The sequence below is a fragment of the Phoxinus phoxinus genome, assembly GCF_949152265.1.
Source record: "Phoxinus phoxinus genome assembly, chromosome: 12".
NCBI lineage: Eukaryota > Metazoa > Chordata > Actinopteri > Cypriniformes > Leuciscidae > Phoxinus > Phoxinus phoxinus.
The window spans coordinates 30,348,523-30,409,470 of NC_136887.1; the positions used below are offsets into that span (position 1 = coordinate 30,348,523).

A 60,948-nucleotide genomic window follows, 5' to 3' on the forward strand; every position below is an offset into this window, starting at 1 on the left:
TTCATTGACGAAAATCGGCGTGTTAGACAGCTATGCTCGTATTTATAGGCCTAGGCCACGCCTGTTTGGGCGGGAGGTGACGCAGAAGGGCGCGAAGCGTCCTCATTGGTCAGCGTCCTGGCCTCGCATAGGCTGTGCTTTTCTGGCAGAGCAGCCAATGGGTGAGCTGTATTGCTCCGCCTAGGTTGTATGCTTCAGAAAAGCGTTTTACAATATTACAAAATTAAGGATTAATTTTTGGCTTCAATCTCGACAAAGAAATATCTTTCCCGTAGCGTTCTTCGACGCAGTACTCGTTCCCTCTCCTAGAGAGAACCGAGGTTACGTTAGTAACCGAGTACGTTTTCAGACTCTTTGAGAAATGAGGAGATGCGTAGTGTATATTATGAGAAAATTAAAGTGTTTTTTGACCTTGGATGTATGTAAACCTGTATGAGACCTCCAGCATAAAATAAGGAACCTTTAAAATAGCATAACATTACTTTATGCTATTTTAAATAACTTAATTTATTACTTTTAATCTCCATTTATTACTTTAAATATTAATTTAAACAAAAAAACTTGACCAGCTCTTAAAAGAACCATGTTTTCTTAGTTAAAAGGGCATTTTAAAAGTCTAAAGAACCTTTTGATCAATGTAAAGGTTGCATGCTAAAGCTTCTTCATGGAATGCCAATAAAGAAACTTTATTTTAGAAGTGTATGAAATCAATTGTCTTTAGCATAATTGTACAAAATGCTTTGGTTGCTATAGTACAGTACAAATCTGATATACAAATCTCAAAGAGTTACCAAAACTTGCACAATTCTTTTAGTAATCCAATCTTTCCGTCAACAACCGATCTACCCTCCTTTCATCCACATCACAGCTTTTCAATCACTGAACACGCCATTGATACATTTAGCACAGTTTCTCTCAGGTTTCGTCCCAGAGTGATGTCCCTGTGATTTGGAACAGGACTGTCAGAACAGATTGATGGACGTACCTGGAGGACAGTTGCAGTCTTGTGTCACGTCTCTCGCCACACGCAACTTCGGCATTGCTTCATTCAGTCTCTGTCAAATACAACATTCAGGAAAGTAATTATTTCAATTTTGAGTAACATCCTAAGAATCGGTCTTCAATAAATTCCATATTGGTTGAGCGGTAATCTGAATATTGAAAAGACCCTTTCAGTGACAGTGGTCCTAGGTACTACATGTTGTTTTTTGTAAAAAACTAATTAATAATATTAAAAACTTGTGAAAAATGTGTTAATTTGCCAAGTTAAACAGGTTTCAATAACATTGCCAAAGAACAGAGTATGTATTTGTTAATGGGAATAATTATGACTTTATTTTTGTGATTTAATCAGAAAAAATGAAATCAACATAAATGACACAAGCAGAATAAAAGAATATAGCAGAATAAAGCCAATTTATAATCTTAACTAAGAATTCACCATTAAAATAAACACATTGTTTTAATCACATAAACGCACGTTGCAGCACGTGCAGATAGATAGATAGATAGATAGATAGATAGATAGATAGATAGATAGATAGATAGATAGATAGATAGATAGATAGATAGATAGATAGATAGATAGATAGATAGAAAAACTGACAAACTGAAGAGTAGCCTATTAAAAATAACTAATAACAACTTCGACTAATTAGCTAGCTAGCTGTGAATTAGGCTATATTAAATTGTACAAAATCAACATGCTACAGAAACATGCGAGACAGTAAAATAAACATTTTGGATGATGTTGCAGCGTTCTTTTATAAAGGATCAAATGCTTGCCTCTTGTAAGAGTGTTTCAATCGATTCCCGCAGTTCCTGTGAAACAGAGACGTCCACAGATGATTCTTGACAGATGTCACTCATCTTTATCTCCAGCGCGCGCAGCCTGCTATCCATCTGATGCGTTTTAAAAGTCATGAGAAAACACACCGCTATTGAACTCAGCGAAATCACTAAACACACTATGGTAGGAAAAGACACTAAATAGCGCAGATAAAGCGGTTTCGCAGCATTCTGTTTGCTTTCTGTGTTTCTTTCCGAAGAAGATGGATCCATTTTGTAAAAAGTCTCCGATTAGATTCCGATAGTTAGATGACTTAAGTATCGATCAGCTGTTGATCGATGAGATGTGGCTGTCAGACTGAGCAGCGCTGAACAGAACACGGGGCTTTGAACAGCATGGCTGTGTTTCAAACCCTAGTAAAAAAAAGGTTGCGTGCTATCTAGGCTAGGGTGCTCATTAGGTATTGAGCACATGCATCCCCGACATTCAGCGTGGTGTGTGTGTGTGTGTGTGTGTACCGAGCGTGAAACAAGGTGCTGGAATAACCAGAGAGCGTCCAGAAGCATGTATATAATACAATAAAACAATATTTCAAGATATTTTTGTGATATAAACAGAATTTTCGGGTATTCTGTTAGCAGTTATTCAAACTTTCCACCATCTTTAAACTTATTTGTAACTTTTTTATATTTATTTGTGATAGCCTACGTAAAATGAATCTAGAATCGAACATTGTGAACAATTTTGTTTTGTCAGTTTTCTTCCGATGACTATAAAAAAAAGTGGTTTCCTCATTTCTGTAACTTTTGTTAGTAAAATGTTTGAAATCCAGTGTGTGTGTGTGTGTGTATATATATATAAATCAAATACATTTAATAAAATAAAAAACAAACTACTCAAACCATGTTTTGACTGTCCTTAGGTGGGTCAGATCTTTCCCCAATACTTTACTAAATCACAGGCCAATAAATGCCAAGGCTCAAAAGTACAACTTGAAATGTGAAGGTTTAGAGTTGCGATCTACCGCCACCCATTGACCGCATTAAAACATTACACCACCATGAGACAAATGATTCAGATCAGGAACTGCTTTTATTTAAAAATCAAGTGAAACAAAACAACTGAAAAGACATTTACAAATATCACTAGGTTCATATTGATAATGCTAACAAATCTGACAATCATACTACACACCTAATACCCTAAAACCCAGCCGCTTTACAGTTATACATTATCCTCAATCATGTGATGCAGATACAAATCAGTGGAGAACTCAAGAGCAAGAGGTCACAGAATGAACATGAACAATGAGAAGGGAGCAGTGTATGATTTATACAGAGGACTGATACAGTCAACTGAATTGGCCTCTCTCAGAGAGGAACTACAGCAACAACAAAACAAAAAAAAATCCATTATTTCTTGTTCTTCTTGAGACAGTCGAAAAAAGGGTGTTTGATGGCTTCATCCAAGGTAATCCTCTTTGTGACATCAAATTCAAGCATCCTCTCTATGAGATCGAACAGCTGCTTGTGCTCAGAGCTGCTGGAGACCAAGTATTGCTGCAAGACACAATTATCAATAAAAAGTCAGTAGCAATACTAAAGTTGTTTGTTTCTACGTGCCTTAAAGCAAATACAGACTTAAACTGACAAAAAACAAACTTGATAAAAAAAAAAAAAAGATCAACTCACTCTCAGGGGCTTGCACTGCTTCCTGACGTAATGTCCCATGGAGCTGTGAATCTCCCAGTCCAGTTTATCATGACGAACATACCTTGTCTTCCTGCATAATGAGAAAAATTGCTATTGATACAACAAAAGCAGCATGTGGTCTCAAAACTAATAAAAGGCAAGTTCAAACAAAAACCTTCAGACAAATCAAACTACAAAATTATTAAGGAATAGCTTTTCAGATGCCAAACAAGATCCCAACTCCTTTTGTCATGTTTTATGACTTTTCAGGTATCAGTGATAACTGGGTTAGGATTTTCAGTAATTCGATAGATTTCACTCATTGAGAGCAAATTCTAGTTGACAAAATAACATTGCTTGTTACATTTACAGAGAATAACTAGATGCATTTGAATTCAGAGTTTTAAAAAAAATCCAGATATTTCTAGAAACCCACAGCGCAAAAACAGCAAATAAATAGTTAATTGAAACATTACCTTGTTTTTTGCAGCATGTGGGTTGGTATGGGGCCCAGCACACGCTCCATCATGGCCAGATGCTCTTTACTGTCATGCGTCTAAAAATAAAATAAAATAAAACGACTAAAGTGCTGAATCAAGAAGTCACATGCACCCAAAATTAACATCATTTAACTATTTGAAACTCAAGTGACACTGACCTGAAACAGAGTCGATCCAAGATAATACTCAATAAGAATGCATCCCACACTCCACACGTCACAGGAATGGCCCCAGCCGAGATCTGTATGAAACAGACGCATATCTCTGTTAGAACTCACAATACATGCAAATCACAGCAAGTGTGCTATCAATGCGTCTTAAAATGTATGAATAAAAACAATGCATCCATAAGTGCTTACCCAGAATAACCTCTGGAGCTCGGTAATGTCGTGTGGACACCACAGATGTATGATGCTCGTGTTCGTATGTTGCATTCCCGAAATCAACTACTTTTACATCAGGATTCTTCAGAGTTCTCTCATCCCTCTTCTGCAATTCAAAACAACATTATTAATTATTAATACACAATAAATAGTCGCAGAGCATGAATTAGTCATTTTTAAACTAAAACCATTTCAAATGTTTTAGGAAATTGAAATAAAAAAAATCTAATTTGAAATAAATTTTGTTAGATGCTAAGCCAACATTTCAAATTTTAATATGATGACAAACTAAACCGAAATAAATAAAAAAAATATAGAAAAGATAACCTGCTTTCCCAGACAAGGCTTAGATTAAGCCAGGATTAGGCTATAGTTCAATTAGGACATTTAATTAGCTTTTATAAATGTACCTTTAGTTCTGTGAAAACGTGGGTATATTACTAATACTAAAATATTAAAATACTTATAAAAACTACAATAGTATATACTACTACTAAAATAACACTGGTCTGAATGGGATCAGTGCCTCTCCTTACCATTTTTGAATTGTACTTGATGTCATACTCTGAATTAACAAAGAGGATGTTCTCTGGTTTCAGGTCAGTGTGTGTCAGCTTATGCTTATGAAGAACTGAAACACAAAGAAGCAAAGAAAAGCAAAAGATTAAATCAGTGTTTCAACCAGAACACAGAAAAATTAAAAGATCCTTGACTCACATCTGACTGCTCTGATGATCTGGTAGGCCATGTGCCTGATGTGGTTGACAGAGAAGGACTGAAAGCTATTTTCCTTCAGAAAATCATACGTGCTCAAGCCCAGCAGCTCAAAGGCAATGCAGACGTGCCCGTGGTGATCAAACCAGTCATACATCCGCACACAAGCGCTAGAGAAAGGAAAAAGTGGATGTGAAATACTGCATTGCTAATATGTAGTCTGGATGTCTTTAGACCCAAGAGGCTGTAAATTTAAAATTAAGTGTGATATTTTACAGCCATGCATCACAGAGGTATAAATTACTGGAGATCTCCTTTATATCTGCTTTCACAGGCACTTACTATCGTCTGTCACAGTCAAGTGAGTTAATCTGCTCCAGCACCTCAACCTCAGACATGGCTGCATCACGATAGCGATCCATGTTTTTAATGATCTTCAGCGCGATGCGAGCGCCTTCCCTGCAATAGCAACATACAGTTATATCAGCAACACATGAAACCACAGAAGTGCAATCACTTATTACTGGTCAGTAAATCAAAGAAGTTATCAAGAAACCCTTAAGATTTAAAGTCGGCATAAAATGAAAATTCACCTTATCCATTTTGTCTATCTTATTGTAAACAATTCATCCATGCATATGTTTAATTTCTGTCCTTGTAATTCTTAATCAAAATGTCATAACTTGATCTGCCAGTGAAATTCTGTGCCAGACTTGTCAATCAGTGAGTCCGCTTAAAACGCAAGGTTCACACCAGGGACGATAACAATAAAGATAAAAACAATGACAGCCAATCAAAAACCACCAGACTTTAAAGAGCTCGAGCATTTATAGCAGTAGACGATAAAAATGCAGTGCGCTTAGAATAAATGGAACGATATCGCCTGCTGATGTGAACGCTAATTCAGTTATCTTTATAGGTGTGAACGGGCCTTTGCAATCAACTGCAAGCTCGCATTCAGATCTGCCTCAATCCAATCAACAACAAATGGATAGAAGTCCCAACCCCATCTATCTTTTTATGATACCGGGGCCAAATCGATACTTTTAAAAACAGTAACGGTGCCTAAACCGACACTTTAAAAAGAGCCACAAAACGGTGATGGAACAGCTTTTTTATTGAAAAAAACTTTAAATTGAACAATATATTAAAAGTTTAAAGTATACCTAAATATATAAGTAAATACAAAACAACACATTTACATAAAATTCACAATAAAATCGGCTACAATAATGTAACGCTCAATAACAGAGATTAGTAGAGGAATGCAGGCAACCACGACACTTGTATAAAACACATAAATAATGATAAGACTGTTTATCATGGTGATTTGTACAGAGGCTCTGTGGATTTGCACTTTGCACTTTTTTCCCCATTTCAATAATCGGTTTAACTCAGGGAAAGATCTTACACTATTTCCAGTTTACTGGAACTGACGTTAATCAATGTGGGTCACAAATGCAAAGAATTTTAACATGCCAAAATGTGGCAGGAAGACTTACTTTTCATGATCAATGCACTCCACCACTTTGCCAAAGGCTCCCTCTCCGAGTGTGCACACAATCTCATCTAGGGGTTTAAAGAAAGATGGTTAGAAACATTGAAAAAATGACACAATACAATCAAAACCTTTCAAAAGATTTCGCTGCGTTTTGGAACACTCAAATTAGAAAAGCAATGCATAAATAATCCACCAACATAAGACAATACTAGACTGGTGATAGACACATCTGTATAAGTCTAATTGTTCTGTCACAACTGCATTTATCAGGACCCCAAAATTAGCTTGTAAAATTAGTCTGACCCCAAAACAGAAAATAAGCAGTGAAAGAAATGAAAAGATACAGAAGAGATACAGAAAAGTGTGTATTCTATACATCTTGCTCTCAGCATGTCTCCACTGTGATAGATCAGGTGCCCTTCCTCATCATCCTCAATACTCCTGGATCTTTTCCTGCGATGGCTCCTCTGGGGTTTCGGAACACCATCATCATCACCACCATCATCATTAACCCATGAGAATCGAGGGGGACCAGAACGCGCCATTCATTCATTCACGAGTGGGGGGGAAGTGATTCGGCCCATTCAGATACCCGCAGCAGACAGGCCCGGCCACAGGGAGCAGCCAACGTAAATTCAGCCCGCGAGATACACACAGGGCCCACCACATCGTGTGTGTTACAGAAGAAAAACAATGGCAACATATTTTCAGATGAGATACTTTCTCAGACCATTAAGTAGACAATTACAACAATTTATCATTGAAAAACATTTGAGAGTTTTATTCCTCCTTCATGAATGAGGTGCCTTAAAAAAATTGTATGTGCTGTGGATATCAAACTAACATTACAGCTTGAGTAAGAAGTTCTTACTAAGAACCCATTCAATCTTATTATATGTCAAAATATTAGCGTAATCATTTCATCCAACATTCATCCTGTCATTCCTTCAGACAATATTGGAAATGAGGAACTCCCACAATCCATATAACAAGAAAGAAAAGCACAGAAAGCAGACAGTTGCCACGACAATAGGAGACAGACAGTGGTCATACCGAGTCAGAGTGATGGTGCGAGCGACGGTGCCGGTGTCTGTGCCGGCTGCTCCGCCTGCTGTTCCCGGAGGATTTGCTGTAATGGTGCCAGTCTCGGTCTCTCTCACGGCACCTGGATCTGTCTCGATCTCGGTCTCTCTCCTTGTCTTTACAGGCAGCACGGCTGTCGTCCTCGTGGTCTCTGAATACAGCTCGCTTTTCTTTAGTTTCCAGTCTTTCATTTGAGCTCCTTGTCTCAAGGTAATGCCTATTAATATTAAGTTAATACAACAAAATTCAATGAGTACTGACTGATTCACATTGTGCTGAAGATTATAAAGCAGTGCTGTCAAATTAATTAACTGTGATTCGTTTAAAGTTTGTACATATGTGTGTATAATGTGACTCTCTCACATATATATATACACACACTTTTATGTTAATTGCAATTAATCGATTTGACAGCACTATTAGAGTTAACGGCTATTGTTTTCAAGTCAAAGTATCTTCATTAATTCAATAAAATTGTGTAAAGAAAATGTTAAACAAGTTTAAAAAAAATAATAATAATTAAAAATATAAACTTTTTAGCACATATACAAATACATTGCTACACCTAAAGGTATATTCTCTTTATTTTTTGTGGTAGTGGAAATTTTTGATGGGAGAGATCCCTAATCTTGAGGCCCTTATTTGTTGACAAACAAGGCAACTTCCAAACGTTCACTGTGAAGCCAAATTAAATGATGGATCCAAGTAATTAACTTATTTCTAAAACAGAGACACTGACAGGCGACTTAAAGGGTTAGTTCACCCAATAACGAAAATTCTGTCATTAATTACTCATCCTCGTGTCGTTTTTAACCACAGTTACACGGTTGCTTATGGGCCCGGACTAATTAGGGGCCCGAGTGACTGGAAGATATTGATTGACAGCCGGGGCCCCCTATCGCATTTTACTACTTTTATTCAGATCGCATTTTACTTTATCGCAAATTTATTCAAATAAATTATGACGACAACATATTTTACTGATCATTAAATACATGTTTGAAACTAACAATGATTGATTTTGGTGTAATTTGTTTCGAATTGGGACTGGGGAATCCCCAGATCCCAATTCGCTTCATAATATTAACATTGAACTACTGTAGTGACATGGACTATTTTAATGATGTTTTACCACCTTTCTGGGCCTTGAAAGTTTCAATGAAGTTGCTGTCAATGGAGGGACAGAAAGCTCTCATATTTCATCAAAAAGATCTTCATTTGTGTTCCGAAGATGAACGAAGGTCTTACGGGTTTGAAACGACATGAGGATGAGTAATTATTGACAGAATTTTTCTTTTTGGGTGAACTAACCCTTTAAATCATGTCTGAATTGATGGTACTGCCACCTTGAGGTCATGTCATCAAATGTTTTCCAGGAAGCTTCCAAGAAAACAGCAAACTTGTCAAACCAGTATTATACACTGCCAAGATATGTCCACATAAGAGTCAATGGGCCCTGGCCAAAGACCAGACGCCCCTTAAATTAGTAACGTTAACTTCCTGGAAATGTTTTAGACATTTAATATTGGTATACGATGTTCTCATACCATTTGTTGATTAAAAACATTTAAAAATAAATACTGAGCATGCAGAGAGTCTGTTCTGTTGAGGTTCTCACCCTTCGCTACTCTTGTGGTGATGATGAACATGGTGATTTTTTCTGTATTTATTCTCTCTCTCGCTGCTGTGCGAGTCTCGTCTGTGTCTTTTTCTGTTCTCCATTCTCTCCTCCAGACTCGTCTCTCTCAGCCAGGGAGAGCGCATTCGCTGCGATTGTCTCATCTGATAAAACGAACAAAATACAAATAAATTACTTTTTATAATCAATACATATTATATTTCCGGCCAAAATATAGGCCAAGATTTACGGAAACCGTGGCCCTTTTCTTTGTTCTAAACACCTCGTGTCAGCCAAGTATTTGCCTAAAGCAAATTATTTCCGTAAATAAGTCTAAACATTGTTAGACAATAAAAACAATAGCAGCTAGTAGTTAAAACCGCAACAAAGCGTATTTTGTGATACTCGCTGCACACTTAACGTTAACTTAACGTTACGAGTTACGACTACAAAAACACACACAGTGAGTGAGTCGGTAACGTTAGTCGTTATCGCTTCTAGAAAATAAAACATATCTATTCTAAATAAATAACTACATCTTGAGAGCGAAATAATGATCAAATAATGAATATGATCCTTTAACTTACCTGGCTCAAGAAAGTCACGGAATAATTGCAGTCCTGCGTCGACAAAAGGCGAATTTGTTTCTTCCTCGGTCTTCTCTGATGTCGTTTGTAGGTTCAAAATGGCGTCCGTAGAGCTAGAATGTTCGAGAACTGCTCCGTTACATCATCATCGGATCGAGAGCGCGCGTGCGTGTAGTCAGGGGGAGAAACAAGTGAAAGAGAAAAATCGAATATAAACATTTCACGGGATGTTGTGCCATATACAAATGACGGAAATTCATTAACATATGAAACTATATGATTTGTTAGACCAATACAGGCCTATTTTCTTTCCATATATTTTATTTATTTATGCATTTATTTGTTTAATTGATTGAGAGAAATTACTTTGTTCCTAGTCATTGGTGTTTTCTTCCATCACCTACCTCTATTATAAATAAATAAATATTTTATAACACGCCTATAAGTTAGCTAAAAAGCTTGATGTAGTAACGATGCCATTCATTTAACCAGGAGGCTTTACCTTTACGCATTATGCAATCCTTAAAATGATTGACCTGGCTCCAAACCAAATATATATTTTATTTTTGATTCATATCATATAAAAATTTCAAGTATGCTACTATTATCTTTTTAAGTATAGCTAGTTTAAGCAACATTGTGGATGTTTTATATGTATGTATATATATATACACACACACACACACGCACACACACAAGAAAAATTTAAACAAGTAAAACAGTATTGTACTGTTTGCATAATTTAACTAGTTACCATTTGTTTTGTTCACTTTACATTTTTTTTGGTGTTCATGTTAAAATGCATATATTAAAGAAATTACCATTAGGGCCTACTCTACATACACCATTTTAGCAACTTGCCCCTTATACAACCTAAACATTGCAATTATTTAATTATTACAAACGATTTGTATGGGAATGGGAACTTTATTAAAATATGACAGCCTCGACCGTTGTTTTAAAGTGCTCCGCAATCCACACACACTAGATGGCAGTAAGCTGTTCTCTGACGCGGGAACGCGACCTGAAGAAGACGCTTCACCCTCAAGAGTTTTGCTTCCGGTGTGCCGCGTCCTTTTCCTCTTGCCACACTGTGAGAGATAGGGAGGATTTGGCCCTCCGACAAAATCCAACGCCATCCACCTTTATAGGTGATTCTTTCCTGCGCCAAAATGACCGAGCAGATGACGGTAAGGGGTACCCTTAAGGGGCACAGTGGATGGGTCACCCAAATTGCCACAACACCCCAATTTCCCGACATGATTCTGTCGGCGTCCCGGGGTAAGTGTCCGCAGAGCCGCGCTTGAGCCAAATGAGTATCCGAATACATGAGCCCTTTTAAAATACCCTGATAAATAAGTCCATTCTGCTCTAGTTCTGTGTTAAACCGTTACGTGTATTATCAACATTCAACACCTAGTTTATGGTTCATAACGCAGCATTAGTGAAAGTTGGTAGCCAGTGTAACGTTACGTGTGTGTTGTATGCCACTAGTTGACTAAAATCTGCTATAAATAAGCTTATAAGTCAACGATCTGGTGAATGATCTTCTGTTGTCCATCTTGCAGACAAGAGCATCATCATGTGGAAGCTGACCCGTGATGAGACCAACTATGGCATCCCCCAGCGTGCTCTGAAGGGCCATTCCCACTTCGTGAGTGATGTTGTCATCTCATCTGATGGTCAGTTCGCCCTGTCTGGCTCCTGGGACAGCACCCTGCGCCTCTGGGATCTGACAACGTGAGTATTTGCAGGGACGTTCATGGGAAGTCACTCAATCTATCATCCATTGGTTTAGAAGTGGTGATGAAACTCAAACGCCGTCTGTCTCGCTGTGATGATAAAGAGGCTGTTTCTGAACTTAACTCTTATGACCTGAAGAATGTGGTTTTGTATGTCTTGTTTTTTTTTAACGGACCCCTAATATCATCCTCAAATGAGAAACCCAAATATTGAGATGTTTTGAAGAAAAAATAAGATTTTATAACTATCATAAGGTCAGAAGGTATTTATTAGAGGGCGAAGAACCAAAATCTCATTATTGTGGCACAAACTTGACTGTAAACACATTTTTAGTCTGCCCAATTTTTAATTTCATGAGACCACAAAGTGATTTATTGAATTTTTTTATCACAGAACATTTAATGTACAGTCTTTTCTAAGTTGATTTTTATAAAATATTTTAATCTCGTATTTCTTGTTGAGTGCTGAATTTGTATCTGCTATGAAATAACTTGTGAAGCTGTATACTACCAATATCCCATAGCCATCTAGCTGGACAGGTTAAAAACAAATGTAGTGCACAGCATTGACTACTTGATGTCAGATTGATCTGAATTTGTCCCTTTGTCTCATCTAGTGGCACTACAACCCGCCGTTTTGTTGGACACACCAAGGATGTTCTGAGCGTGGCCTTCTCTGCTGACAACCGTCAGATCGTGTCGGGATCCAGAGACAAGACCATCAAGCTGTGGAACACCCTGGGAGTCTGCAAGTACACCATCCAGGTATACAACCGTAATGTCAGAATAGTTAACCGGGAGTTTTGCAGATCAGGGTTCCTGTGGGTCCCTAAAAATAAAAATCTTAATGTCTTTAATTTAGCTTGATCAAATTTAAAGTCTTAAATAGTATAACAAAACGCTTACATTTGGGGACGGAATAACGGGAATCACGATAGAGCCTAATGTGATTATTAAACTGCAAAAGTTGATTTAATTCAATGAATGTGAATGCTGCACATTCCTGAGTAAAACCCCTTTTACTGCATCATATCAGCAAAATCCTCTATATTGATATTAGTAGATAAATAATTTGAAATCCATGTGTATACATCAAGGCACAATACATTGTTTTCAAAGCCACTTCAGAGAAAACGCTTTTCAATGTTAGTTTAGGAAGTATTCTGTTATCAGTCGGAGATGAGTATCAAATTAATGTCCAAATGGCAGTAATATACAGCTATAATATGTTATGTGCTTCGTTAACATGTATTAGTTAAGTTGGGCAGCAATTGCAACTTGTGCTCGTAATGATTACAATTATAAAATACTATATAATTTGTGTTGATCCAAAGTTCCCGGCATATGAAACCTTCGCAATTGACAGCGTCGCCTGAAAACATCACAAAGCCTGGATCCAAACTGGAGCTGGTCCAATCTGTAATCTATAGAAAAATTAGTGTAGACTAAAATAGGCTAAAGATGATCATGTATATTTTACTGTTTCATCAGATAAAATAGTACACATTATGAAAAGCCTTTTATGAATGCTTGGCTAAAGTGTCTTCCATCTTGATTTAAACCAAGAGTGTCTGACCCCTGAACATTGTCAGGAAAGCCTGTCTTGAGTTTTAAGCGTGCCGATACCCTGTTGTGCAGTTGATTTTGTGCCCCAGCCTGTTTATACATGATACATTATTTATTTTAAGATTGTATGGGTTTGTTCTGTGTTGACATACCATTTTAATTTTATTTGTGCTCGTCTTAAAGATCTAAATGTTGTAAATTTGACTACAAATACCCTTATGTTTAGATTAGTTTGTTCTGTTCTGAGGCCCTTTATTTTGACTTTCATCCACAGGATGACAGCCACAGTGAGTGGGTTTCATGCGTGCGTTTCTCTCCCAATAGCAGCAACCCCATTATTGTGTCCTGCGGGTGGGACAAAATGGTCAAGGTGAGATCTGTGGTTTAATTTTTATGTAAACTAGAATGGTTGATCTGTGTTTTTGTAATGACTTTACCCTGTGATTAAAAAAACGACATTAATATTGTCTGAGCTCTTGGGCTCTGATGACAAGTCCTGCAATTATGATGGGTAATGGATTGAAACCATTAACATGCCAGTGAACAATTTAATCAGGAATAGCTTGCATGAATCCGCTTAATATTTGCTAATGTAAAGTTTGATTTCTGCATGTTTGTCATAGGTATGGAATCTCGCTAACTGCAAGCTGAAGACCAACCACATTGGCCACACTGGATACCTGAACACAGTGACCGTGTCTCCTGATGGATCTCTGTGTGCCTCCGGTGGAAAGGTAATCTGTTCGCTATTTCCTGTTATCACTACTGAAGTTAAAGGGATAGTTCACTTTAAAATTAAAAGTCTGCCATTTACTCACCCTCAAGTTGTTTCAAACCTGTATTAATGTATTTTTTCTTCTGAACACAAAGATATTTTGAAGAATGTCAGAAACCAAACAGTAGTCTGTACCCATTGACTTCCATAGTAGGAAAAAATAAATACAGGTTTGAAACAACTTGAGGGTGAGTAAATGATGACAGAATTTTCATTTTAAAGTGAAATATCCCTTTAATGGGTTGGACATGATGGTTGAGCGTTAAAGATGATGAAAACCTTACCAAACGCCATCTGATTTCATGCGATGACAAGAGGCTGTTTCTGAACACAAAGTATTGTGATATCAGGAAGATTATGTGTTAGCTTTTCAATCTGTATTTACTTTGTTTGTCCTTATTTCAGGATGGGCAGGCCATGCTATGGGACCTGAATGAAGGCAAGCACCTTTACACCCTGGATGGTGGGGACCCCATCAACGCCCTTTGCTTCAGCCCCAACCGCTACTGGCTGTGTGCTGCCACTGGACCCAGCATCAAGATCTGGGTGAGTTTATGTGAATACACACTTCTTATTCATATTATATAATGTACAATGGACTGTATACCTAAAATAAACTTCCTTTGAATGTAAAGGACTTTATCTTCAATATATTTGAAAGTTGGCATGAAATTAAAGTTGCGATAGTCTTTTCTGTATTGTGTCGTATATATAAGTGTAAGTTTGGACTTGATTGGATGGTTGTGGTCTGCCATTGGTGGATCTGATGTGAGTGACAGGTTGCCCGCCCTCACACTAGTAAACGCTTCAGAGAGAAGATGCTGCAAGAGGGAGGAGCAGTTATTTTGAATTAAGTCCATGTAAACCGGAAATGTTTCAACCGACTTCATATTTCTAAGTGAATGAAGGAAACTAAATGGTGTCAATTTTGATTTCATGCTAATTTTAAAGATTATGAGGGCAGATGCATTTTTAAAAAATGTGCATTATATAATTTATAATACTGCAATGTTCCATCAAAAACGAATGGTCAGTTGATTTCATGGTGACTAAAAGTAACCGTTTATTAGAGCACAGGGTTCAGTGATGAAACTTTTAATGCCTTCTGTATTTCTATGATGATAAAGAGGCTGTTTCTGAGAACTATTGCCTCAGGCAGAAATGGCTTTTTCTTTTTGCGGTTGCAAAGCTTGACTGTATTCTCTCAACAGGATCTGGAGGGCAAGATCATTGTTGATGAGCTGAGGCAGGACATCATCACCACCAACAGCAAGGCTGAGCCGCCTCAGTGCACTTCTCTGGCCTGGTCTGCTGATGGACAGGTGGGTTTTACAGCAACTTTTCCAGTTCCTGGACTTGCACTTCATCAGTCTCTGATTTGGTGTCTTGTGCTATTTGGTGCCTGTAAATTCTGGCTGGACCAGCTTCCCCATTGATTATTCCCAATCACTTTTAACATCTGAAACCTCATGATGACAGTCCTGCAAATATGAGGGGATTAGTAATATGCTTTTAAATCTTCAGTGCTTCTAAAAGAGTGCCTGATAATAATTCCTTTCTCTTTTCTCGTCACAGACTCTCTTTGCTGGCTACACTGACAACCTGATCAGAGTGTGGCAGGTGACCATTGGAACCAGATAGAAGACTTTTCTAATGCCTGAATAAAAAGTTTTAAAAAGAGATATAATTGACTTTGTTTACTTTAATTTCTTTGCCTTTTCAATAAACTAATAACTGAAATGTAACCATGCGAATCACTGAAATAGACTTGTACAGCCACTAGATGGCACTGCTCCATGTCGATTTAATTTTTGCAACTGTAACCTAGCAACAAGGCCAACAAACCCAACTCTTCTCAGGACGCGACATGATACAGACGCCTGAATTAAATAAACTATTTATATGTTGTAGGTTAGAAACGTTTGTACTTTATAATTTGGTAAATGCCTCCCTGGCAATTAAAGCTACTTACAATTTAACTGAAAATTCCAGTATTTAATTTACAGTAAAATTGTCAAACTAACGTTAGCTGATTTAAAGTCATGGAAAACGACAGTCCTCTAAAACAGATGCCAGAACCTCGTATCTTCGTGGAGAGAACTTTGGCTTTAATCAAACCTGATGCCATCTACAAAACTGACGAAATTGAAGACATTATTCTTCAATCTGGATTTACAATTCTGCAGGTAACGTTACGAAAGTTAAAAGGCACTGCACATTTGTACTAAATAACGTTACTTTACATGATGCACAAGATGTTTTCTGATAACGTTAGAGACGATCACTAAATTTTAGTTATTTTGTAAACCCAAACAGTCACGTGATGTCTGCTGGTAGAGGCTGATGAAATAATGTACGGTAGCCTAGCTCTAGTTTTAAACCGATAGTTTACCCCAAAATGAAAATTATGTAATTAACGTTACTCCCTCAAGTTGACGGTAGCCATTGACATCCATAGTAGGAACAAAAGATCCTGTTTGGTTCCCAAATTCTTTAAAACATATTGTTCAGCAGAAAAAAGAAAATCATACAGGTTTGGCACAACTTGTGAGTAAATAACTATTTTAATTTTGGGGTGAACTATCCCTTATAGAAATATACTATCGCTTTTATTAATTAACATCTCATATTTTGTCGCCAATGATTTAGTTTAGCCAGATTTGCATTGTTTCTCATTTTAAAGAAAAGGCGGCTTCAACTGAGTCCAGAGCAATGCAGTGATTTCTATGCTGAGCATTATGGGAAGCTGTATTTTCCCCATCTGACCGCCTTCATGAGCTCCGGACCAGTGGTTGCTCTAGCACTGGCCCGACACCAGGCTATTGCCACCTGGAAAGCCATAATGGGACCAGTCAGCAGCATAAAGGCTAGAGAGACACATCCTGACTGGTAATGAATGTCATTGAATAAATCTTCTCTCTCAGGTGGTTTAATAATAAAATGACTGACTTATGAAGCTAAATTCTCATGTACTGTTGTGACAACAATCAGTTGCACCATTTTGTTCTCCTGTCAAACTCCAGGCCAAATAAATTGATAGTTTTGTGGATTTTATGCACTTCAGGCTAATAATTTACACCGCTGATGTTCATTGCAGTGCCTAAATCAATTGCATATCTCATTTCTGTCATTGCAACAAGTCTATATTCAAAATGCATGATACGTGTCATGTTTCAAAGTAACAGTCCATTTTTTTTTCTCTCTCTTTCTGGGAAATCAACACTGAATGTCACCATCAGTCTGAGAGCTAGACTGGGCACGTGTGACCTGCGCAATGCTGTGCATGGCAGTGATTCCTTCTCTGCGGCTGAGAAGGAGATCAGGTTCATGTTTCCCAACTGTGAGTGAATCTAACTCTGAACAAATGAGTTTAATGAACAATATTTGAAAGCATAATAAAATTCAGATTTCTATTTCAGCTGTGATTGAACCCGTTCCTATGGGAGATGCTGCCAAAGATTACCTGAGCCGGTATGTTAGCCCAACACTTCTCACTGGACTGACGGAGCTGTGCAAGAAAAAGCCAATGGACCCCTTTGTAAGTGTATCTTTTTATAAAAGTATTTAAAAAAATTATTCTGTAAAAAGATTCGGTAACTTTATTTTACAGTGTTATTTTGACACTGTAAAATAGTGTTACTGAAATTAAATGATTTTTTTAATACTTTATCTACTATAGGTTTGAGGGTTTGTTTTTTAGGGGTTAATTCCATGTAATCTTGCATCATTTATAGTTATTACTATAGTAACATCATGTTACATGTAGTTACTGTAGTAATAACTATACATTATTACTATAAACCACATAATTGGTTTAGGGTTAATTTAATGTAATTATGCATAATTTTTTCTAATTTGTTTGTAAACTGATGTTACATGTAGTTACTGTAGTAATAACTATAAATTATGCATAATTACTGTACATGAAATTAACCCTCATCCTAACCAAAGATTCCTTAAAAATATATAATGCTTTTTTTTTCCAAAAGAAAAAGCCGGAGTTACATGGGGACAAATAAATAATGACTTAATTAAAATTTCTGGGTGAATAATTTATTCACCTGAAAACTGTAATGCCTCGTGTCACCCTGTGCCCAATTGTTTAAAAGAAATTAAATTGGATTTCAGCTTTCGGATTGGATCAGATCTTGAAAACGGGTTATTCAAAAAAAGAAAAATAGTATTCTGAAATCAGATTAGATCACATAATCTAATCATGGGTTTCATCTTAATCAAACCTTCAGTATGTGTTCAAACTTTTTAGGATTGGGATACCTTTGATCCCAAAAAAATCTGGACTATCCTGATCACAGATGATGGTTGAATTCTGGATGCATTTCAGGAACAAACACTATAAAAATGGTTACAACAATAATTAAAAATACATTATAAACATTTGCATCATGCAGTGTATATATGGATCAATATTTTACATTTGATTTGTTTAAACGTTACAGTGATATAGTAGTAGACTATCAATTAAAACTTTCAGTACAATAAAGTAAAAAAAAAAAAAAACAGCTATCAATATCAAACAAAAACAGGCATTTATGGCTGTATATTAATTATAATGAAATGGTCAAAAGGTTCTAACAATTGCATCCCTTATTGCATGTATATTTCTTTGTATTGTTTTATTGTGCTGTTTTCTCTCTTCAAATAAAAACACTTAAAGTGATCCCATGCTGACTGTTGGATCTGTTGTTCTTTATACAGCTTGTAGTCCCATTGTAGGTGATCCAATCTAATTTTTCTTTATAAAACCGGATCCTGAGTAAAATGGATTACCTGATCCTGCGTAAGATGTGGGATTTCCAAATATGACTTCATTCTGATTCAGATTAAACTTTTTGAACAACTGCGTCCTGGATTTTCTGATATATCTATTTGCTATTTAATCTGTTTATTTTGTACTGTATTATTTTTCTTTACAGACATGGCTTGCTGACTGGCTGATGAATAATAACCCAAATAAGCCCAAAATATGTGATGGATCAGTAGTAAAGGAGGCAGCCTGATTTGTTTTTCAAGCAACAAGAATTTACCAACAAGTTACTGTCTTTATCTATTTTGGATGTTTTTCTCGTATTCAAACTGCTTTATAAAATAAAATGTGTATAAACAATGTTATTTAAACCCTTGATTCACTGTGCTATCAAATATGTTTGCTTATGTCATAGTTAATTTAAATATAAGATAAAAGTGCAAATTTACAGTATCTGTCACCGGTTACTACAACAGAAGGCCTATTCTTACACATTCATCATCTCTCAATAAATCGTGCTATTTTATACATGTTTACCCTTCTGATGGCGATAAACAAACATTCAACTCACAATCAATGTTTAATGTGAATAACCGTAGACTGAAATATAAAGCGATCTCAACAACAAAATGAATGTTAGCATGCTAATGATTCAAATGCCTCTTGCAAAGGTATCTTTAACCTCTTTGAACTACTATTTTGATTAAGCATAGCCGATACAAACGGCTTTTTCTTGCATTATCTTCTTTGCAGATTGCTTCTAAAAATGTATATATACAGTTAATTTTATGTACAAGTGGTCAACATGTTTATAAACCCAACAAGAACAAAGACTTCTTCCCCCCACTCGACAGGAAGGTTCAGAAGAAGCGCGTTTGGGGGAGGATTTCTGTGACGTGTAAGAGACATATTTAATTGGCTGTCAGGTTGATAGGCGTTCAAAGTCATCCAATCAAATTTGCCCTTACTAAAATTCCTTTATCTACCATCCAGTAATATAAAACCAACCGCTTGTCGGCGCAATAAGGAAGGGCCCACACCGCGGAAAGCGTTCCACGGAGACTTTTCACTTGCTGCTTTTAAGGTAAAGTATTTACGAGCAAATTATGAATTTGTTAGCCCCATTGTGCGTATTTAGTTGTGTTAACCGTCATATTTAATTATACGCCAGTAAAGCGGTGTATTTATTAATTTAAACAACGATATGTTTACATTCTCGTTGCGAATGAGAATGCAACCGCCGCTGTTCAAAATGGTGGTGCTTGAGCGTTACATAAGGCGCTTCCTTTTGTAACCATCACACAATTTCTGCAGTTTTAGGTTTTTACATTAAACTACCACCATGTCAGACGCCGAGCAGCAGTATATGGAAACCTCAGAAAACGGCCACGAGGGCGAGGACGATCTGAACGGAGCCGGGCAGTACGAGGAGGGCAACGGGAGCGCACAGGCCGGGGCGCAGGGAGACGCCGGTGCGGACGAAGCGGCCGGGGATGAAGACGAAACCAGTGCATCGGACGGCGGGCAAATTGACGCGAGCAAAGGAGAGGAAGATGCAGGGTATGTTCGAGGAATAATTGTGCTAAATGCTCGGACATAAAATCCTTTGTTCCTTCCGTCTTTGTTGGCGCCATGTGTCTTTTTTTTTTGTAGGGGGATGGGCGAATTTAGTGAATTGAGCATAAAGATACATTTCTAAAATTCAGTATTTACTTAGGCGTGCGTTTCTGTGTTTTTGTGCGGTTAAAAATGCATCTGTGTTGTAATGCAGTTTTTATTTCCGTTTATTAGTATTATTAAAGTGGGGGTTTTTTATGCAAAAAAAAAAATGGAGAAATTGTGAAATCTGCGCTACCACGCCCCCTCCTGGTCTCACTCATTTTTTCTGCTTCGTTTCCTCAGGAAAATGTTTGTTGGGGGGCTCAGCTGGGACACTAGTAAAAAGGATCTTAAAGACTACTTCTCTAAATTTGGAGAGGTGACAGACTGCACCATCAAAATGGACCCCAACACTGGACGATCAAGGGGATTTGGGTTTATTCTTTTTAAAGAGCCAGCCAGTGTAGATAAGGTAAGCTTTGGTGCTTAGGAAAACCTATATTATTGTGATGTAGGTAACCACACTCACAAATTCCTCTTCTTTGCACAGGTTTTAGCACAAAAAGAGCACAGATTGGATGGACGACAGATTGACCCCAAGAAAGCGATGGCAATGAAGAAAGAACCCGTTAAGAAGATCTTTGTTGGTGGACTGAACCCTGAAACTACAGAAGAGAGGATCCGCGAGTATTTTGGTGCCTTTGGAGAGGTATTGGAGCATTCCTTTTTAGATTTTTAATTCTTTGTATTTTATTTAACACCAGATTTATTAAAAAATTACGTTTACGGTCTATTAGGTTTTACTTTGAAAATATGCATTCATTTGTTTTTATAAAATGAAAAAAATTAAGTATATTTTCCCAATGTCAAAAATTATTCTCTCTTGATATTTGCACAGACTTTTAATTTCCTTTTTAAAAAAAAAGGAATAGCCTTCTGTTGCTATTTTACATTGCATCTGTAGTTGTCTCTTCTGCATTTTAAACGTGCATTTTTAACTCTTATTTATTTGTCACTGCAGATTGAGACTATCGAACTTCCAATGGATCCAAAGACAAATAAGAGGAGAGGGTTTGTCTTCATTACCTTCAAGGATGAAGAGGCTGTCAAGAAAGTTCTGGAAAAGAAATATCACAACGTCAGTGGAACCAAGGACACAAATGGAAAAGAAGGCCTTGTGAGTTTTTCCAGTGTGACCAATTTACTGATAAATGTGATAAGTTTTCAGGGTTGTTCATATTTTGACTTTGTACTACTACCCCTTTATTCTTGCCATCAATATAATGTTAAATTGTATACAATACAAAATATTTTAATGGCATTGTTTTATGTAGATGTTTTATGACTCCTCATTCATTATTCACTCAATTGTCCTTTCTTTGTCCCAGTGCGAGATTAAGATTGCACAGCCTAAGGAAGTGTACCAGCAGCAGCAGTACGGAGGTCGCTTTGGAGGTGGAGGAGGAGGAGGAGGAAGAGGAAGGGGGCGTGGAGGTTAGTAAAGCCTAACGTCTATCTCCTGTTGGACTTTCTCATCTGCCAGTCAAACTGTAGCCTGCGTTAGTCTGTGTAAAGTTTAACTAGATGATGACTGCGTGCTTATCAAATATGCACTGATCTGCAACAGCAAAACAACTGTACAGTCCTTGTCTATCTGTATATAAATCGGATGCAGGCTAGTTTAAAAACTTTCTGGATGTCTTATAAATTAAGGCCTGGTTTCACAGACAGGGTGTAGATTAAGACAGGATTAGGCCTTAGTTCAATTAGGACCTTTATATAGCTTTTATAAACATGCCTTAAAATATTATTGATGTGCATCTTGAGACAACAATGGCTCTGACATATTTTAAGATATACTGGTGAAAGTAACTTTCAGTTAAAACCGCTCAAACATGCATTTTAGTCTGACTAGGCTTAAAAGGATAGTTCACCCAAACCTGTATGAATTTCTTTGTAAGGGTAAGTGAACAAATTGAGGGCGAGTAAATGATTACAGAATATTAATTTTTGGGCGAACTAACCCCTGGTTTCACAGATGAGGCTTAAAGGGATAATGTTCAACATTTGTAATTCGAATAAGAAATTCTGAATGAGATTATAGCCCTATTTGGACATGACTAGTTTACCCCACCTCTCCATGTTAAAGTAAAAATTACGAGAGCTCTGTGATTTTAGTCCCGTCCGGATGTCATCTCGGTAATCATTATGGACAGTCTCAGTTTACCTTCAGTAAAAAGGTTTGGAAAAATTACCTCAGGTAATACTAAATGAGAATAGACCCGCTGTAATGTACGTAAATATTTAGTCATTTTCTGTTTAAAAGTAGTTTACTGTGTTTTTTCAAGCATTGAGTTGCGCTAGATGCTGGGACAAATCTGTGGCAAAACTCAAGTGTTTTCCACATACTATTTGATCAGAAAGACCGAAAGCACTTGTTAGAGGCACGAAACATCTTTTAGCGTTAGGGAAATGCCTATTACAAACACAATCTAATCTGAAGTTAATACATCATTCACCCGGACATAACGGTTTTATATAAATATAGGTTATATGCGTTTGCGCACGTGATAATAGGAAGCAACGTAATACACACATAATGACAGGAGGGTGACAGCGATGTGCAAATCGAGTTGCTCCCACTTCTGTTAGTTTTACTGAGATATCTTATCAATGCGAATTCGCTATTAATATTACAGACGTGTGGTTAAATTGCATTACTCCATCTACCCTTGTAAAGTTATTCCCGACCGAATAGGGCTTTTGTATCGCTTTCATACAGATATTTTTTATTCCGTATATGTGAAATCTTCATATTTTATCCATCTTAAAAGATTTGGCTGATCTCAAATCTGTTCTAATACCCCACAAAGCTTAAGTAGAGACCAATTGCTTTATGGTTTAAGTCGCTTACAGATATGGTGTGTTTGAAATGGTTTCTTGTGTTTTATAGGCCAGGGTCAGAACTGGAATCAGGGCTACAACAACTACTGGAATCAAGGCTATGGTAACCAGGGTTACGGCTACGGCGGACAGCAAGGTTACGGTGGATACGGAGGCTACGGCAACTACGATTACTCTGGAGGCTACTATGGCTACGGCGGAGGATATGACTACAGTAAGCACTGATTGACCTTGGGGTTTCCCCCCCCCGCCCCCGTTGGGTTCTTGTGAATACGAGGGACTCAAGTTCCTTTCTCTGCTCTTCTCTTACCCCCCTAGACCAGGGCAATACAAGCTATGGAAAAACTCCAAGACGTGGGGCTCACCAGAGTAGCTACAAGCCATACTGATCATGTGTAGTTAAGGTATGAATTTTAACTTTTTTCCCACCACTCATGGTAAGGTTAATTTAATTGTCGCTCCATTACCAATTCATCTCCATTGACCCAGCCGAACTATAAGGCCGATAGAACGATCCGCTTGGGGAGGGTTGTAGTGATACAGTAGGGTTGTAGTGGTAGATCATGATAGGCCCCATCTCTTCACGTCATTTTTTTTTTTCTTTTAAATATAAAATACACTTATTGTAAATGTGATGTAAAAGCAACTAAATCTGTGTTTTCTCTCTTAAAAGGTCGTAAAGCTACCGAGCAGGAACCAGCCGTCTGGTCACAGTGAACATTGGGGTCTTTTACTTTTGGAAGCTGGCAGAATCTGGACTTCTGCTTCATTTTGTACAGAAAACATAAGGAACTGGGGGGGTGGGGTGCAAATGTCACTTGTCACATTTGTTTTATTTTTTTTTGTTTTTTGTGTCCTTTTACATTTCCAGAGATGGAAGTGTTATTTTTTTACTGTACTTTTTGGTACCTTTTTTGATTCTAATGTATTGTATGGTTGTATTTTACATCATGGCTGTGTCTACCACATCTAGACTCAGAGCTCTCAAAATGCATTCAAAATAAAAAGTTTTGGTTAAATTTTCTTTAGTGTTTTTAGATTATATTATTTTTCCTGTCACCTGTGCTCTGTGTTGCAAAGTTGCATGGCTTCAAGGTGAGATGAAAAGGGATTTCTTAACGATTGTAAGCTTGCCCATTAAAATCTGTTAGTGGCAAGTCTTGACAAGTGTTTTTTTTATTTCTTTTCTCTTTTTTTCATTTTTTTTTTTTTTCCCTCTACTGCTTTTAAGGAGATTTCCTCCTGTCTTGTTAGATATTTAAGAGTGGCTTTAATAGTGATTAAACTATACCTCAAAACATACACAGGTAATTGTAACATGATTCTTTCTCGAAACACTGGATACACATTCCTCCAGTGTCTTGGACAAATTTCAAGAAATAAACTTGATTTTTAAGATGTCTATTGTATGTCTAATGCTTTTGCGTTCACTATACACAATGAAGTTGTCTTTTTGAACCATCAACCTGAAGTTTGCATTTTAAGAAATGAGTGTGTCTAAAATAAATTCTTGTAAGATATATTACAGTGACTGAAAACTAGGTCACTAAGAGGTTGAGAGAGTTCAGTCAAGTTTGTTTTAGAGAGGTAGCTGGCCAATAAATGTAGACTAGAAAAGTTTGTTTAAACCTGACTGATTCGTTTTGGAACATGCATGGATAAAAAGGTTTGTTGTTCCAAACTTAACCTGTGAGATGGAGAAGTAACTGCAGCGCATGCATCTTTCATTTATGCTTTTGTTAGAACTTGAAAGTCTATTTAAAACCAATATATTTTTTCCAATTCCAGAATGTTTTCCCTTGACATTCTAGAATGGGGTCCAAAAAGTGTCATGCCATGGTGTGTAGTTACAGCATCTACCAGTAGAAGCCATTGTTACCAGCCTAATCTAGGTACTATACATATCTTATGTAAACTACTCTTTAGAAGTTTGGGGTCAGTAAGAGTCACAAAAGTGACAGTAAAGGCATTTTCAATGTTACAAAAGATTTCTATTTTAAAGAAATGCTGCATTTTTTAGAATACTGAGGATTGTTTTTCACAATTTCCACAAAAATATTAAGCAGAATTAAATATTTTTGATATTGATATGAAAAATTATTCTTAATCAGCATATTTGACTGATTTCTGAAAGATCATGTGACTGAAGACTCTTTGATCACAGAATCCAATTATATTTTATCACATAAATGCAGCCTTGGTGAGAGACTTTTTTCAAAAACATAAAATCTTACCAACCCCAAAGTTGTGTGTTACCAACCCCATCATTTGGCCATGAGATACACTTATATCTTCTGTTTTGCTCCAAAACAATCAATTTACTTCATGGTATATTTTTTCATGCCAATTATTTGCTGTTGATGACATGACAACCATAATATCTACTTGTATTTTTTTCTGCCTGGCATTTCCTTTTGTAAATGCAAATCTATCTATAGCAGAGTGAAGTAACCATGATTTTTGTAGGCAAGTTTTGAAACCAAGATCATTAATCAATAGAATGCAGTCTCCTAATATGTAATTTTCTATAGCCTTTTGCACAAACTCCAAATTGATCAAAGGACAAGTATTTTCTCATTTTTTTTATTTCAATCAAAATAATAAAACCTGAGGAAATCCAGGCAAATGAAACACCAGGAAAACCCTGAGGGGACACGGTGGTGTACATCTATGTTCTGATGTGCTTTTCCAGGCGAAACACCAAACATATGCAACAGACATTCATTTGGCATTTAATCGTCCTATACCATTTAACAATCAACAGAAATTATGATTTTGCCATGGTTTTGTCCTGGCTCACACATAATACTACATTTTATTAAAAAAAAATAAAAGTAGAAAGTACCATATGTACAATAAAGAACTTTAAAATACCACCACTTACAAACAATCATGTTTTTATCTGGTAAACGTTGAACATATACTTTTAATCAAAAGAAAAAGACACCCTTTGGGTGTTTAGCTCATTAAGAAGCCCATTAATCTGGTGAATATGTGATGTCCGCTGATTGTGAGGTAAGTAGCATCATCCTGACAGATAAAATACAGAGCTCTCCACAGGAGGTAGATGAAAGACTCAAATGTCCATCTCAAACTGGTTGTCATCAGCTTAAAAAGAAAAGAAACAGAGAGGTTGGTTCTTTAAACATTTGAACGGAGAAACCTTGAAAATCCAGGTTCTATATAAAACCTTATAGGGTTCTGTCAGGCTCTTCATATAGAACCTTTTCATATAGGTTCTCATCATGGTATCATTTAATGGATTTAGTTTTAATTCATTCATTTTAATTAAATGTTATGGATCAGACAGCTTATAAACATATTTATCACTAAAAAAAAGAAAAGAAATCATCTGTTAAACATGAAAGCTTTTTTGCTTAATGGCTATATAGAACCCCATTGAACCTTGTTTTCCAAAGAGTACTGTACAGAATATGCTGCAATTAATTTGTTTCAGGAGAAACCTGAGGGCTTAATGTTTCCTGGAAATATTATCACAGAACAGGTTTTCTTTCTTTCTTTTTCTGGAGCAGACAGCAACTTTACCTGCCAGATCCTTCTCCTCCTCCAACTCCTCTTTGAGTTCCTGCAGTTTGGACATTGGATGGTGTGAAGGAATGGTCACTCCAGGAATCTGGGGCAAACAACAGGGCGGGGTCCGGGCGATGGGAGAGTTCCTACAGTCCAGGAGGAACTTTCTGTCATAAATGATCCGAGTTCCTGGAGGAGGGATAGGACATTATTATTATAGCAACCAATCACATGGCTGGAAAAACATATTTACATTCTAGGCTGCAGACTATCACGAGTGAGAAAACAACAAACCTAGGATTCAAGTAAAACGTGTTAGCACTCAAAAGCAATCGCTGAAATGTGGCTTTGAAATCAGATGTACGGTTTTCTTTGGAGTTTACATACATTTTAAACTATTTAACAAAATAAAAGATAGCAACTAACTCGATGTGCCACTTAACACGCCCATGCTATTAGACAGCAAACAAAGACTCAAATGTTTGACATTTTGCAAGTGAAAAGAAGCTCCCTCAATAAAAATGGGGTGAACTGAATTGCAGGACTCAGCACCTCCCATTTTAGTTCTAGGAAATTTGAGCATGTCTGCACGTGAGAATGCCAAGCCAAGCGACGGGGGAAACACAGTGTAGCAGATGAAGTTTAACCTCATGTTACGAGGAGTTGTGAACAAACTTGCATCGCTTAACTAGCCCTACGTTAGATTGTTTTCTGACTTAAGAACTGTTAAGAAGTGGTGTGTGTCTGTTGTAGTCGAAGGCAGCTATACTGTACACAGTAGTGGCTGAAAAACATGTTACGCAACTTCTGCTATTCAGTGCAATGTGTTCTGGACAAAAGGGGGTTGAGAGAGAGGAGGGGGAGGGGAAGGGTGTGGACAGAGACGGGACAGGGGTTGGACGAACAGTGGTCACAACTGGGAGCTGCTCTGGCCAGTGGAATGCAGGGAGACCAACCCAACAGTTTCTGCAGGACTTTGTTCAGCTGAAGCATGCTTTTCGACACCTCAAGAGTTCAAGAAAGTGAAAGTTTTTCAAATGCAGGGAAATTTGTTTAGGTTAAAAGCATCAGTTTTCACCCCCCAGTCCCTGAATCAACAGGAATAAAAATGTGAAATTTACATTTTGTATAAAGAAAATTTAAAAAGTCAATTATTTTTGCACTTTTATGCCCGGTTTCACAGACAAGGCTAGTCCCAGACTAAAATACATGTTTGAGCGGTTTTAACTGAAAGCAACATGCACTGGCATATCTATCTTTACATTTTTCAGAGGCATTGCTTTGTCTCAAGATGCACACCAGTAATATTTTGTTTTTTATAAGACACATTTATAAAAGTTTAACTCAAATTGACCTAAGGTCTTCTACACCTGGCTTAATCTAAACTCTCGCCTTAATCTCTAATATAATATTTGACTATTATTTTTTATTGTAACAAGTAACAAGCAATAATTTTAATTAAATAAAAATGAATTAAATACTTTAAATTATATATATATACAGAGTAGTTTCCATAATTGTAGATGGAATTATGGGCCGTCAAGATGTAAAGAAGGTCCTAAAAACAGCTTTATTTATTTGTTTTGGATGTGGAGTGAAATTCAATCCGTACAAATTTTTGGCAGAGATTCATCCTATAGAGAGCAAGTAAATATAGTTATATATATGCATGTACATATACATGTACGCACACGCCTCTGATCTGTTATTTTTCATTCTGCGGTGTGAGGGAACCGTCCATGATACAGTGGCCCCAATGAACTCCTTTTCCCGAGCACAGAGCTCTGTTATTCCTGAAATCCACAACAGCTGTGGAGGAGGAGGGGTGTTTCTAAGAACTGCCTCCTCCTCTGAATGTGCTACAGTTACAGTTACAGCCGCATGCGAAAGATATTCTAGCGAGGGACAAAGGAGATTGAGAAACATGCGTGTCCTGCCCAGAAATAAAGGGGTCATGTGCTTGTTTTTCACATGATTAGATTAACTCAATGCCTAGTATCATTTTGGGGACATGCAAGTCACAAATCAGATAACCAGACAGGGTTACATAAGACACATGGCAGTTGGGCTATCTTGCTGCAGACGGTCTGCCATAAATTACTAACTTGTTGTGCAAAACAAAAACTTGCATAGCAACAAGAAATTAGTACCAGTTAAACAATTCACATTGCAGATCTTTACAATTTAATAACATAAAAAGAGGTTCTATTTTTAATTTAGTTAAAATACATGCCAATCCCCTGGTTTAATGTAAAAAAAGAAAAGAAAAAACAGGTCTATGCTATGTATTAATGCAAATCAAGCTTAAAAATTATTTCAATTTGCTTAAAATGACTGTGCAGATTAACACATGGTGAGTTGTAACACCATTGACCAACTAGAAATGAGTCTTTAGTGACTTTGAAAACGGTATAACTTTTTAAAAATGTGTTAATGGGATTGCATATTTTGAATAAGCAAATTCTCATGCTTTATTTGATGTACAACATCCACACAAGTGTTTTGTTTTTTAGTAAACATTACTAAATGAGGTGATGAGGGATGTCAAAATGTGTTACAACATACAGCTTAAACCATTCCAAGATGGTTTGCTGGTCTTAGCTGGGTTAGCTGGTTAAAGTTGCTCTCCCAAGTTCCCCAAAATCCACCTAAAACCAACAAACAGACCACACTGCGAGCCCATGCAGCTAAGATATCAGGCTGGTTTAAGTTTTTTTTTCCCCTATAGGAGAATAAAAGATACACAATATTCATCAAAATACATGTTCTTCACCTATCTACAACAACAACAAAATAAACTGTACAGTCCTAAAGCGCAGTCTTACCCCCAGGAGTGGTGGAGAAGAGTGTTCCTCCAGGGGTCTGACTGTAGCAGTCTGGGAGCTGAGACCAGTCTTTGAGGTGCAGCACGCGCGTGGGAATGGGGCAGCTCTTGCTCTGCTGTGTGTTGGCGGACATCGTGGATGAAATGCGCTCGAAACTTTTTGACACCAAAACACGGTGATATATCAGGGCTATAAAGGGTTTCTATCCAACACCCCCGTCTGTATGACGTGTCTGGTTAAACTTAGCTCAAAAAAGTTTTAACAACATTTAAAAGAAATGCCACAGATATGTTGTAGCGTGTTGCAGACAAGCGCTGGTCTTGTGATAGCCGATGAAGTGAGTCTGTCTGTCTGTCTGTCTGTCTGTCCGCAGGGCTGGAGCGCGCGGCTATTTAACAACAGAACAGACTACGTGACTCGCATCATGTGATAAACGAGACTTGAGCAACAACAAAAACACATGCAGGGTTGCCAGATCTTTGGCGGGAAACGCACTTTTTTAAACTAAGAAAAAAAGTTTCTTTATGCATCGGATAGGAGGCTTATCAGAAAAAAATTAAAAAACAGAACAAAAAAGTTGTTTTATTATTATGATCAAAATTACTGCTGCTACTACTACTAGGCCTAGTAGTAGTAGTAGTAGTAGTAGTAGTATAGTTTATTTTAGTGTTACTGCTAAGATTTGTGAAATTGATTTCGCTACATTCTAGCAATTAACATTAATAACAGGATTGTAAATTTATCCTTTATATTAGCTATATGTTGTATATTTCTCAAAAAGTAAAGAAAATGTATTGATCTTATTAGTGATTAGGCTAGTTTATTAATGATGATTATAATTTATAAATAGAAACTTACAATGGTTTATTTCGAATTGTAATAGTCCTGAGTAAAAAGTAATAGTTTCCTATATTTGTTTGGTTTGTTGCACTGATGACCTGTAAAAAGACTAAATAGATCATTGGTTTGTTTCACAAATACAGATAACGAACGTCATGTACGAAAATGTTTTTGTCAGTAGATTTAGAGTGCTGTAGTTACACACTCCAAACAGGAGGTGTCGCCAAACGCCTCTTTTAGTTTCGGAATCCGGTGAAGAGCGCCGTTTATCTCCCGTTCATACCTACTGTCTATGGTTCATACGCGAGCGCCGTTCAGTTTCTCGTTTTGTATTAATCATTTACTATTTATAGACGTATCTAAGAAGTGATATAATACTTTATTAAGGGGCAGATAAATCACATCAACTTGCTTCGGTTGAGTAGACGAGGCGTCTTTGGGGGGTTTATCAGAAGGTATGTGGTTCGGCTAACTTAGCTCGCTAAAGCTAACAGTTTCGTTTTATCAGTTATGCAAAACAGTTTCCAATTATGATGTAAATATAAGTATTTACTATTAACTATTTTTGTATGCCTAAAGGGTCTTATTTTGGTTTTTCGTTTTGGCTGAATATGGAATGTTTAGGTGCATGATAGATTGGTTTAGCTTTTTATTAGATGGACCTGTGTGTGTGTGTGTGTGTGTGTGTGTGTGTGTGTTTTGAATAAACTATATGGGTGTTTTTGACTGAGCATTTAGCTTTATATGTTGTATGTCTGGGTTGTTAACCATGCAGTGATGCTCTATTTGAGATGCATATAACGTTATGAAATACAGAGTCTGTATGTAATACTGTAGTGTATTTTTATAGATTCACGTATCCTATATTATTAATATATTATTATATAATATTATAATTTCCAGCATGGCGGATGGAGAGGGGTTTGTGGTGCGGGTCAGAGGTTTGCCCTGGTCCTGCTCTGTTGATGAAGTTCAGAGGTTTTTCTCAGGTAAAAGGGCCTCTACTTAAATCTCCATATTTCCTCCTGGTTTATTCCCTGCTTGACTAACTCTACTTAATTTCATTATAGAATGCAAAATTGCAAACAATGGAACAAGCATACACTTCACATATACACGGGAAGGACGACCAAGTGGAGAGGCATTTGTCGAGTTTGAATCGGAGGAAGATCTTAAAATCGCAGTGAAGAAAGATCGCGAAACCATGGGGCACCGTTACGTAGAAGGTAGGCAGATCATTTTGCCTTAGGATCCTTAATAATTCGTGGCAAAATGCTGATCGATTAATGTGTGGTTTCAGTATTCAAATCCAATAGTGTTGAGATGGACTGGGTTCTGAAGCACACCGGACCGAACTGCCCAGACACAGGAGGAGACGGCCTGGTTAGGCTTCGCGGTCTGCCCTTCGGATGCAGCAAGGAAGAAATTGTCCAATTTTTTGCAGGTATGTTTGATAGGAAGTTCAAATTCCCCACTTTACACAAAATGAAACAGTATGCCTACATCTAAGGTGTATTTTAGCTCATCGGACCATCATTTGCACATAAATTAACTTTGAACATTTAAATCAAAGTACTCAGTTTTAGTCATTTAAAATTAGGATTAGTTTAAATTTGTATTAAATCTCCAGAATTGGATCATCCAGAAGGACCAAGATGGGTCACTTTTTGTTTAGCTTAGTCCTTTAAAGGGTTAGTTCACACAAAAATAAAAATTATCTCATCATTTAATCTCTCAAAACCATAGTTTCAAACCCATAAGTCTTTTGTTAGAATAGAAGAATAGAATAGGGAAGGACGATCTTCTTTTGTTCATCTTCAAAACACAAATTAAGATATTTTTAATGAAACCTGAGAGATTTCTGTCCCTCCATTGAAAGTCTATTCACACAAAACTCTGACACTTCAAAAGGTTCATAAAGAGATCGCAAAATATATAAAATTAAATGTGTGTATTTAAATATATAAAATTACTAAACACAGTACACACACATTTATTATGTAAACACAAACTTTTATTTTGGATGTGATTAATCGTTTAACAGCCCTAGCTCAACGGTACTTGCTTGACTTGTGAGAATGAACCTCATTGAATTGAATGCTGTAAAGATTGTTTACTGATTAATGTTTATATGTGATTAAAAGCCTGAATTAAATCTGTTCATCATATAAAGCAATCATGTCTCTTCTGAAGACTTGGATTAAACAGATTTGATTCATGTGGCTTTATTTTAAGACTTTGAACTGTCAGATGATGAACTAAAGTCTTCTGGGTTTGAAACAACGTGAGGGTTAGTAAATGATGACAGAATTTTCTTTTTTTGAATGAACTATCCCTTTAATGTAATTAATTATCAGAAATTGTAAATACATTTATTTTTTTTATTTTTTTTCTCAGCCCTTTTTGTAGTTTTTATATACCTAAAAAAGGTGTACAACAATCTAGGCATTTATTGGGGCTTTCCAAACAAACAGAGATGGGTTGAGACAGACTCTCAATAGGCATTTGATTTAAGTGACCCTTTTTTCTTTTTCTTGCACCAAATTATCCATAAGTTGTGCCAGAAAAGGTATTGCGGCCCCATTTGGTATGTTTATTTAGTATCATTTCTCATTTGACATAAAGAGAAACCCATAGAGTAATATAAAGTCTTGTTAATGGGCTTGTGACTTAATTTGTCCCCCACTGGGGTTATCTGTCCTTGGGTTGAAGGGTTGGAAATCGTGCCAAATGGGATAACATTGCCGGTGGACTTCCAGGGGAGGAGTACGGGGGAGGCCTTCGTGCAGTTTGCTTCACAGGATATAGCCGAAAAGGCTCTAAAGAAACACAAGGAAAGAATAGGGCACAGGTGGGGATGGCTGGTTGGTTGCCTGGATACGTTGCTTTTCTTATGGTGTTCACCTCATTAAATCATCCACTGCAGAAATGACAAGACATGACCACAGATGATTTGATGACAAACAAACAAAAACAAGGAAAATGAAGCCCAGCTGTTTATCCGTTTTTAGTGCTGAGTGAACCATTGAGCTGCGCTGTACAGATTTAAAGAGGAAAAGAGCTATGTAGATATTTTAACTTTTTGACAAGCTGGTGAATTTGCATTTTGGGTTGTAATGGACGGATATGCCGGCCAGACTCATTAAAAGTGCGGCCACATTAGCAAAATTTTACAGGCAAAAAGGTACATTGTTGCTCGCACTGAAGTTACTTTCAAACCGAGCAGCTTTCTGTTGGTCACTTCCCTATCGGGTAGATAGATTCCTGTTGAAAATGTTTGATTTCGCCTGTGAAAATTTTGCTGATCAACGTTAATTGTGACTTTACCTTAAGCCGGGCGTACACGTTGCGATTTCTATCGTTAATTATCGTTGATGCTTGAATGGTCACAGAATTGTGTGAGAGGAATTACGAGCTGAGCAGAGTAGTTTGCGGGCACCTCCCGATCATTTCTAAACCTGTTCACATAGGTTGTCATCTATATAGCATCTATGAATATTATTATAGCCCTGTGGCTTCAACTCTACAGCACGCATACACTGTATGTACGTACGTGTTATATGTTGTGTCTGAACTCACACAGTGTACGCCCGCCCTTAGTACAAGATGTTTGGCATCAGCCCTCCCTGCTTGACCGATAGTCACATGGCCACTCAGCACTAAGCCTAATGCAATAGGAATCTGTCAGTGTTTCTACCATTTTGAAGACTTCAGATCATGAGGACCCAGTTAAACAGGTAATACAAAGTTAACCCCTTACTGTCTGAAGTGCTTTGCTAGCAGAGAACGAAAGCAGCGTGTCAGTCCAATGAGACCACACCACACCTTCGGGTGACCATAAGAAAAGTTCTTCATAATGAAGGGTTGAATGAAACTAAATATATAAGGGTGCTTTATTTTTTTTGTCTCTCTGTGTCTCTTTTTTTTTTACTCTTTTCGGAAACTGTTACGTAAAGTCACTGAACGGAGACGCTGACTGTTAATTAGTGTCATCCCAGAGTCATTCTAACTAAGGGTGTTTGTTCATTAGACCCGTTTTCAGACAGCTCTTATTTATACTGCACGCAGGAATGCTCTTGTCTTCTGCCACTGGACCACGGTGCCATCACTCTGCCTTTATGTCCTTAGGTATATAGAGATCTTCAAGAGCAGCCGCGCGGAAGTGCGCACACATTATGAACCCCAGCGTAAGGTCATGGGCATGCAGAGACCGGGCCCCTACGACAGGCCGGGTGGAGGCCGCGGCTACAACAGCATGGGAAGAGGAGTGTCCTTTGAGAGAATGAGACGTGGAGGCTACGGTGGGGGTAAATTATGTTTTGGTGCTTATCAACATTATGCCACAAATGCTATTGATAGAGCTTAATAATGTTTAACCTGGAACATTCATTTGATATATTGACCTACTGTACAAATGTTTGGGTTTTCTAAGATTATATATATATATATATATATATATATATATATATATACTTGAATATAAACACCTTTTTATCGGTCCATACGTTCCCTGCTAATTAAACCCATGACCTTGGTGTTGCTAGCACCAGGAACAATCACAGAATGTTACAGTCCTGTTATGTAATTATCTAACCCAAAGCTTTACATCTGTTGACATAGTTACAACATAATTGTTAAAGGCACAATATGTAAGATTTTTGGATTAAAATATCCAAAAACTACTAGAACAGTCTTATATATTATGTTGATTTGTGTACTTGTATTATCCCAAATGTTTCCAACAATGTTTAAATCCAGAGAAATAAAAAAAATGTAACTAGTGTAACGGTCCGTGTCATTACATCGCCTGTCAATGATGTCATATCTGTGTTACCCTAGATTTACGGTTTTAAAAACAACCGGTCATGGAAACACCAAAGATGGTTTAATGTATTGTGTTTTATTAGACAGGTGAGCAACTGATACCTTTATCAGCAGAAAACTATTTTTATATCGTTCAACACGGTTGGTCTTACTGTTTAAATCTCGTTTTCTTGATTTACCGCGAATAACATGTTTGTACCATGCCTCAGAGACAACCCTATTTTGTCAAGGGGTTAACAGGGCATAATCTTAAAGAGCTTTATTTGTAGTAACAGTAATAAGTAGGAGTAATCATTTCTCCACCATACAATATTTTAAATTAATTAATTGCTTGCCATTTAGCAACACAACATCCAGCTTCATTAATATGATATTGTAATACAGATCTAGCTTACGTCAATGTGCAACAAGTGCAACGCATATAACAACTTTAATCACACAAATGTGTTTTAGTATGATTGTTTTTGACCAAGTAAAATAGCGCTGCGTTACCCCACAATTTTAATTCGTTAAGTAAAGTGACCTGTATGAGTAATTCAGCACTTATGGCTATTTCATTAGAATTAAATAAAACTCAAATTTAAGTGATCAAATGTAACTGTAACAAAGTTCAAGTTCAGGGAAGATGGAGTGGATGTTAAACGCAATTTAATTGTAAAATAAACATAAACAACAAAATAAAAGGACTGGCAGCGGCTGACTGTGGCATATAGGCATAACAAACACAGCAAGTAAAACGTCCCAGGCTCTCGGCCCCGCTCTGCTTCATACAACAGTAACGTTAATAAACTTTAATACATTCGCTCATCCATGAACATGATTTCTGCCTGAATCCCATCGGATTGTTTTTCATTGGCTGTGGAGCTTAAGATGACAACTCCCATGAGTTGTTGCTCATTCACGGGTCATCAAAGCGGAGAAACTTGCATATTATACCTGTAAAGATTTTGACTGCTAGGTCACTTTAGATAAAAAAGCTTTTGCCAATGCCAAGTGAAAAAAATCTCAACAGCTTCCCCTCAAGATACTCATGCACAGTTAAGTAAAATAGACAGTGAAAGGTTTATCAGGTTTATTTTTATTTGTTCTTTTTCTTATTTGAATCAAAGATGGTCGTTATGGAGATGGCAGCTCCTCGTTTCAGAGCACAACGGGGCATTGTGTGCACATGAGAGGTCTTCCGTACAGAGCCACTGAGACAGACATATATAATGTGAGTCCTTATACTCACAAATACCTGTTTATTTTTAGACTGTGTACTTTGTCTGTTAATGTAAAGCATTTATTGAATTAAATGATATTGCATCCAGTTTACTGTCTGTGTCCATGTTGTCCTCTCTAGTTCTTCTCCCCACTGAACCCGGTGCGTGTTCACCTGGAGATCGGTCCTGATGGGAGAGTGACGGGCGAAGCGGATGTCGAGTTTGCCACGCATGAGGACGCTGTGGCTGCCATGTCGAAGGACAAAGCTAATATGCGTAAGTATTAGGAGAGGGAATAGCTACATTCACACTGCAAGCCTTAGTGCTCAAGTGATTTATTACTCCCATCCAATTTCTTTTGTTTGGCTGTTCACATTTTTTTGTTTTTTTTAAGTGGTCAATATCAGATTTGAGTGTGAACTGGCCACAGAACTGAAAAGTCATAGATAGTCATATGCATTTATTTATGAGGTGGTGTGCAAGGGAAGGCAGCAAATTTTAGCGATGGCGATAAGGAGGATGAGGTGAAAGCAATGTTCTTCCTATATAGTATTTTCCCTCAAGTTTTGCTTGTATAGAGCTGTCACTGTAATGCATATGAGTATAACAGCTTCATTGTCCCTCCACTGACTAAATCTGCTGCAAACGTCCATATTCACAGTTACCAAAGAACTACCAGAATGTATAATCTTTGGAGTGACTGTCATCGGTGCAGAACTGTGATGAATCTTGATGATATGACTGTTCAGACGGAGGTTGCATTTTAAAACATCAGACCTGTATCTCATGTAGGACCACATAAGGTGCAAATCATAATGGAAAAGATCAGAAAAAATCAGCTAAAGATAAAATATTGGAACCAAATGGCTTTCATTAAGTTCAGGTTTTGTTAACGTGTCTTGAATGTCTGAATTCTTTGATAGATGATAATCTGCAGCCTAAATAACAACACTATTTCTCACGCAGAGCACCGTTATGTGGAGCTGTTCCTCAACTCAACGGCAGGGGGCGGAAGCGGAGGATATGGTGGCCAAATGATGGGCGGTATGGGTAAGAGCTCTTCTTCACGTCTTCTTCACCAATGAGTAACTCTTACTAAGCAGCTATTAGGAGATGCGTTATTGTTGCTCTGCAGGAAACCAGTCGTCATACGGACACAGCAGCCAACAGATGGGCTCTGGCTACAGTGGTGGTTATGGTAACCAGAGTGGCATGGGGGGCTACAGTGACTACAGTGAGTGTCAGCTCTTCCGTAGCTCTGCTAGCCGGTTCCATGCCAAATCCTATCGCCCTTGGACCCCTAGGGGTAGCTGTTTGTAATGCCTGATTAAAAAGCCTTTCGTGTTATCCTGTTGTAGCTGATCAGGTAAATACAATCACCATTAAACGGTACTCCAATGCCAATATTATCATTTTTAATACAGTTTGTCTGGATTTTACATTGCCTATTTAGTATCTTTCTGTTGTGATACCTAAAATATAATGAATGTGTATCCTTCAATATCATAAAGTTCTGAGATTTAAAAAATGAATCAGACAAACATACATTTTTTACCATTTTATATATGACAGTTTGAACACAAGATGTATAATTAAAGTAAAAAATATTTATTGATGTTATGTTTTTGATGCATGTTGCTGATGATGCATTTTGGGATTAATAATTGGGTTCCAAAAGAAATTTGCAGTTTTTCCAGCCAATGGAATTTTTAGGGGTCCAAGTGAGGTAGAATTTGATGCATCACTGAAGGCCCTATCACATGACCTCCGTTAATGCATGCTATCTCTGGCACTGGATCAAATGGTTTCACCTTTGACCCCACCTGACTTTTTAAAGCAGTTAATGATTGGCAAAAAGTTCAGGTTTCATTACACGTGTGGTGTCAGTGTAAAAAAAAAACATTTATAATGTGAAATGCATGTTATTGCTTTGAATGTTTATGCAACTTTAAATGACAAACCTGCATCGCTTGTCATGTGACTGGGCCTTGAGAATCAAAGTAGAAATGGTGATTTCTCTCCGCACTGAGAACTCCCTGGTCCTAAAATGTGTATTTCTCCCTCCTGTCAGGTAATCAGGGCGGAATGGGCAGCAGTTACTACGGCGGAGGAAGCCGCGGATCCATGGGAATGAACGGCCTCAGCAGCAGCATGGGGGGAGGCTGGGGGATGTAGCCTCCGGGGGTTTCATAGCTGGTTTATTATCTATGACAAACCTTAATTTCAACTGTGTCCTCTTTCGTTTGTTTGTTCTTTGTTCCTTGCTCCCTTCTAAGTTGTGTATAAGAGCTTTACACAAGTACATTTCTTTTTCCCTGTTGACATGGTTGAGGAAAATCCTTTTACTAGAGTTAGTAATTTATGTTAAAGAGAAGCTCTTTATTTGCTGAAATGTGACACAGCCCATGTATCACACTGGAGAGGTGCCTGTAAATCTGTTTACAGTCGAGTATAAGAGGGGATTTTGGTTTCCTCATTGGAGGATACTATGGGCCAACTTTATCAAAGCCTTTAGTACAGGTTGACGTCTTTGCACATGGAGGTTTCACTCTGTCAGCGAATGTAGCACATCGTATCTTAAACTTTTCACTCCAGCAAAGGTGTTTTGCATGTACTTAATGCTTAATCCAGGCCGAAAGTTTAAAAAGTGTACAAGTTTAAGGTATTTTTTTGTATTTTAACGCATGGTGGGAAGTGAAGGGGTTTCATTTAGATGCATGTTACTGTTTGCATTTGGAAAAGCAAATGCTTTCCCCCCCAATGTATCACCTGTGATTTCAGTGTAGTGCATCAGTGGACAAATGTTTTGATTCCTCATGTCTTCACAGATGGATTCATACTTCAAGGCAGTGTTTATTAAACCATACACAATTCTATAAAATCTCCAGAGACTTCATTACAGCTTTATGAACATAACAGTAGAGGCTACAACACAGAAAACTGGCATACAATCTAAAATATACATTTTGTATTCAGAAAGCCTTACAAAGTTTTATAAAGAAAATTTGACTGGTAAGAGCAAAAAAGTCAAAGAAAATACAATCCGTTTGCGCTTTAGTCTTGCATTCGATAAATGTAATTTTACCCCTGGACAAGGAAGAATCATTTAGACTGAGCCTCATTCATGACATGAGCCGAAGAAATGTTCAAGTTGTTTATAATAATGTGCACATACCCACTGACGTTATATAATAACGCCCCCATTTTGACTGATGTGAGCTCTGGTAGTGGTATGTGTTTCTAAGACAGTCTGTGGATTAAATCTTTATAGTACAAGCACATATATGCTAAAAAATATTATAATTAAATTCAGTTATGCCATGTCTCATTAAATTTGACACTAATCAGAATTTACAAAACCATTACAAATGTCATTCAGTCCTATTTTGTTAAGAGGAGACAACTAAAGACTAAAAAGCACAAAGAGTATCAAAAAATAATCACTCTTGGTGAACATCTGAAAGGCTTCTAAGTGTTAGTTCGCTCCCTATAATGGAGATCATCAGTATAAATACAGTCAATTATCCTAGTGTCTTCCTGTCAAAGAAACATTGCATATGATTTTGCAACAATCAAAAGGTTTAGTCAAACGGAAGCCAGTGGTGCCACAAGAAATGAATGCATAAGTTAAAAATACAAAGAGATCAAGAGTTGATTATTAGAGTTGGCCTGTAGTTTCACACACACGTGATCAGCAGAGAAGTTAAGCAGTGTCAGGAGGCGCTGGAGCTCCTCTGGAGCAGAAGGGAATGGCAGACGTCACACACGCGGACGGGTCTGGGGTACGAGGGCAAAGCCAGCTCATTACTAGAGCAGTTGCTGCAGTAGATGTCTCCACAGTTCCTGCAATGGTGCTTTAAACAGAAACACACATGTGGAGTTATTCACCAAAGGACTGAGACATAGTGATTGACAGAGTGGAACTTCACTCACTTTCCTCCGAGCGAGCGAGAATTCTTTTTGGCACTGTTTGCACTGCGTAGCTTCGTCGTCTTTTAGCCAGGCCTGACCCTGGAGAACAGAAATTACAACATCAATTGCAATTATCCTCATACTGGAAGTTACTTTTGAAAGAAATTAAGTGTTATTTAGAAAGGAAGCATTAAATTGATCAAAAGGGACAGTTTAAAACATTTTAAAAAGACTGCAATGTCAAAAAGACATTTATAATGTAACAAAATATTTCAAATAAATGCTGTTTTTTTTAACCTTCTATTCATCAAATTTTCAGTTTAAAACATTAAGCAGCACAACTGGTTTCAACATTGATAATAATAAGAAACGTTTGAAGAAATGACACTGAAGCTTATATATATTAAAGTGCAATAATATTTCAGCTTTTTTGCGTTTTTTTTTTTATTAAATAAAAGCAGCCTTGGTGAGCATAAGAGACTTCTTTCAAAAGCATTTCAATATCTTACCAACCACAAACCTTTGAACGTTATATACAGTAAATAGAAACAAACTAAGTTAAACTAGATTCAAACAGGAATTTTATAATAATTAATCTTCATTATTTTTTTATGTAAAATATATTACAATACATTTTTTGGAAATTCTAGATCCAAGCTTGAGTCCTCAATGTTTTATTTTCTTGTCCGTCTGGAATATTAAGTGTGATCACTTAGTAAAATTATAACACCTTTCAAACGCCATTATAATGATGATGTAGCAGTGTAGGACACTACTAACCTTCACTTGGCTGTACAAATGAACACAAACAAAGGTGAACTTGCATGAGGCTCTTTTACCTTCAAGGCTTTATTGACCTCTTTGAAGTCCTCCATCTTGAGTTTGGATCTGAAAGCAGGATTTGAGAGTAAGACTAGTGTGTGATATCTGACAGGAGGGGTGACAGAGAAATGAAGGTAGAGTGGTCTCACTGGCTGAGGTGAAGTCCCATCTCCTGTAGAGCCTGTTCCTGCTCCTCACACAACTGCTGGAGCTGCTTCTTCTCCTGTCGAAGGTCAAGAAGCTCCTGCGGGAACAAAGGTGCAGTATGCTGGATCAAAGCAGTCATTTATTAAGATACAAAATAAAAAGATTGCTTTGATTTGGTAGAACGTCTGCTCTGGTTAACGCAGCAGTGTATCTGACCGTCTGCAGGCCCTGCAGCTGCTGAAGCTGTGTGCGCAGCTCTGTGCTGTTGTCCTGCTCTCTCTGGAGTTCCCTCTGCAGGTTCTGACGCTGTTCTTTCTCCACGCTGAGCTCGGACTCCAGGCCTGCCCTGTACAAAGAGACAACAGCAACAACATGGAGTCAAATGATGAGGTATCTGCAGGTTTTTTTAAAAATCAAATTGAAAGCTTTAGAGTTTATTAGGACCTACACAAATAATTTATTACCATATGGGTGGTGTAAAGAAACATAAAAAAAACATAAAATGACTGAAAAAATTATTTTAAAAAAAGTCGAAAATAATACAGGTTTTGACAGGTTTATAAAATGATAAAGCTCACAAACCAATTCAGCCTTCAAATTTTTTTTTTTTTTGAAGAATTATAAAATTAACATAAGAATCAAAATGATAAAGATTCTAGAAATCTAAAAAAAACATATAGAGAGAGAGTACAACAAGGCTAAAGGCACACCTTAAGAAAAACGTGCTTTTCACTACTCCCATAGTGTATGACTGCAGAAAAAATATGTATGCTTTTATTGAACGTTGATGGAGCAACATATTTTGCGTGTAATATAAATCATAAAAGTGGTTTATTTGTTTAAAATTCTTGATTAATGTATGAGGTGGCAAGGTGAGGCTTTTACCACACACACACACAGGGGCAAAAAGGCACAAACTATTGACACAAATACTTTAGCTTAAATAATATGTTTTTAATTCTTATTACAAGTCCAAAACATTACTTGTTCAAAACAATCACTAGCAAAGTTTGTATTATTTTATGTTTATTTTGATAAATAAAAGAAATAATTTTTGTTCAATTAATATACTGTCATTAAAATATGTTCATTTTAAAAATACAGAAACAAAATACAGTCAATTTAATATATGATATTTAACATCTGAATCTAACCATGTCATGTCAACAAATGGAAAAGTCAATCAGCTATTTATTTATTATTATGCCCAGGGACGCTTTTAACCCAATACCATACTTTTACATATTCTCCCGTTATTGAAAAACTGCTGCTTTAATTACCTTGAACAAAACTGAAAATCTAACAATCTTGACAAAAAACATTAAATATTAGATCAACTTTGCATCAAGGATCAGTCAAATTTCCACGTGCATCATCAAAAGTGGTTGTTAGGAAAAGTCCTTTTTTGTGCCATTTAGTCAAATGAGCCTTTAGCCCCGTTGTACCCTATATATAAAAAGTATTTATTTACCTTGAATACAAGGCAGCTGCTGAAATTTGCAGGTATGATAAAAACATTCCAATATAAACATTGTCAAAATTCATCAAGGCCATATTGCATGTTTTTTTGGGTCCCAAAAATAAGAGCACTTGAATGATAATTAAGACTATTCTTAAACCATTTAAGATATTAAAGGCTACGTTCACACTGTCAGTCCGATTAAAATCCAGATTTAGTAAGTGTGAATGGCACAATGTGGATAGTCAATCATTTTAGATCAGATCTCAATCGGATAAACAAATAATCGGATTTGGACTGACAGTGTAAGCGTAGCCAAAGACTTCTTATGTACATACATTTGATTCAACTGAATTTTAGACTCTTTAAGGTCATACGGGAACCCTGTAATAAATCAATATCTTGAGGAGTGAAAGTGAGTTAGCAAAGTTAGCGTTTACAGAAGCCCAGTTCACACTACCTGAGCGTGTCGAGGTCGGCGAGGCGCTTCTGCAGAGCGTTCACTTTCCCTTTCATCTCCGATTTCAGCTCATTCTGGCTTTCGTCTGAATTCTTGCGCACATTTTCTGAATTTTGAAGTCTGAGGAGCAAATGCGTGTGTTTAAGAGGTTTCATACACTGCATATCATACATATCTCCAAAGATTACCCAAAATGTAACTTCTGTCATTATGTTGTTTCAAACCTGCATGACTTGTTCCCCCAAAGCAAGAAAAAAAAGAGAGTTATCCAGGTTTGGAACAAGATAAGGGTGAGTAAGTGACTTTTTGGGTGAACGATTCCTTAAATGTGCACCTCTGCTCCAGTTCTTTCATGGCATCCTCCATCTGAATCATCTTCTTTTCCAGTTGTATCATGTCCTCCACCTTTTTCTGGGCCACTCGGTCAGACTCCTTATGGGTCAGACGAAAAGATATACGTTTCAATTGGTCACAAGTAATCCTATTCCAGTTAACATCATGCTGTCCAGACACAAACAATGTAACACCTGTGCTTTGTTGAACATCTGTATGTTGAGATTCTTGACTTGGTCCAGTTGTTGTCGTAGTGCGGCCAGCGAGTCTTGTTTCTCGTGCGTGTCCTTTTCCAGAAGTTTCATGGCAACTTCCATTTCCTGTTTCATACCGTTCTGCAGCTCCAGCTCCTTTTGTAGCTCCTGATTGGACCAACAGTGTATGCGATTAGCTCTATACAATGTTATATACACTGCCCGGCCACACACTCCATCATTTAGTGTTAGAGGAACTGTTGCCAATCATGCTAGAAGCATAATAATCATCCAATCATAGATGCTTAAAGTCCCCCTGTAGTCAATAATTTTGTCCCTTAAAACTCATCTTTGATCACTAAAATGACACATTTAACGTTTATTTTCCTGTGAAAAATATTTCTTCATGCCTTAAAATAGCTTGAATGTAACTACACCCTTTTCAAATTTAGTATACGCGGAGCTATGATCAATTAGTCCCCGCCTCCACTCACTCACACCAGCTCAGAGATCCACTCGGTCAACTTTACTGTACGCTGCACAATGGCAAGTGGAAATACTGGTTTAATTCACCCATATATTTTTGAACCGGAAACTGATTCAGAAGAAGAAGTGGAAGAGTGAATTATACAGGCTCTTCTAGAAGTCGATGTATCAGAAGTAATCCGTTTTTGAGACACTTTTTTTCACGGCAGTTTTAAGGAGAAAACACTTACTAATGGCTTTGACTTTGCACATGGTTTGTCTTAAAGCATATTAAAAACACCACATAGACATATAAACAACATTAAAAACTTTTCTTTTGGCCGGGCAGTGTACTACGCAATACAATATTGACTCCAAAATAACTGTACATTCAGAGCTGGATTATTTTACATTCTTACCTGCCGGATTCGTTTCTCCTCCTTGTACTGCTTCCAAACTACATTGTACATTTCATCCAAACCCTGACGTGTCTGCCGATATGTTTCCAGCTCCACCTGGCTGTCTTGCATAGTCACCTAAAACATTCCAGATGTGAGGCAAATTTGTCTTCGCTTGGTAAATAAAACTGGCCAGATGGTAGGTAACTTTTTTTAGAATTACTTTTATTTTCTCCCTTTCACCTGATGGATTTTGGGTTCCTTGCAATTGTTGTATTTGGCTTGCTTAGTTGGGGCTTTAATGGCATTTAACATTAAATAATATTATTGATTTGACTGCACTGACACTCATGGGAACAAAACTTGAACTGAATTGAGCTGGATGATGGTCCTAGAGCTGATTATACTCATTTCATAATTGATGAACTTTACACAGTTATTGAACTGAACTGAATCAACACTGAACTGACTTCGGCTGAATAATGACACGATTGTCTGTTTAGAGCTGATTTACAGCAGAATTTGTCTCATATTTGATGAAGTTTGAGTCATTGGTCGTAATTTTCCTGTTTATCACTGTGAAGCTGGCTTTGAAAATCTGTATTGTATAAAGTGCTATATAAATAAAGGTGACTTGACAAAATGATTAGCGATAAACCCATTTTTGGCCATTGTTAGGCTATCGGCATTAGTATTTCAAGAAGTAAAATTATGCTTCTCAATTTTTTACAAATGATTTCATACAGACATTTATCTTGTAACTCTCACCTCCTCTTTCCTCTGACTATTTTGAAGAATATTAGAATTTTCTTCTTTAAGTTGTTCCTGCTCTTCACACAGAGCGTTGATTCTGTCGGTGGCGGCTGTAAGCTGCATTCAAGACATCAAATAAATAAATAAAAATGTAAATTCTGTTTTTAACAGAGTGCATGATTTAGAAGCAAAAAATCTAAATATGCAAAAGCACACAATGTTTACACCTGGTCAATTCATTTCATGGTTTATTTACTGATTAGATAGCTATAGGATTTGTTGAAACATTTCCATTTACACTTGTTGGCCACATAAATGTGTTTCCGCAATTCAATCATTAATTCCCGTGCTATATGCAAATGTGCGCTGCATTTAATGAATTTCTCTTCATTTTATTCACCACAGATGACGTTATGCATAGTAAAAGTAGGCATGATAAGCTCCTTATATGGTTATTTCGGGGTGGAGATGCGTATGCACAATCTTCTTTTTATAAATGGAATTTTGCGCAGGTTCTGGCGTACGCATGGTTTTATAAATCTGAAAACTTTTGTGCGTATGCAAAATCTAGCTTTTATGCGGCATGTACACTTTTAGGATGAAATCTACATAAGGTTTTATACATGAGACTTTTCACGATCAGATAGGTATCCAATCAGAGAAAAAGCGTGAAGTGATCAGGTGCAAACAGGCCCATAAAGCCCATAAAAATCAATGCAACAGGTTCTTGTTGTACAAGTGTTTTCACCTCCTCAATGAGTTTGCTGTTGGTCTTCTCCAGCGAGTCCATCTTGACCTGAAGATCCGTCACCGTGCAGCTCAGATGCCGGTTCAGTTCTTCTATGTAGTGCTTCTGGTCAAGAATGGCTGTCATTTTTGAATCACTGTTAGCAGTTAAAGAATCAAAAAGAGTCAACATTACTGAACATTGTTGCACAGAATACAATCGTGACATTAAAGGGATAGTTCACCCAAAAATGAAAAATTTGTCATCATTTACTCACCTTCAAGTCATTGTTAAACACAAAAAAAGATATTTTAATGAAGGTAGCCATTGACTTCCATAGGTTTTTTTTCTACTATGGAAGTCAATTGCTATCCGTCTGTCCGGTTACCAACACTCTTTAAAAGTGTTCAAAACAAGAAAGAAACTCATGCAGATTTGGAACAACTTGAAGGTAATAAGCGATGATCACACACTAAATGATCACACACTCACTCTTGTGTGGTCTCAGTTGCTTGCGAATCCTTCAGATACATTGAGAAGTCAATGACACACACCTGCAGGAACAAGAACGCAGTGTTTAGTGTCAATGAGCACATCTGGCAGCCTGGTTTTTAATGGCTATATGTTTCACCTGAGAATCCAGATCCTCTCCTTTCACACACAAATTTGCATCGATCACATTCAGACCCACCAGCATCCCTACAATCACAGTCCCCTCTTCCTCTATTATAAGAGCCCCAGGCTCATAAAATTCCCTGAGAAAGAAACAGAGCAGGAATTTACTTTGGGAAACACATTTAATAGCGCTACAACCTTTTGTATGAAATCAAATAAATTCTGTACGATATCAAATCTGTACAAGAGTCTAAATATTGACGTTTTTTTCAATGACTTAACTGCTCTTACCCAAGAAGGTCTCTTCTATTAATAAGCACCTTCATGTAGTCTGCAATCTTTTTCTGCATAAGAGCCAGATGCAGCCACGCTCGAGCTCGACCAAGCCCTGTCCTGAAACAACACAGAACCTAATGAATGTAAAGAGCAAATGCACGCTCTCCTATTACACTGATTCAAACATGATGTTACGTCCAAGACAAGCGCCTGTGAGTGATGGGCACCTACTTGATTCCCGGCATATCACGCACACTGGTGGCAATATCAGCTGACTCAGGGCTCAGTTTCTCTATCAACTCCAGAGGAGCCCAGATCGACTTATTCTGACCAATGAAAGATTTCCTCACTGCCCATGAGGGAAGATAGAAACATGCAGGATTTAGGCCATAAAAACTGGTTAACTTCACAAAACATGCCAACAACATTTAGGTCTTACACCCTGAAATCAAAGACAATTAAACACAATTCCATATTATTGAACTCTGAAGCAGGGTTATTGGGAAATAAAATGAAAACCAAAAAAATTTAACATTTTGATTACTTGAAATAAAACATATACTGAAATTTATAAAGAACATTACACACTACTATTCAAAGGTTTGGGGTCAGTAAGAGATCTTTGGTGTCTTTTTTGGGATAAATTAAATAAATTATAATATATATTATATTTAATTAAGAATTAAAAAATGAATACCTTTTTTCAGCAAGGATGCATTAAATTGATGAAAAGTGACAGTAAAGACATTTTTTAATATTACAAAAGCTTTCTATTACAGATAAATGCAGTTCTTTTGAAGTTTCTGTTCATCAAAAAGTCCTGAAAAAAAAACTCTTGAGCAGCAAATCATCATGTTAGAATTATTTCTGAAGGTTCATGTGACTGAAGACTGGAGTAATGATGCTGAAAAATCAGCTTTGACATCACAGGAATAATTTACCTTTTACTATATATTCAAATAGAAAACAGTTATTTTAAATATTAAAAATAATTAAAAATATTTCACAATATTTTATAATTTATTTTACAATACAATATTTTTTGCTGTATTTTGGATCAAATAAATGCAGCCTTGGTGAGCATAAGATACCTCTTGTAAAAATATTAAACAATATGTATATATATATATATATATATATATATATATACACACTTTGGGGGGGGGGGGGGGGGGGGGTTGATAGACTCAATCTACTGCATCTACGCCAGCTATGTGTTTGAATGCATGAAGATAGAATACCTTTATATATTACATGTTCAGATATTCATACAACAAAATATTCTGGGAAAAAGTTTTGTGAAAAGTATCAAAAATGCTGGCGCTGGCTGTTAACTTTTTTTTTTTTTTTTAAACGCTAGTGGGGAAAGAGTTAAGCTTTATGTCCCATCTCACCTTTTAAACCATGTTTAAGGCAGTGCTCCAGAACCACGAAGAACTGCTGCAGAGGTGGAAACTCAGAGTCCAGCGTGCGTCCGAGACTGAGGGAGGACTGGATCAGAACCTTAATGCTGAGCTTCATCATGCTGAGGAGGTTTGACCGCTCCACCACCATGGGATCCTTCACAGCTGGACGGATCCGAGACAACACAGATGCATTAACACATGAACACACAGCAAACACTTCCTGTGGCATCTGCAAAGCTACTCACTCAGCACACTGTCGGTTAGTTTAACTGGTGAGTCAGTGTAATTATGTGCAAACGCAAAACAATGACTCAAATATTACACTGACTTAGATCAACAACAAAAAAGCCTTAAACAGAACTTGAGGGGAAGTGGAAGTTCCTGCTAGAGAAAAAATATCCAGTCAGGAAGCAGGTGCATTATTCAATTCCTGTACGCTGTAATGGTCTAAAAAAACAATTATGTCATATGTTGACATTATATATAAAAGAAGCTACAGATGTAGGGCAACGTATAACACACTGGCTGTATTAAAATGTTTAAGCTTAAATTTATAAGTCGCTTGTTATAATCATGCTGAACAATGGCCAGATAAGAGTTGCAAGGATTCAGCTCATGAATAGATAAACCTGTTTGATGCAATAACTTGGACCTGGACATTCTTTTGAATGGTTTTGTGGTGTCTAGGTCTCTGTTACAAAACTGTACTGGTGTGTTTATATACTATCAAATGGTAATATCATGTTCTTTGTCATATCACATAGTATTGAAATTGTAATATATTCTTATACCTTAGTATTTGGGAGGCTAACATGACATTTCAGCAGTTGACTGGTATGCTATATTTTTAATTACTTTGACTTTAGTACGCTGTATAATTATTATTCATCCAGTCTCATATTTCTCATCAAGCAAATGCGTTTTCTCATGTCAAGTACGACAGGGGGTTTTAAACTGGGGTCCAGGGGCCACAGGGGAGAGCTAGAGAGTCTATGGAACATTTTAGAAGAAAAAAAGTGCAAAATAAAATGAATTAATTACTTAGTTAATTAACTCGGGTCGAAGAAAGGTCTCGAGGGGCCCCTTCGAATGCACCCAGGCCTGAGCTTCCGGCACCCCCCCTCGTGGAGAAATCGGTCCCATCAGACCAGGGTCCACTTCAGAACCGAGCTGCTCCGGGGGCCCCCGCTTAACCTCAGAGTCCCGAGCCTCTGGGACCTCCCTGGACCGAGATATCGGCCGTTTCGTTACTCAGGAAGGGAGCCGCCCCAGGGTTCAGGACTCTGAGGTCAGGGATCCCCCGAGGGGCCCCTCCTAACCCCAGAGTCCGGAGCCCGGGGACCTCCCTGGACCGAGATACGGCCACGTCCTACACAGCTTTGACCGGGCATGACTCTGGTACCGAGCAGCCCAAGGGCTCCAGACTTTTTAAATAAAATAAAAAAACTTTATTGAATTGAATAAAATAGATTTAAATAAATAACACATCAACAGCACAGTACTATAGTATAAAAAGTATAGAAGAGTTAAAAATAAATAAACTTCATGTAACAAACTAAATGTTTTCCACACAATATTTTCCACTTTTCATTTAATACAATTTTATATACAGGGTATATACAATTTTCAGAGTAGGGTATTTGTGCATGACAGATAAAAGATGAAGTGGCTGTCTTTTAAAACTTGGATAGTCCCACCTCACACAAGGATGATTATAGGAGTCTGTGGCATCTAAGACTGAAAACCCCTGATTTGACACTTCATGCGATATTAGTTTTAAATACTGGTTTCACACTTCATAGTTATTTAAATAGGCAGCAAAAATGTTTAAAACTTCATGGTAATAAAATACACATTCCCTTATCCATTCATACAAATCTGAACGTAATATTTGTATGTTGAAGTTATTCGTCAACTACCAATTTTCGTTGTGATATTACCATGGTACGTGCATGTATTTTTATATACAATATCTTTGGAATACCCTGGTAGTACCATGGTAATTCCTTTGTACTTTTATGTTAGTTCTGTTATTGACTACTTATCTTAGTAAGTAAAAGTCAGTGAACGTTCTTATCCCTATATGTAAATGTCAAACTGAGGAACAAGTGTCCTACCTGCTGTCTTTATGTGATCAGAGGTGTCAGGGGGGTGCTGTGATGTGTCAGATCCCTTTAACCCCGCACTGTAATGATTCACTCCGATGCTCAGCGTCTCCGACGCTTTACGAGCAAACGAGAAAATCGGCGCAGACCAAGAGCTGTCTGTCGGTTTGTCCTTCTGGGCCTCGTCGGTATCATTGGCGACATCATTTTGCACCGGTTCCGTGGCCTCTGGATCTTCTTCTTCTGCAGGAACGTCCTCGCATTCAACTTTCGTGTTTGGGTCCTCGTCCGCCATGTTTACTTGTCCAAACATGTGACTCGAGGCCAAAGCAATCGAGTTTGATCGCTTAGGGAGACAAATCCATTAGCGAGTGAGCAGATTTTTCCTTTAAAAACACATTTTTAGCCATCAATTTAAACAAATGATTATTAAATTATTTAAAATCTTATATAAATTAAATAAATTAAAAATTAAAATATAATAAAAAATGCAAAAGTTATTAAAGATAGATTGAAAAACAGACAGACAGACAGACAGACAGACAGACAGACAGACAGATCGCCATGTAGATTGTTAACCTTTTTAAGTTTAACCTGCGATATACTTATAAAAAAGAAACACAAATTTGATCTTTATGCTGTTTTGACTCTCTATGTAACAGTTCAAAATATTCGCTAGATGGCAGTAGCGAACGCTGCTTTGCTTATTTGAATGGTGAATGATCACTGATCAGTGATCATAAAATATCATATGCATGATGTTCAATGTGTTGTTGTATTCCTCCTATATATAAAAACAGGGATGTCTCTGATGCGAAGTAGTTTTAGGATTTCAAAAGCAACCTGACTTAAATGTTTACTTTTTTTTTTTTTAGTTTCTCTTGATTTCCAATAATTGTGATGGATTAACAAAAGTCATAGGTGTGACTGAAAGAATGCAGTCGTGGTTAAGGGTGTTAAGGATTAAGGAGGATTAAAGATTTTTGTCAGATCTTAACATGTAAAGCAATTTAATGTTTGGTCATGAATGTTCTCATTCATTTAATCACACCAGATTGCCAGAAGAGGAAATTAAGTCTGGTATTAGGTCAAATGCAGCTGAACCTGGTTGCTTCACTACGGGGATTTGTAGGCTACGTTTAGGCTAACCATTATATATTCATATCATTATCAGATAGACATCTGACGTTAGACGTTAGACATAGCCTACCATGTATATGATAATTTTTTTGCCGAGTCAAATTTAATGACAAGCAACTTTTAATTATTTTTCTAGCCTTTCCATTTTTCTTGTGCATATGTCAATAAGTCAAATAAATTGTGAAAATGTAACAATGGCAATTTATTTGTGAATTATGCATACAAAAAAAATGTGTACCTACCTTACTAACACCAGAATAACATTTTTCAACATAAATAAATAAATAAAAACGGCGAACTTTTTTTCACAAGTCCGCTCTAGTGGGCGTGGCCGCGTCATAATATTTAAACGACTGTCAAGTGAGACTCGACTGATTTTCAACCTTGACGCACGAGAGACGCTCACAGTAACAAAGTAACACTCGAAGACGCAAAGTAACAATCTCCTGTGACTTCAAAGGAATTAAGAGAGCGGGAAGGATTTTATTTTTAACAACTGATTCTATCGTCGTCATGACCAGAAGGGAAAATATGAAGTTTTTAACTGTTTTGCGTCTTTTTGTCTTTACCATCGGTGAGTAGGCAATACCTCACAAACGGTCACTTGGTGCTGAAGGGTGTCGAAATACAATCCTGAGCTAGTTATATAAATGTAAAATGTTTTGTATTTATGTGGAATTTTCATAACATGGCTTGTTTAATACTTAACACAGACTTTGTTTAACCCTTTAAAACCTAATATTTGCCAGGCAATCTATTAATGGGTCAACAATGTCATTCTGTTTTAAGAATATTCTGGGATATATTTATTTTTGTCTCATGCGTTCATTCGTTAGCTCAGTGTCTGTGCATGCAAGATTTTTGTAAATGAAGCCCCTCAGCACCCTCTATGGGTATTAGGTAATGCACACAAACTATTATTAGTTTTAAAACATGCTTATTTGTATGTAAGCCTCGAGACCTTAAAAAAAACTGTTAAATTGTAGTTAAAATGGAAAATATTGGTGTGCTCTTTGCGTTAATGAAGAAAAATAAGATAAAAATGCAATTCTGAGACACCCAGTGAACATATTATTTAAATCGTGGTCAACAATCCACTGCTTAACCGGTAACAATCAATCAGCCTAACTAATGAAGTTTTAATGGCCATTTTCTATGTTTTTCCATTCAGTAGCCGTCACGTCGGTGAGCTGTGCGTCTATAGAGCGGTTCGAGAGCGAGAGGCCTGCACAGACAGCTGTGATTGATCTATTGGAGGCACTGAATGAGAAGAGAACTACTTTGGACAAGCAAGTGGAATATGAGGAGGAAACCGAGGAGTATTACTATGACGATGATGAGGATGAGTTTTCGGGGGATTATGGGCTGCCGTTGGGTAATTATTGTTTCTTTTTTTGCATGCGTGGCTTACTTGGTGTGCCGTAGAATTAGTTTCAATATAAGTTAACTATATTTTCTCTTCTCTCCCACCAAAACAGTTGCGTTTTCAAGAAAACCCAAAGACCCGAGTGCAGTTTTGAATGCAGAGATGACTGAAGGTTCAAAGAGGAAGGGGCTCGGAAGGAAGAAAGGAAAGGGAAAGGGAAAAGGCAAGAAAAGGAACCCTTGTCTAGTAAAGTACAAGGACTTTTGTATCCACGGAACCTGCCAGTACCTGAGGGACTTGAAGGGGCCCTCATGCATGTAAGCACTTCCCTTAAGCCATATCGCCTGTCATTTTTTTTTTTTTTTTTTTTATTATATTTAAATAGTTGTATTCTATAGCCGTGAATGAGAATCAATGGCTATTTTTCCCCCAGATGTGACTCTGGCTACTCAGGAGAGCGCTGTCACCTTTTCTACCTGGAATTAAAGACGAGTGGAGAGGCGTACGACCGCACTACGGCCCTCGCTGTGGTGGCTGTGGTTCTCTCTTCGTTGTGTCTCACCATCATTGGACTTCTCCTGGCACTCAGGTTTGTTTTTAATCCCCCTCTTTAGTTTCTATGAGCAAGTGGATGTGTGCATTGCAGTTTATCATAATGTCAGTCTTTTTATCATCTAGGTTTCACAAGCAAGGCGCATACAATGTGGAAAATGAGGAGAAGGTTAAACTGGGAGCCGCCCCACACCACTAAACGAGACTGGAGAGAACGGTGAGTGAAGTCATCCATTTGTATACACTGCATAAACTCATCCAGCCTGACTTGACTCAGTCGCTTGACATCTGGGTTCTTGTTTTATTTCAGGGCGACCGTGTGGAAATTCTACCTCAAAATGAAGTGGCAAAGTTGAATGTTGTGGAGCGCAGCGGGCACAGCGTGCTGGAGAAGAGGGAAGAGTGACCGCGTTTGTTTGGCAGGACTCGTGAACTGCCTGACTCGCAAATGACTCGCTAAAAGGTTCGCAGGAGAGCTCAAATCCTGCCACCAACTGGAACTATGACGGACTCGTTTGGGAAAACCCCGAGCTGTTCGATACAGAATAAGAAGGAACTCTTCGGGGTTGGGAATGTAGTTTGAGTTTTAGAGGCTAAGCTTTTTCTAGTACCGAAGAAGCTTTGCCTGAAATGAGTATTCTTACAAATAAGCATTTTTGTTTGTCTTGTGCACACTGTGTATTTAATCGTTGCTGGCTATGCTTTAATTTATTTATTTATGTATATATATATCTATTAATATTTATTTGGATGTAGACCAACCTTGTCCAGCCCTAATGCACTTGCAATGTATTTCAAAGTCTTTGTGTTGTATGTATGTAAAATTGTATTTATTAAAAGCAATAGTAATCCATGTCTATTCAGTATGTTAGTACTGAACAATGGTAGACTGAATCAAAATAATTATTGTGTATATATACTAAAATAAGTATATATAGTAAATATTTTGATATTTTTTCTTGCATTTAATGAGAATATTTTGGAGTTATTATTTGTATTTTAATGTCCAGGACAGTGTTAGAATGTATTTTACAGCAAACTTTATGAAAAGTCATATTTCAAGCTTAAAAAAAGGTTTTGGCCAGTAAAATGCACCGTTACTGAACAGTAAGCAAATTATGAAATGTGAATTATTTAGTTTAAGCGGTTCATTTTCCGTTATTTAATTTCAACATCCTGATCTATAAGACAAATGGTTTCCTCATTCTCTCATTGTATGTATGGAGTATTTTTTTAAATGCTCAGACAAGAAATTCAGACAAATAATAAAGACTCTTTATATATAAAAGAACAAATGTATTGTATTTTCATGAGAGATCTGTATGCTCCTGATGTTCACAAGGAGGAAGATTCCAGTCTTTTGCAATGAGTAATTTCCTCATGAGGGCAGTTACGACCGGTTTCCCATTTTGAGGATATTTTAGAAAACTGGAGTAGCGACATGAATACTGTAATGTCTACGCTGTGGCTGAAGCACTTGTCTAGTCTGCCTCCTGCTTTCAATACCAAAGATTTCTTTCATGTGACATGCACCTGTATCCTGAGCATGTGACCTGCATTGTGGCCCTTTTTACAATAAACACACTTTCACAAACACACCCATCACATGCAACTTCTCACCTTGCATTACCCGCATAACTCGCTTGCATCATCATGAAATAGCACTTCCTCTATAGAAAGTTGCGATGCTTGTGTGCTGGACACACCTTCAGTACCAAGACTTCCATTTTATACTCCAAAACGGATCTGTGACAGACTTAAAAGACTCCATAGGAAGTCACACCACAGAGCTCATTTCCTTTTGAATGTTTAAAGTCGGTCTCAGATCTTTTGTTGGTTTTTTAACCTTTGACCCTCACTGTTTTAAAATGCCGCTTAAACATCAGTGGCAAACCACCTCCGCAAAATGCATCAGCAAGCCCACTTAGCTTGTTTCACACAGTGCCGGTCCGCTTTAATGCATGACTCATGCTGGTTGTTTGTAAAGTGTAAAGCTCCTATGGGTGACATGTGTTTGCCGAGTCCGAACTTTATCACTGTTTGTTACTGATACTGAAGGATAACATGAGCGTTTATTGTTTTATACTTGTATAAGTTCACTCAGCTTTCGGTAACTGGATATGGCGCGGTCAGCTGACTGACCTGGCAGGGGATACGGGTAGCTCATCACACGCTGGGTGGCCGACGGCCCTCTTTTAGGGATGACATCATTCTCGTGCTTTATGAGCTATCCAATCTAACTCAGCCACATCTGGTCGGAATACTGTACATATGGGTTTGGGTCACACCCTGGCAGTCCGTCGGGCTTACAGTTCATAATTCGGGAAGGTTATGATGACATGCACTCAGACATTGCTTGTAGTGGCTCTGCCTTAAGACATCTCCGTTGGTTGTGTAAGATGACTCAGTTGAGTAACATTTATAGTTTGCTGGTAAAAACTTGCCTTTTCTCAAACCCTATTTGTTGAGCAAGGTGTTTCCTGCTGTAACAATGGCTCATTTCCATCGTACAATGGAAGTGCGCACACTGACAGTTGGGGAACTCATTAGGCCAGCAGAATGTGTTGGGCTAAAGGCTCATTTTGGTCACCTTTAAATGACACTACACACTACATTCACACTACACTTTTCCTACCATTGACTTCTATTCACATGCATGGCAACTGCGGGAGACTCATGCAAAGAAGTTTCGTATTTCGCTGTTTCAAAGTTCAAGTTTGGTGAACCCTGACCTGCAAATTTGTATCACGTGAAATCGTGTTACCAATAGAGCGGTGCAGGTATGACAGAACCCGGAAGTCGAATTCGCCGCTGCTTCCTTTGAGATTTTCCTATGGTGTTTTTTAATGGGTTTGTGGTAAACATGTGGTACTGTAAGTCTGTGGTAAACATAACTTGATGATACTTTGACGTTTTGTTCTACAACATACACTGCACACACTCACACCCCAAACTTTCTTATGTAGTTAATTATTTTAAAAAAACTAAGCTAGTCATTTTCATTTTCAACGTTTGGTTTGGTCTTCAACTGTAAATGTGAATTTTGTCATTGTTTTGGAGCACACTAGCTTATAGATAACAATAAGGCTAACGTAATCATTCTAAAAGCCAAAAAACTTTAAATAGGGCACTATTTGAGGGAACAGCCCTTTGGGTGTCCGAACCCATTGTGGACATTATTGAGTGCACTCATTCAATCTCACATTCAATCCCACTACTGGAACTGTGTTCTAGAAATACATTTGATATTGATATGAGGGTAGGCAGGCATAGATTCAGGAGCATAATGTACTGTATTAAATACAACAATGCAACAAAAACAATGCATTGACATTTACTTTTATATACTTTTGATACTTTAAGTACTTTAAAAAACAAGTAGGCTACTTCTGCACTTTTACTTGTAACGGAGTAATATTTGATCAGTAGTATCAGTACTTTCACTCAAGTAAGGAAGTTGTGTAGCCTACTGATTGTAACAGGATTGCATTAAAGAAGACTAGATTGCATATTTTTACATTTTTGGATGTATTATATGTTAAAAGGCGTGACGTCAAATTACGACCATTGCAGTGTCGTTGAAAAGTGTAGTGCGACCGCTTGTTTTCGCTCTCTCACCTGACACCTGTTAAGCAGGGTGTGCGTGCAGCATATTAATGACTCTCTGGCACCGCAGAAGAGCAGCTGTCATAGACTCGGACACACTGTCACTCCGCCGGTGAAATACGAGCTGTGATGGATGAGGTGTCGACAGAGCCATTGTGATTCAACACTGAAAGTGTTGAGCACAATGACATACTCGATTTCAGCAGGTTCCTGTGGTTGTTGGTGGCCACAATATATTAGGAATCATTCGTGTCAATAGCACGTGTATAGGAGTTTTGTGCTAAATTTTAACCTTTTTTCTGAACCAGTTGTCCACTTATGGGATGCTAAAGAGGGGGATTGTCATCGGATGCCCATTTTCCACAAGTTCATATGATTCTTTAGGGTCTTCATGTAAAGTTTGCATACTTTGGTTCAAATTCCTCAATGGTTGTGTAAAACAACACCCTTTTTACCTCCTCAAAACAGTGAATGGATTTTTTTCAATGTATGGTGGTTGTGTCCACACACCGCAAAGACATATTTATATGCAAACACCATATAAAAGTGAATTTTGCATCCGATGACCCCTTTAATATTCAACAATATTATCGATCTGACTGTACTGATGGTGCTTTTGAATGAGAACTGAACTGAGCAGGACGGTGACATCATTCTTTGCAAAACTGCTTTATAGGCTAGATGAAATGAACTAGGCTAATTTAATAATTAATTAATGATATTTCCAACGAAACTGAATCACTGAACTGACTTCAACTGAACAACAGCCGGAATGCATCATTTTCCTGTTATCACTGCAAAGCTGCTTATAAACAATCTGTAGGCCTATTGTATAATGCGTTAAATAAATAAAGGTGCTGACTTGACAAGTTTTTCATATTACTTCATCACTATTCTCTTATAGGCCTATATTATTGTTTTCAGGAATGACTGGCAAAAAAATTAAAAAGCACCTCAGTAATATTTACCATTAAGTTCTATTGCAAAGTACAGATGAATAATCTTTTTAAAATGACTAATTTCAGAAAACGAAATGGAATGATGAAGAAATTATTTGCGGTTCAATTCATGCATCAAGGGTTAATATTTAGGCTATTGGTTTTTTGAAAAGCACATAACCATTTAATAAGTGAAGCTTACCTTTGAAAACACCACTGAATATAATAAGTAATTGTGAACATTATTAATATGAATACACAATAGGATTAATATGAATTGTAATCATTATATAAATATTACATTATAAATTATATTGTTGTAATACAGTTATAATGAAATAACTTAATTTATATGATAATTATTATATTAATTTGTCCTTTTTAACGTTGAATTATCCATAGCACATGACAAAGAGTGGGACGCATGGCTATGGATTATGGTTATGAATTTGAATGTTTACAGTGGTCCCACTTCTACTGTCTCAGGGTATAATAAACATAAACTCTCTCTCATGCGCCATCTGTCTATCTCCTGGAGAGCCAGTAGTCCACTTCATCTTCTCTCCTGATGGCCCATTGGAGCTGCCATCAGATTCTTTCACCATGACCTCATGGTGCTGGACAGACACTTGTGTATCTTTATCACGTTATTAAATTCTCACCCGTCTATTTAGATCCCCTGGAGAGTCCGAGCAGGATTGTATGACAAATGTGAGGAGAGGATATGATAGCGCTGTGGAGCAGTGAGGGGACAAAATGACCATGGAGCCATACATTTCTTGCTCTTGCTTCTGCACAAAACAAATTCAGTTGCTTTCTCAGTGAATGCTATCAATAAACGTTGAGAATCTGATGGTGGCTTGTGTTAAGCATTGCCTTTTTTCCCCTCTTTTTTTCCCTCTTTTTTTCCACCACAATGCAGAATTCAGCAACAATGCAGACTCACATATTTAAACAAGAGCCTCCACCCCCTTCACGGACTCCCATTTCCGGCAAATGAGTTTTGGCAGGATTAGGCCAAAGCGTGCATGCCTTTCTGCCAGAATGACTGTTCCATGAGCCACTGTTCTGCAGATCATGCTGGTGATTTTAAATAGTTAACCAGCTTTCGTCACATCACGTGTCAGTTGTGGCTGAATGACAGAAAGTACTCGCAAAGAAAGTTAAAAAAGAAAAAGAAAAAAAGAATTATTTGATGAATAGAAACTTCAAAAGAACGACATTCATGTAAAAGTATTAATTTCTTTTTTTTTTTTTTACCTGATTGACGCCAAACTTTTGACTATGTAAAATAAATCAGTCAAAGAAAACTTGTCTAGACTGCTATATGACAACTATTGCTGATGGAGCCTAACTTGAGTTTAACCCAGGATATTCCTTTAAGTTTCCTGAATCAGGAGCTGCAACGACCAAGTGTCAGTGTTTGGCTCAAGTGTGTTTTCTGAACAGCGAGCCACAGAGAGGAGGGAGCTGTAGTCAGGGCCTGAGGAATGTTAGGAGGGGATTTTTCATATGGTGAGCTCACTGCTCTTCTCAAAAGCTCTGCTTTACAACAAAGACAGATGATAGCAAGAATCATCCACATCCTTTAAAAGGAGTTTCCAGTGATCCATTCTTCTAGAATTAGAATAATGCACAGCTTTTTTTTTTTTACCCAACCTTGTTGAAAGGTCCACCACAGACATGTGTTTTTGCAATGCATCATTTTCTTTATTTTTTTTGGCGCATTAAAACATCATTAAAACAAGATACATCCTAAGACAATTTGCAACATTAGACTTCTACAGTAAGCATTACACCTCCTCTAGTCCCAGAACCCTCAACTTTCGACCTTTGCAATATGCGGAAGCAGTAATTAGACCACAAACCCAGACCCCGGAGTCATCGACTCTAATGTCACAGCGCATGGGTTTGGCGTCTCTTCCAGGCATGAACAAAGGCTGGCTCAGAGCACTTAAAACGTCATTTTTCAGTGTACTCTGCAGTTCTTAAACAGTTTCAAATGCTGACTGGATAGAAATATGAAAAACAGTTTCTTCCAAACAGTCACTTAGACCTGTTAGATCATTACAAAATCTATGCGGTGACCGGTGAGGTCTGATTACTCAGCCGTTTCCCCCGGTGAATGTGTAAGCGTGAGTCAGAGCACCCAGTCTTTGTGTCTCCATGTGAAACCTGTTTTCTGGGGCTGACGAGCAGATGAATGGGCCCCGGGGACAAAGAGATGATGTACGCTTATACAGGTCTGGCCCATCATCAATGAACTCGGATCAAACACTCTCCACAATGTGTGCGATCTGTGAGTCAACGAACAATATCGCTCAGTGAATTTGAAACGACGACAACTGAATCACAGTTACAAACAATTCAGCTGCAGTTGACTGTGCAAATACTAAATAAACATGGTTAGAGCTGTAATATTGACACTGACTCCATTACTAGATAAATGTTGAGGCCCTGTCGTTTCTAAATCTGGATCCGCAGTTATGATCTGCACATCATAAAAGCTCTAAACATAGACCTGTGAATGTGCCATGGTTTACATTCAGATATTGGACCCGAGTGTGTTATCTGACAACTTGACCCACAAAAAATATCTCCTTGTGTCTGTCTTTCTGGGCTTCTATTCATGTTCTATCTAAATCTGAAGGTGTCAGACTTTAAAATAGTGTTCACAACGTATTCTAATGTATTTGAGATTTAAAGTCGACATGAAATCAAAATGGACCCTATTTACTTTGTTAGCGCATATTACTTGCAAGTTAATACACAGAAAAAACTAGTTTGCCGTGGTAATCTTTAATCAAAATCAGAAAAGTTACTTCCGGTCTGGAA

At 37.5% G+C, this 60,948-nt stretch overlaps 9 protein-coding genes across 19 annotated transcripts in view; 5 read left to right on the forward strand and 4 right to left on the reverse strand.

The window, feature by feature from the left end:
• The window catches only part of col23a1a (collagen type XXIII alpha 1 chain a), a 130,387-nt gene extending 128,192 nt beyond the window's left edge, over positions 1 to 2,195 (reverse strand). Inside the window, exons 1-2 of the mRNA XM_079630069.1 lie at positions 1,786 to 2,195; positions 986 to 1,055 (exon numbers count right to left, since the gene is read on the reverse strand). Coding sequence (XP_079486195.1) covers positions 986 to 1,055; positions 1,786 to 2,061 — 346 coding nt within the window. The 5' untranslated portion in view covers positions 2,062 to 2,195. The remainder of the gene's footprint in view (positions 1 to 985; positions 1,056 to 1,785) is intronic.
• A 667-nt stretch (positions 2,196 to 2,862) lies between these two features.
• On the reverse strand, positions 2,863 to 10,048 carry clk4a (CDC-like kinase 4a). Of its 2 annotated transcripts, XM_079629835.1 has the most exons (13): positions 9,867 to 10,048; positions 9,280 to 9,443; positions 7,632 to 7,878; positions 6,955 to 7,045; positions 6,580 to 6,646; positions 5,420 to 5,536; positions 5,081 to 5,247; positions 4,900 to 4,994; positions 4,340 to 4,469; positions 4,139 to 4,221; positions 3,957 to 4,036; positions 3,481 to 3,571; positions 2,863 to 3,348 (listed from the first exon to the last, which is right to left on the reverse strand). In XM_079629835.1, the coding sequence occupies exons 2-13, from the start codon at positions 9,441 to 9,443 to the stop codon at positions 3,202 to 3,204; spliced, it is 1,479 nt and encodes a 492-aa protein (XP_079485961.1). In that variant the 5' UTR covers positions 9,867 to 10,048; the 3' UTR covers positions 2,863 to 3,201. The 2 variants fall into 2 exon arrangements, with proteins under 2 accessions (XP_079485961.1, XP_079485962.1); XM_079629836.1 differs by lacking the exon at positions 6,955 to 7,045 and having other exon boundaries at positions 9,867 to 9,981.
• Positions 10,049 to 10,829: 781 nt separating this feature from the next.
• On the forward strand, positions 10,830 to 15,629 carry rack1 (receptor for activated C kinase 1). The gene is made up of 8 exons (XM_079630934.1): positions 10,830 to 11,147; positions 11,435 to 11,606; positions 12,226 to 12,373; positions 13,449 to 13,544; positions 13,798 to 13,908; positions 14,355 to 14,495; positions 15,161 to 15,271; positions 15,525 to 15,629. Exons 1-8 carry the CDS (start codon positions 11,039 to 11,041, stop codon positions 15,588 to 15,590), a joined length of 954 nt encoding a protein of 317 aa, XP_079487060.1. The 5' UTR covers positions 10,830 to 11,038; the 3' UTR covers positions 15,591 to 15,629.
• A 227-nt stretch (positions 15,630 to 15,856) lies between these two features.
• Positions 15,857 to 19,096, forward strand: nme5 (NME/NM23 family member 5). 3 transcript variants are annotated; one of them, XM_079630935.1, is made up of 5 exons: positions 15,857 to 16,135; positions 16,633 to 16,838; positions 17,189 to 17,289; positions 17,369 to 17,487; positions 18,884 to 19,091. In XM_079630935.1, the coding sequence occupies exons 1-5, from the start codon at positions 15,992 to 15,994 to the stop codon at positions 18,965 to 18,967; spliced, it is 654 nt and encodes a 217-aa protein (XP_079487061.1). In that variant the 5' UTR covers positions 15,857 to 15,991; the 3' UTR covers positions 18,968 to 19,091. The 3 variants fall into 3 exon arrangements, with proteins under 3 accessions (XP_079487061.1, XP_079487062.1, XP_079487063.1); XM_079630936.1 differs by lacking the exon at positions 18,884 to 19,091 and adding an exon at positions 18,214 to 18,411; XM_079630937.1 differs by having other exon boundaries at positions 15,942 to 16,135; positions 16,638 to 16,838; positions 18,884 to 19,096.
• Positions 19,097 to 19,607: 511 nt separating this feature from the next.
• hnrnpaba (heterogeneous nuclear ribonucleoprotein A/Ba) lies at positions 19,608 to 24,615 on the forward strand. Of its 2 annotated transcripts, XM_079630932.1 has the most exons (9): positions 19,681 to 19,798; positions 20,029 to 20,274; positions 20,617 to 20,785; positions 20,864 to 21,022; positions 21,335 to 21,490; positions 21,702 to 21,807; positions 23,267 to 23,431; positions 23,536 to 23,621; positions 23,891 to 24,615. In XM_079630932.1, the coding sequence occupies exons 2-8, from the start codon at positions 20,057 to 20,059 to the stop codon at positions 23,604 to 23,606; spliced, it is 1,044 nt and encodes a 347-aa protein (XP_079487058.1). In that variant the 5' UTR covers positions 19,681 to 19,798; positions 20,029 to 20,056; the 3' UTR covers positions 23,607 to 23,621; positions 23,891 to 24,615. The 2 variants fall into 2 exon arrangements, with proteins under 2 accessions (XP_079487059.1, XP_079487058.1); XM_079630933.1 differs by lacking the exon at positions 23,536 to 23,621 and having other exon boundaries at positions 19,608 to 19,798.
• Positions 24,616 to 25,784: 1,169 nt separating this feature from the next.
• On the reverse strand, positions 25,785 to 30,035 carry eif4ebp3l (eukaryotic translation initiation factor 4E binding protein 3, like). The gene is made up of 3 exons (XM_079630944.1): positions 29,574 to 30,035; positions 26,764 to 26,937; positions 25,785 to 26,325 (listed from the first exon to the last, which is right to left on the reverse strand). Exons 1-3 carry the CDS (start codon positions 29,704 to 29,706, stop codon positions 26,294 to 26,296), a joined length of 339 nt encoding a protein of 112 aa, XP_079487070.1. The 5' UTR covers positions 29,707 to 30,035; the 3' UTR covers positions 25,785 to 26,293.
• A 586-nt stretch (positions 30,036 to 30,621) lies between these two features.
• Positions 30,622 to 38,894, forward strand: hnrnph1 (heterogeneous nuclear ribonucleoprotein H1). Of its 5 annotated transcripts, none has more exons than XM_079631298.1 (11): positions 30,622 to 30,868; positions 31,317 to 31,402; positions 31,484 to 31,639; positions 31,714 to 31,857; positions 33,126 to 33,264; positions 34,542 to 34,720; positions 36,347 to 36,450; positions 36,580 to 36,715; positions 37,406 to 37,489; positions 37,575 to 37,673; positions 38,511 to 38,894. In XM_079631298.1, exons 2-11 carry the CDS (start codon positions 31,318 to 31,320, stop codon positions 38,612 to 38,614), a joined length of 1,230 nt encoding a protein of 409 aa, XP_079487424.1. In that variant the 5' UTR covers positions 30,622 to 30,868; position 31,317; the 3' UTR covers positions 38,615 to 38,894. The 5 variants fall into 5 exon arrangements, 4 of the variants coding, with proteins under 4 accessions (XP_079487424.1, XP_079487425.1, XP_079487426.1 ...); XM_079631299.1 differs by having other exon boundaries at positions 34,542 to 34,714; XM_079631300.1 differs by having other exon boundaries at positions 30,643 to 30,868; positions 37,575 to 37,805.
• Positions 38,895 to 39,597: 703 nt separating this feature from the next.
• On the reverse strand, positions 39,598 to 50,871 carry rufy1 (RUN and FYVE domain containing 1). 2 transcript variants are annotated; one of them, XM_079631296.1, is made up of 17 exons: positions 50,524 to 50,871; positions 48,395 to 48,568; positions 47,232 to 47,349; positions 47,016 to 47,117; positions 46,741 to 46,864; positions 46,602 to 46,663; positions 46,131 to 46,266; positions 45,398 to 45,499; positions 44,651 to 44,767; positions 43,767 to 43,934; positions 43,574 to 43,671; positions 43,240 to 43,359; positions 41,537 to 41,666; positions 41,323 to 41,417; positions 41,191 to 41,239; positions 40,373 to 40,450; positions 39,598 to 40,293 (listed from the first exon to the last, which is right to left on the reverse strand). In XM_079631296.1, exons 1-17 carry the CDS (start codon positions 50,822 to 50,824, stop codon positions 40,153 to 40,155), a joined length of 2,115 nt encoding a protein of 704 aa, XP_079487422.1. In that variant the 5' UTR covers positions 50,825 to 50,871; the 3' UTR covers positions 39,598 to 40,152. The 2 variants fall into 2 exon arrangements, with proteins under 2 accessions (XP_079487422.1, XP_079487423.1); XM_079631297.1 differs by lacking the exon at positions 45,398 to 45,499 and having other exon boundaries at positions 50,524 to 50,823.
• A 1,149-nt stretch (positions 50,872 to 52,020) lies between these two features.
• On the forward strand, positions 52,021 to 54,853 carry hbegfa (heparin-binding EGF-like growth factor a). Of its 2 annotated transcripts, none has more exons than XM_079630783.1 (6): positions 52,021 to 52,225; positions 52,823 to 53,026; positions 53,130 to 53,334; positions 53,451 to 53,606; positions 53,696 to 53,786; positions 53,880 to 54,853. In XM_079630783.1, exons 1-5 carry the CDS (start codon positions 52,165 to 52,167, stop codon positions 53,766 to 53,768), a joined length of 699 nt encoding a protein of 232 aa, XP_079486909.1. In that variant the 5' UTR covers positions 52,021 to 52,164; the 3' UTR covers positions 53,769 to 53,786; positions 53,880 to 54,853. The 2 variants fall into 2 exon arrangements, with proteins under 2 accessions (XP_079486909.1, XP_079486910.1); XM_079630784.1 differs by having other exon boundaries at positions 52,040 to 52,225; positions 52,826 to 53,026.
• Positions 54,854 to 60,948: the final 6,095 nt, after the last annotated feature.

What these genes read in the sequence shown, in the direction of transcription:
- rack1 (XM_079630934.1), top strand. Translation starts at nt 11,039, where the DNA reads ATGACCGAGCAGATGACGGTAAGGGGTACCCTTAAGGGGCACAGTGGA. An exon ending in CGCCTCTGGGATCTGACAAC is followed by an intron (nt 11,607 to 12,225) that starts GTGAGTATTTGC and finishes TGTCTCATCTAG; the next exon opens with TGGCACTACAACCCGCCGTT. An exon ending in TGTGTGCCTCCGGTGGAAAG is followed by an intron (nt 13,909 to 14,354) that starts GTAATCTGTTCG and finishes TCCTTATTTCAG; the next exon opens with GATGGGCAGGCCATGCTATG.
- hbegfa (XM_079630783.1), top strand. Translation starts at nt 52,165, where the DNA reads ATGACCAGAAGGGAAAATATGAAGTTTTTAACTGTTTTGCGTCTTTTT. An exon ending in TCTTTTTGTCTTTACCATCG is followed by an intron (nt 52,226 to 52,822) that starts GTGAGTAGGCAA and finishes TTTTCCATTCAG; the next exon opens with TAGCCGTCACGTCGGTGAGC. An exon ending in TTGAAGGGGCCCTCATGCAT is followed by an intron (nt 53,335 to 53,450) that starts GTAAGCACTTCC and finishes TTTTTCCCCCAG; the next exon opens with ATGTGACTCTGGCTACTCAG.
- rufy1 (XM_079631296.1), bottom strand. Translation starts at nt 50,824, where the DNA reads ATGTTTGGACAAGTAAACATGGCGGACGAGGACCCAAACACGAAAGTT. An exon ending in AATAGAAGAGACCTTCTTGG is followed by an intron (nt 46,865 to 47,015) that starts GTAAGAGCAGTT and finishes TTTCTTTCTCAG; the next exon opens with GGAATTTTATGAGCCTGGGG. An exon ending in ATGAAAGAACTGGAGCAGAG is followed by an intron (nt 43,360 to 43,573) that starts GTGCACATTTAA and finishes TTTGCTCCTCAG; the next exon opens with ACTTCAAAATTCAGAAAATG.
- nme5 (XM_079630935.1), top strand. Translation starts at nt 15,992, where the DNA reads ATGGAAAACGACAGTCCTCTAAAACAGATGCCAGAACCTCGTATCTTC. An exon ending in AGAGAGACACATCCTGACTG is followed by an intron (nt 16,839 to 17,188) that starts GTAATGAATGTC and finishes TGTCACCATCAG; the next exon opens with TCTGAGAGCTAGACTGGGCA. An exon ending in AAAAGCCAATGGACCCCTTT is followed by an intron (nt 17,488 to 18,883) that starts GTAAGTGTATCT and finishes TTTTCTTTACAG; the next exon opens with ACATGGCTTGCTGACTGGCT.
- hnrnpaba (XM_079630932.1), top strand. Translation starts at nt 20,057, where the DNA reads ATGTCAGACGCCGAGCAGCAGTATATGGAAACCTCAGAAAACGGCCAC. An exon ending in ATTTTGGTGCCTTTGGAGAG is followed by an intron (nt 21,023 to 21,334) that starts GTATTGGAGCAT and finishes TTGTCACTGCAG; the next exon opens with ATTGAGACTATCGAACTTCC. An exon ending in CGGCGGAGGATATGACTACA is followed by an intron (nt 23,432 to 23,535) that starts GTAAGCACTGAT and finishes TTACCCCCCTAG; the next exon opens with ACCAGGGCAATACAAGCTAT.
- clk4a (XM_079629835.1), bottom strand. Translation starts at nt 9,443, where the DNA reads ATGAGACAATCGCAGCGAATGCGCTCTCCCTGGCTGAGAGAGACGAGT. An exon ending in GAGTGCATTGATCATGAAAA is followed by an intron (nt 5,537 to 6,579) that starts GTAAGTCTTCCT and finishes TTGCTATTGCAG; the next exon opens with GGAAGGCGCTCGCATCGCGC. An exon ending in AGCTCCAGAGGTTATTCTGG is followed by an intron (nt 4,222 to 4,339) that starts GTAAGCACTTAT and finishes TGTTTCATACAG; the next exon opens with ATCTCGGCTGGGGCCATTCC.
- eif4ebp3l (XM_079630944.1), bottom strand. Translation starts at nt 29,706, where the DNA reads ATGTCCGCCAACACACAGCAGAGCAAGAGCTGCCCCATTCCCACGCGC. An exon ending in CTTCTCCACCACTCCTGGGG is followed by an intron (nt 26,938 to 29,573) that starts GTAAGACTGCGC and finishes TCCCTCCTCCAG; the next exon opens with GAACTCGGATCATTTATGAC. An exon ending in GGAGGAGAAGGATCTGGCAG is followed by an intron (nt 26,326 to 26,763) that starts GTAAAGTTGCTG and finishes TTTCTTTTTAAG; the next exon opens with CTGATGACAACCAGTTTGAG.
- hnrnph1 (XM_079631298.1), top strand. Translation starts at nt 31,318, where the DNA reads ATGGCGGATGGAGAGGGGTTTGTGGTGCGGGTCAGAGGTTTGCCCTGG. An exon ending in GGGGCACCGTTACGTAGAAG is followed by an intron (nt 31,640 to 31,713) that starts GTAGGCAGATCA and finishes GTGTGGTTTCAG; the next exon opens with TATTCAAATCCAATAGTGTT. An exon ending in CTGAGACAGACATATATAAT is followed by an intron (nt 36,451 to 36,579) that starts GTGAGTCCTTAT and finishes TGTCCTCTCTAG; the next exon opens with TTCTTCTCCCCACTGAACCC.